This window comes from Suillus bovinus (assembly GCF_016758785.1).
Source record: "Suillus bovinus strain UH-Sbo-P2 chromosome Unknown EDB93scaffold_113, whole genome shotgun sequence".
NCBI classification, from domain to species: domain Eukaryota; kingdom Fungi; phylum Basidiomycota; class Agaricomycetes; order Boletales; family Suillaceae; genus Suillus; species Suillus bovinus.
Genome location: NW_024542169.1, coordinates 1 through 69,382, shown reverse-complemented (window position 1 = coordinate 69,382; position 69,382 = coordinate 1). Strand labels below are relative to the sequence as shown.

The window sequence follows — 69,382 nt, the reverse complement described above, 5'->3', positions numbered from 1 at the left end:
TCTCCTGCTTGTGTTTCACGCAGTTCATCGCCAGTTCCATGCTACCTGTATCAATTCAACCACTCTGAATCCATATCGAGTCGATCAGTTCGTGCCCAATCAACAGGTCTGTGCTTCATCGATGCTGCGCATCACCCATATCCGATACTAGTTAAACGCCTCTCAGGTAACAAGAAACACGAAGACAGACCAACTACTAGGATTCATCCATAAACATTCCCAGGAACTTGCATCCGAACTCACTACAATAACACTGTAACTCGCCATGGATGAAGATATGGATTTTGATGCCAACACAGCACAGCCGACTCCCCAATTTCACTGTCAAAATTACTATGATGAAAGAAGGATGCTGTACGTGCCTGCAAGACTCTATACCAGCCGTCATGTTCACCCGTGCACAACCAGTGAATTCATGAGTCCGTGATATTGTAACTATGATAGCTATAGTCAGGTATAATTCTGCTCCTGCAAAATATGGGTATTTAGATGCCAAAAAAGATTACTTGTCGATACATAGACATGAACGTCTACAAATTTAGGGTACCCTGAGGTATTCATGGCAAGGGCACAACACAGCGACATGACCGTAAGCATACCATTGTAGTGTAATGGTGCCCCAAAAGTTGACTATTTTTATTTCTCTTATTTCAGGTGTTAACTCCAAGACCATATAAGAGTTTATCATGCAAAGTGTTCTTCGTCACGTGACATTGTCCATCACAGCCTAGAAGGGTCGGTAGGGTAATCATGTCCAATTTATTGCGCACTCACGTTGTCACTTATCGTCCTTTTGAATTACAAAGCTATATAAGGGTTTCCCGTGGAAAATTACTTTGGCACTGAGCTTCAAATCTAGAATAACATAGAGTTTGTGAATTCTTTTAGCATGGCACCATTATGGGCCAGTAAGAGATGATATGTAACTCGTGTCTACCTTGCAGAGTGTTCTCATCCACCCTTCTTTATATTCCAAACTATGTTGTGATTCAATGCAATATATCTAAGATAGATTTAGAGCAAACAATCAAATAATCTGTGCCAATCCTCAACATCTCAATTTGTCTTTTTGGGTGAGTTGTGTTCACCTTAGCTATGACTTGCAATTTCTGTCTGGAAGGGTGCTCCTTTCATCTGTTTCTGCATGAACTATCTTGTTGGTGATACAACTAGATGATTGGCCTGGGAATGGGTTTAATCAACTGCTAAAAAGATCCAATATTACACACCTTGCCACTCTTCCCATGTTCAACTATGCAATGATTTACTAGTATTTGAGAACGTCGACGACTTGAATGGCAGTGAAAGTGTTGTTAATAGTTTGTTTATCGATACGTCGAGAATCAGCTTACCTAATCACGCAAGTACATACAGGCACGTTAGAGTTACACACCTCAGTCCGTTACACTACGAGTACGAGACTGAGGTGAGACATTCATTTAATATTCTAATACTCTTATTGACTCTCGTAGTATACACTCGTTTATTCTAGGTTAGTTTATAGTCCGTTACACTACGAGTACGAGACTGAGTATACACTCGTTTATTCTAGTCTAGTCCATCCGTTCGCTCCCGCACGTCCTACTACGAAACAAAAGGTTATGAGCCCTGACTGAAGCTCAGTCAACAAATAGCCTAGTAGTGACTCTATACTACTCCTCGCACAATGTCCAACAATCCATCAATCTCGCAAGCTCAAAGTTCAAACTCGCAACCAACTGCCTCGTCAGCATCTAACTCCAGGAAAGCCATACAAGGCTCGAACCGCCTCTATGATATCCCGTCGTTAGAGAACGATGGTTCAAATTTTCAGAACTGGAAATTTAGAGCTAGGAAAGTACTCATCATACGAAAGCTCTGGGGTATTGTTGAAGGCTCAGAAGTCCAGCCATCTGCTTCTGACCCTGACGCGGTCCAAGATTGGCTAGAGAAGAACGATGAAGCACATGCACAGATCACGCTCACGCTAAAGGACGAACCTCTAAACGGAGTCCTACACACGGTGTTAGCATCTGATGCATGGACAAAATTGTGCGAGCGATATGAAGGAAAAGGAAAGCAGAGTATAGCCTACCTTATAGGCGAATTATTCCGCGGAACACTCTCGGACGAATCTCCTATGGAACCGCAACTTAACGCTATGCGACAGAAAGCTCTAGTGTTGAACTCACTTGGTCAAGCTCTAGACGACTCCCTGGTGGCCATAGCTATGGTCATATCCCTCCCATCTTCATACTCGACTCTCCGAACAATACTCATGTCGACGAGCGACAAGATCACAATTGAAGGCACCATTAGCCAAATTCTAGTCGAAGAAAAGTCGCGGCGAGGTCCTGAATCACAAACGGCCCTCGTAGCCAAGACTTCGGACAAGTCAAAGGAGAACTCGAGGACGGACAAGAAGAAGAAACCTGGCAACTGCAACTATTGCAAGAAGCCAGGTCATTGGGAGAGAGATTGTCGAAAGAAGAAAGCCGATAAGGCTAAGAGCAGTGACAAGGACAAGGATGACGAAAAGGACAAATCCAAGGCCGAGTTGTCAGCAAAAGTGGCACATGTAGTTGGAGATGACACACCATCACTACAGCTGTTCGTTGCACATGGACCGAAACACGAGTCACATCCAGCGGAGTGGATCGTGGACTCCGGTGCATCAGCGAGTATGTCGTGTCAACGAGACTGGTTCAAGACATTTCGCATGCTAGTTCCCACACAACGTGTCATAGTTGGGGATGGCCGGTCAATCGAAGCTACGGGGATTGGAAGCATAGAGTTAGAAGTCGAAATCGGAGATGCGCAAACTCGACGAACCGTTTTGCAAGACACATACTATGTTCCCGACCTAGATGGCAACCTGTTGTCAATCCCACGCTTAGCAAGCAAAGGATACGAAGCAATCTTTGGACAACGTACCTGCACAATAACTCGCAATGGCTCGATAGCAGCACTAGCAAAACGGCAACAGTCCCTATACATATTAAAGGGACGCACTTGCATTAGCGAAAGTGCTTACATTGTCGAAGGCCCAAGCCCGCTGCTGAATGCGGAAGAACCAATCACGGCTCTCGCAGCATGCACATACTCGTCGAAGGCAACGTTCGAGACCTGGCATAGACGCCTTGCCCATATCGCCCCCGAATCCGTGAAGAAACTGTTCGAAAAAGACATGGTCAGAGGGATGGAAGTCTCGGGATCAATCACTCATGAAAAGCAAGTTTGCAAGCCCTGCCTCGAAGGCAAGCAGGCACGCAAGCCCATCCCAGACGAATCCATGATTGAAAATCCCCGGGTCTTACACAGGACATATTCTGATGTCTGTGGACCCATGGAGACCACTTCACGAATGGGACACCGATACTTCGTTACATTCATTGATGCCTGCTCGCATCACGTCATGGTCAAACTTCTCAAAACGAAGGACGAAGCACTTGGACTCACGAAAGTATACTTCGAGCGAGCAGAGGCAGAAACAGGCGAATGCGCAAACTATTTTCGCAGTGATGGAGGTGGGGAATATGGCTCTGGTGACTTCCTAAAGTACCTCGAGTCAAAGGGCATTCATCATGAAAAAACGAATGCTTACACTCCACAAGAAAACGGAGTCGCCGAACGAATGAATCGAACCGTCGTCGAATCAGCGCGAGCCATGTTAAACGATGCTGGACTTCCGAAGAAGTACTGGGGTGATGCCATACTCTACACGGCCCACATACTCAACAGAGTGCCAACTCGTGCCCTGAAGAAGAATATAACACCACATGAGGCCTTTACTGGCAACAAACCGTCAGTAGCGCACTTGAGAATCTTTGGCTGCAAGGCACACGTGCACGTACCTGATGAGTGCTGTCAAAAGCTCGATGCAAAATCCTTCGAGTGCATCCATTTGGGGTATGCCGAACACCGTAAAGCCTATGTCTGTTTGCAGAGGTCCAGTGGGCGAGTAATAGAGTCGAGGGACATCGTGTTTGTTGAAGGGGATGATGAAGAGTCAAGCCGAGTGAAGATAAGTGTTGAAAACACTGAAATTCATCAAGTCGATAAGCAACAAGACCAAACGAAATCACACAACTCACTGGCAAACCCAGGTCCAAGCGAAAACGGACAAGTGCACATCGAAGAGGTCACAAGCGAAGATGAGAACGAAGACTCGGATCCTGAGCAAACAGAACAGGAATTCCCTGTACTATCTGTAGGTCAACACAAAGTTAGCTCTCGAACCTCGCAACGACCCTCCACAAGGCGTCGCACACAGCCAGAAGGTCCTCCGGCACCATACCCACGTCCAATTCCTCCACGCGAAATCAGACGCTCAACCCGCATACGAAAGACACCAGTTCCTGACGACGATCCCCGTTATTTCGTCAACGCGTATGATAGATCAACACTCAAGACTCACCAGGAAGCTACTGTGGAGACAGAGGAAATTCCCAGTACAAGGGGAGAAGAGAGAGCTGAAAACGTCGAAGATGAGAGTGAGGAAGAAGCTGAGGGAGAAGAACAAGCTTACCATGCGGAAACGGCCGAAGAACCTAGGACGTTTGAAGAAGCAGCAAATCGGCCAGATGCGGACCTATGGCAAGCTGCCATGCTGGAGGAGCTGAAAGTATTTGAGAAGATTGGCCTATATGAGGCAGTGGAGCGGCCGAAGGACCGGAAAGTCATCAAGTCGAAATGGGTGTACAAGATTAAGCGCAGCCCTACTGGGGAGATTGATAAGTACAAGGCACGCCTAGTGGCAAAAGGATTTACCCAAGTCGAAGGTATCGACTACACCGAAACGTTCGCGCCCGTGACAAAATTCTCCACAATCCGAATTCTCCTTGCAATCGCAGCAAAATTCGACCTAGAAATCCATCAGATGGACGTGAAGTCAGTGTTTCTGAATGGTGAGCTAGAAGAAGAGATTTACCTCAAATTACCCCCAGGATTCGACGACTCGGACAATCTAGTGTGGAAGTTGAAGCGACCACTGTATGGCCTTAAGCAGGCACACAAAGCTTGGTATAAGCGGCTCTGTACTGTCTTCAAAGGCTTAGGTTTCTCGCACTATGAAACTGAGCACAGTGTGTTCTACAAGATCGTGAATGGGACCCACCTGATTGTTGCAGTCTATGTTGATGACAAGATGATCTTCTCGAAGTCACTGAAATTGATCAATCAGCTGAAGAAGCAATTAGAGGCCGAGTACGAATTAACGGACCTGGGAGAGGCCCGTTGGATCCTCGGGATGGAGATAATCAGGGACCGGGAGAAGAAGACAATCGAGTTGTCGCAACAGCGATACATCGAGACGATTCTCGAACATTTCGGCATGCAGGATGCGAGACCTGTCACTACACCTATGGACTCAAACACCAGGTTGGTCAAACGAGATAGTGCAGAGGTAGACACCAAACCTTATCAGAGTGCGCTCGGCGCATTGATGTACGCGATGCTCGCAACTCGCCCAGACCTCGCATTTGCAGTGGGCGCATTGAGCAAGCACTCTGCTACCCCAGGAAATGAACACTGGAACGCATTGAAGCGTGCATACCGTTATCTACGCAAAATGTCTAACAAACGACTCACCTTCAGAGGAAATGGAGAGACGAGCCTGCGCGGTTTTGTGGATGCAGACTGGGCATCGGACGTCAACGATCGACGTTCAATAACGGGCTATGTCTTCTTGATGGCGGGCGGCGCTGTAAGCTGGCAGTCAAAGAAGCAAGACTCTGTGGCACTATCCAGCACCGAGGCTAAATATATGGCGGCGGCATCAGCAACGAAGGAAGCAATATGGATAAATACCTTTCTGGACGAGCTACAATTTCCCCAGTCCCAGAAAACACTCCTTCTCATTGACAATCAGTCCGCAATCTCTCTCGCGAAGAACGCCGTATTCCACAGCCGCATGAAACATATCGCGATCCATTATCATTTCATCCGCGAGAAAGTTGATGCCGGCGAAATCGAACTCGAATATGTCCCTACGAACGCCCAGATCGCAGACATTTTGACGAAGCCGTTAGGAAGAGTGAAGCACGAGCGTTTCATCGAGGGAACGGGAGTAAGTTGATAGCTGATAACTCGCCGAGTGGGCGTGTTGTTAATAGTTTGTTTATCGATACGTCGAGAATCAGCTTACCTAATCACGCAAGTACATACAGGCACGTTAGAGTTACACACCTCAGTCCGTTACACTACGAGTACGAGACTGAGGTGAGACATTCATTTAATATTCTAATACTCTTATTGACTCTCGTAGTATACACTCGTTTATTCTAGGTTAGTTTATAGTCCGTTACACTATGAGTACGAGACTGAGTATACACTCGTTTATTCTAGTCTAGTCCATCCGTTCGCTCCCGCACGTCCTACTATGAAACAAAAGAAAGAAGGAAGGCAAAAGTTAAGTTAATGTTCCCTGATGTTTCACTGCAGTTTGAAATGAGTTCGGATCTCTCTAAGTCACTCAAAAATGAAGGAAAGTACATAGATATTATCACTAAGAGTCAAACATGTTTCTAGAAAATTTTGGGTAGTACTATAGCCTAGTAGTACACACACCATAGTTGTCCAATGCCCCCTGATGGCAGAACACGCCGGAGATAAAATCTTTGTCCAAATCGGGATGTTTCTCTTAAACACGATCACTCAAACAATGAAGGTAAGACTGATTCACTCTGGATTCGATTTTATACCTACCACTACAGTGCTACAATGAACAACTACATTGATGGTAATGGAGGAGTACAGAACGGAGATGGAAACAGAAACCAAGATCACCAGGTGCATTGAGTATTTTTCAACAATCATAGGCGGCTACTCACTGTTACGACTTGGATAGTATCTGTTGGCGACGCTCAAACAGAGCGTGTGTCATCAACGGTTGGGGACGTCCTTGGGCTAGCCCAAGGTTAGGGGTCTTACTTGGCGAAGCTTCAGCAAGTAAGATTTAACGCCATAGCTTATGTCAAGCGGGGCTCGATGATAAGTGTATCTGCCAAGGCTTACAACACCCAAAGGTTAATTGTAAGATCTGCATTAATAGAAGGACAGAAGTCCGACTAATAACAGGGGCTTTGCTCAATGACAAAGTCAATGAGTAAAGATCGAGACTAGAGACTTATCCGCGCTGAGCAGATAAGAAAGTAGAATATAGACTGCTGGCTAGGCAGAAAGGGTCACTCTTGTTAGGAGTAGGAGATCAAGAACCAAGTAGATTCAAGTTAAAGAACTAGATACATGGTAGCAAGTTTATATAGAGGAGAGGACACGTATTAGTGGATGATAACTCGTACTACCAGAAAGGGAAGTGGTCAGAGGGTAATACTAGAAAAGGAAGGCACATTCAAGGTGAGTCATAGGCAAACCAGAACGTGCAGATAGGAAACGAGTCAAAGAACAGAAACAGGAAGTAAAACGTGCAGGGGCATGATTGTGCAACTGTGGAGCTAAATATAAGTACAAATGTGCGACTGCGCACCGAGTCATAGATCAAGAAAGGAAACAGGGTAAAGGGGATGCAGTGTGCATCGTATCATAGGTTACCGTCCAGACGGTAAGGGTAAAGGGGACTGTCCACAGCATCAGTCAATGGGTGGAATGGAGCATGGGTATGCTTCATCAGAGAAAGGGTCCGGCCAAATGTACTGGCTCTGCTGGAGCGACAAGTAGAGGGCAAAGGGGAATGCAAGGATGACGAGGATAACAAGAGCAAGGTCGGGGTAAGGGTGTGATGCAAGGGTGGAGACGAGGAGGATAAGGAGGAAAATGGTAGGGGCCCAAGTGTCTAGATGTTCTTGTAACACTCACCAACATCCTACAGGTTCCTCAATACCATTCACAGCTCGTAAGTAATGACTCATTTGTCAGTTACAATCTGAAATTTTTGAAGGAATTAATATATGTTACATGGGCTGCTGCACAAATCCACATGCATCAATGACTCTACCATCCAGACCTACCATTTCAGCCCACTCCTCTGCCTCTGGTTTGGTCAGACAAAATGCATGCAATGATGATACTGTGGATTTTAAGGGAGTGCTGGGTGTTTGAGATGGAAATGCAGGAATTGGAGGATCTCCTGGGACTTAGAGGAGCACATTAGCGTAGGTAAGCCCATTTGAAACTATCAAATTTCGGATGGACTTACGAGTATCAGACCATACACATGAAAAGGGAAGGAGGTTATAAGAGGCTGAGAATGAGGTCAGGTGGTTGCAGATATTAGACACATGCACAATGTAACACCAAGTATGAATATTCTGTGCAAGAACAGCAAATGGATCACGGCTACAGACTCACCAGTGTGTTTTGACCCGCTAAAAATGCTTTAAATGAGTTTAGTTTGATTTTCGGGCTATGCGGACCAGGCAGGCGGGTCTTCAGTGGTATTGCTGAAGTTGGGTGATGGCAATAGTCATGGCAAGAGGAGCTGGGATCTGTATCATTTGACATGAAAGGTGAGAAATACACTCAATAGCGGGTCAGTGTGGATGAGGGTGTCAACCGTTGATGACTTCATGATGTCTGAGGTATGGTCCGATAAGTGAATTAAACGGAGTGTCCATGCTGACCTCGGGTATTTTCACATTATCAAATCCCCTCATCAACACAGTTGGGTGATTCAAGATAGGGTGGGCATATCAATTGAGTGGCCACCAACATCCCAGACATATGTTTGAGTTTATTGAGAACAACGATAAAGTAGGAACACTGATAAAGTAGGATCACCGATAAAGTAGGAATGCTATGGTTGATCCCCAGTCATGGGAGACTTGCGATCGCTCTTGTCTTTGTCTAGATTTTCAGTTGACACCCGTGATATCTCCTCCTGCTGCATGAATCCAGCGTTCAGGAGGATAAAGTATAGAGATGAGGGGTGTGGACATGAACATCAGGATCAATGCTTTGAAGACAAACATCGAGCTTGAGGTGAGAATGCCAGCAGCAAGCCCAATGTTGAGCATGATCAATTTGATGAGACTAAAAAAATGTCAGCGACTAGATAAGGCAGGGGAAAAAACTAGTCAACAAACCCTTTGCAGCTCATCAATGATCTGACTGTGCTTATTCTCCCCAACTCATTAGATATATTTGTATGGTGATCATACATGCAGTGTATTTGCCAGCAAAGTCTGGATATGATTGTAACAGTGAATCCTCAAATTATGCCTGCAATAAGAGTTTGTAAATGATCAATGTCAGTCATGATTAGCAGGACAAACTGTTGTTAAGGTCAGTATTTAAGCAAAAGAGCATGATACCCCCATACAAGCTCTATGAAGTTGTTTCAACGGAGTTGGCAGAAGATGGCCTTGCCGTCAAACGTGGTGTTAATAGCTTTGAGCTGGTTTTACCTAAAGGATGTCAGCCAAAACACGTCTTTTAAGAGTCAACGTGTTCTTATCATGACCAGTACAATGACTAGTGGAGCAGAGGGAGTGCATGGTGCATCCAGAGTCAACCATCGGGGCAATGTGACCGGTTGCAATGTTGAGGGCTCATCAAAGCCCTCCCAGAAGTCAAGCACTGTTACGACTTGGATGGTATCTGTTGACGACGCTCAAACAGAGCTTGTGTTGTCAACGGTCTGTGGACGTCCTTGGGCTAGCCCAAGGTTAGGGGTCGTACTTGGCGTATCTTCGGCAAGTACGATTTGACGCCTATGTCCAAATCGGGTAGCTTATGTCACGCGGGTGCGAGACGATAAGCTATATCGGCCTAGGCTTACGACACCCGAAGGTTAATCGTAAGGATCGTCGTTAATTAGAAGGACGGAAGTCCGACTAGTTAACAGGGGCTTTGCTCGTCGACAAAGTCGATGAGTAAAGATCAAGACTATAGGCTTATCCGCGATGAGCAGATAAGAAGATAGAATATAGGCTGCTGGCGAGGCAGAAAGGATCACTCTGGTGAGAGTAGGAGGTCAAGAACCAAGTAGATTCAAGTTAAGGAATATGGTACATGGTAGCGAGTTTATATAGAGGACAGGGGACGTATTAGTGGATGATAACTCGTACTACCGGGAGAGGCAATCGTTAAAGGGTAAAACCATAATAGGAAGGCACGTTCGATCTAGGTAGAACGTGCTGGATAAGAAAGTGAGTCAAAGATCAGAATGAGAAGTGGAACACGCAGGGGCACGATCGTGCAACTGCGGATCTAAGTATAAGTCGCATGTGCGACTGCGCATCGAGTCAGAGATCAGAAAAAGGAAATGGGATGCGTCATGCATCGTATCATAGGTTACCATCCAGATGGTAAGGGCAAGGGGACTATCCGCAGGATCAGTCAGGTGGTGAAACGGAGCAAGGGTATGCTTCGTCAGCGAAGGGATCCGGCCAAATGTACTGGCTTTGCTGAAGCGATAGGTAGAGAGCGAAAGGGAATGCGAGGATGACGAGGATGACGAGGGTAAGGTCGGGGTAAGGGTATGACGCGAGGGCTGATACGAGGAGGATCAGGAGAAAAATAGTAGGGGCCCAAGCATCTAGATGTTCTTGTAACATTACCCCGGTTTCTAGGACTGAAATCAACGAGTTCAGTTATCCATGTTGTCATACCAGGAAGGGTCGCAGTCGAGGTCACGGAGTATGTCCATGGCTTCCAAAGCATTCTCTTCTCTATCTTGTTCGAGTCTTGCAGCATCGTGATCATATGCTGCCTCTAACTGACGCATGTCAGTGTAGAACGTTTCCGATGATATTCCTCGACGAAGGATCTTCTTGCCGTGAAGGCGGGGGCAGAAGGGAGTGAGATGTCCGGGGGCGAACAGTCCACAAATGCGGCAGAAGTATCGCTCGCATTGTTTCTGTTTGTGGCCGTACTGATGGCAGACCCTGCACTTAAAGTTGCACTGGTAGGGTTGTGGGGTCGTCCTAGTGTGTGTGTCGTTAAGTATCTGCTGCCTGGTGGGATCTTGGCCCGGTACATGTCGAGTGGTGGGCAATCCGAGTGCAAGGATGCGCTCGGTATTCAATCGGCGACTCCGTCGGGTTTACGTGTGGGTGGAGGAACAGGGACGGGGGTATCGTCCCTGATGATGGGTGACCCGATGGATAGTATCGGTATGTCATCGGTAGAGGTGAATCCTGGAGGGGGAGTGGTAAGACGAGCTTCCAAGCTCGGTTTGTCTTCTTCGTTCGTCTTTCTCCAAGGTGGTGTGCGAGTTTCCTTACTCGTCTTTTCTTCTTCGTGCTTCTTCTTCCCTTTATAGGGAGCAGGTAACGGGTCGTTGGCTACAACCTCGTCATTGATGATGGCAGCTCGGAGTTCCTCGAGCTCGTCGCTGGTCATCATTCTGATACTGCTCTTCTTCGTGTTCTGCGAACAGTTTGTCGATTCTCTTCGGATGTGAGGTTGGTGGGGATGAGGTTGGATCGTTCAGGAGGAGGGGTTGGAGCACTGCACTCGGCAGTACGCTCGACAACAGTTGCCTGTACAGGCGGTTGGTTGTATGCGATTTCTTCTTCTATTTTGACGACTACGTCGCCGAAATTCCTGGATGCGAGAAGGTTCAAGAGGGCCCTCTTGGCCTTCGTGACGGAGTATCGAGTGATCGGACTATGGGGAGGATGCCATATGGTCCGGTTGTGAAAGCGACAGTGTCAACTGCCCGAAACGCGTTGACAAGCTCCAGGAGAACCGTGTCTTTGGTACGGTCAATATAGCTGTCGAGTCTAAGCGCGTACTGTGCGTCGAGAATAATGGCCTCCCAGAATGCCTTCTGAGAGTCCGGGGTCTGCGTAAAAGGAACGGTGAACTCGTGGATGAGTTCGACGATGGAGGGTGTGGAACCGAGAGAGAGGGAGGAGGCATTGGACGAGGTGGTAGACATGGAGATGATGGTAGCTGGTTAACAACTGAGGAGCTTTGTTGTCAGCTTGAGTCTCTTCTTATAGTCCATGAGCATCTCCGCTGCGGACTTCAAGTCCTTCTCTGGAATCCACGTTCGTTCTGAGGGTGGATAACCAACCCAGGAGACCAGGTATCGGCGTTTCGTTCCGGTACCCCTGTGTTGGAGGATCGCTTCTATTTCGTAATGTTCTTCCCCGTCGATCAGGTCCGGTGGCGGTTCAGTATAGTTTGGGCCATGCACGTCCGTCTCCTGATAGGAGGATAATTCTGATGCATGGAACGTGGGGTGAACGCGCCAGGTGGCAGGGAGTTCGAGGGTGAACGTGATAGGGGAAAGGACCTGTTTAACGGTAAAGGGTCCGTATCGTTTCGGTGCGAGTTTCTTTGAAGGGAAGTGGGTGATCAAATGCGCAGCAGACAGCCACACCTTGTCCCCAACCTTCCAAGGCTGGTACTTTCGCCCGAACGTGCGTTCTGCCATGCGCTGCTGCGCAAGGCTATGACATGCGAGGGCTTCTTCACGGATCTTCGCGAGTTTCTTGACTCGGTCTTCTGCTGCTGGCAGAGCTGAGTCGGGGAAGGCATAAGGTATGCCTTTGGGTTCATAACCCATCATGAGGTAGAATGGGGATGCGTTCCGAGCGGAGTGTCGTCTGGAATTGTGGACGAATTCGGCCATGGGAAGGTGTTTGGCCCAATCGTTAGGAGTTGTCCTACAATAGATCCGAAGGTATGTCTCCAGCTCCTGGTTCATTCGTTCTGTCTGCCCATCCGTCTGAGGGTGATAGGCAGTGGAGAGGGCTACCTGGTAGTCCAAGAGCCGTCCGAGTTCTTTTGCTAGCTTCGAGGCAAATTGTGGGCCTCGATCGGAGATGATCTTGTCATATAGTCCGAATCGCATAAACACCTTTTTGTAAAATAATTCAGCAACGCCTTCTGCAGTGATGGTTTTCTTGCAGGGCGAGAGAATTACCCCCTTCATAAGCCCATGGTCGACCACGACCATAATGGAATCATAGCCGGCGCTCTCCGGAAGATCAGTGATAAGATCGACTGAAACTTGGGAGAATGGTCGAGTACAGGTGGAGGGAATGGGCATCAGGGGAGGTGTGGTGGGATGAGTGTCGGATTTCATCTGCTGGCACATAGTGCAGCCATCAACGTATTGTCGGATAAAGGTGCCCATGCCGGGCCACCAATAGCTTTTCTTGACGTTCCATTCGGTATTGGAACGTCCGGGGTGCCCTGCAGTCGGGTGATCGTGGTGGAGCTCCAGAATACGCTTCCGGAGGTCCGGGGGAACGTAGGCTCGATCCTTGAAATAAAGGATGCCTTCGTCCATGCGCCAGTCTGACAAGGCAGACTTCATAGGGGGAGCGCAGAGACCGTTCAGGGCGTCAGCTGCTGTCTTTATAGTGAGATCAGCAGGGTTATCATTCGCTGCTTTGAACTTTGACGCTAGAGCAGTGTCAATAAGTTTAACAAAGAGCGAATCTGGGAGGAGGACAACGTCCTCGTTATCACGATCTGAATTGTCATGATCCGGTCGTCGGGAGAGAGCATCGGGTGCAGCAAGTTTGCTGCCTGGGACATGGTGGAATTGAAGATCGTACTCGCAAAGAGTGAGCTGCCAGCGGGCTTGCCGGCGTGTCAGCGTCTGCGAGGATCGGAAATACAGGAGGTTCTTGTGGTCAGTGAAGACGATCACCGGATGGGGATTGCCTTCAAGGAAGTGTCTCCATGCCTTCAGGGCACGGATAACCGCAAGAAGCTCTCGGTCGTAGATCTGATAATTCCGTTCCGCAGCATTAAGGGACTGCGAAAGATATCCACATGGGTGGTAGGACCCATTGTCGTCGGTTTGTAGGAGGACTGCTCCTGTCGCAAATAGCGATGCGTCTGTGACCAGTGCAAACTGGCGAGAGGGGTCGGGATTCCGGAGTACAGGTTCAGTGGTAAAACATTGCTTCAGCTTCAGGAATGAAGCTTCGCAATCTGTGGACCAAGAAAACACGGTGTCTTTCTTTGTGAGGTCGAGGAGGGGGCGAGCGAGGTCGGAATAATGGGAGATGAAATGACGGTAGAAATTGCAGAATCCTAGGAAGGATCTGACTTCTTTCACCGTTGATGGAGTCTGCCATTCGCTGATCCCCTTGAGTTTTGCCGGGTCCATGGCAACCTGTCCAGGTCGGATGATCATCCCAAGGTACTCTACCTCTTGGGAGTCGAAAGTGCACTTTTCGGGTTTAAGGAAGAGTTGCTCCTGACGGAGCTTCTCTAAAACCCTACGGGTGCGCATCTGGTGTTCTGCAAGGTCAGAGGAGAATATTAGGATGTCGTCCATATAGACGATGAGCCATCCTTCATCTATCTCCTTGCTGAACGTCTGGTTCATGTAGGCCTGGAACGTCGCTGGCGAGTTACAGAGGCCAAAGAACATCACTTTTGGCTCGAAGAGTCCAAAAGTTGTCGAGAAGGCTGCCTTCCATCTGTCGTCAGGGTGGATCAAGATATTGTTGTATCCTGAACGGACATCCACTTTGGTGAAGTATTTCGCGTCTTTGAGTTTGGCGATGAGAGGCGGAATGAGCGGAAGTGGATATGCATTCTTGATAGTCCATTCGTTGATGTATCGGTAGTCCTGACAGGGGCGAAGGGAGCCGTCCTTCTTTCCTACAAAGAAGAAGCCAGAGGCTTGAGGCGACTTCGATGGTTGGATAAAATCTTTCTGGATGTGTTCGTCCAGAAACGCTTTAACCGCTTCTGTCTCTTTTGGAGAGAGGGGGTAAGCTCGGGAAGATTTTGGAATAAAACCTTCCTTCGTTTCGATCCGGTGGTCTACACCTGGTCTTGATGGGGGGAGCTTGTTAAGCCCATCCTTCGCGAATATATCTGCGAAGTCATGAAGGTATTCGGGGACAAGCTCTTCGAATGGTTTCTTCTTCGTTTCTTGAGCTTTGTCCTTGGCGAATTCCTGCGCCTTGTTACTGGTTTTCGTGTACTCCTCCTTCACCGTAGCAAGGATCCAAATGTTGCGAAGGGGAGTCTTCTTTGTCTTCGTGGTCTCCGTCTTGGAGGTTCCATCCCTAGTTAGGGGAGTGTCGAAGGTAAGGTTCTCGATCAGTCTGACCGAAGAACCATCGGTCGAGTATTCTATAAGAATCTCGTCATCAGTCAAGGGGTAAGTCGCGACTTCCTTGACTTCGGGTAGGGGTTCGATCTTCCCTACCCAGACATCTTCCATGATGTCGGTTTCTTGAGGCATTTCGAAATGCTTTTCTTCGGCGGGTACCTCCTTGGCAGGTTTTGCCTTCTTCGTCTTCTTTTTCTTCTTCTTGCGTCGAATTTCTTCAAGTACGTGTTCCGTACTCAGGGGAAGTGACTTGAGAGGTTTGAAAGGTGCCTCTTCCTCGTCCTCGATCATTGGTCGGAGACCTTCGAATCGGTAGGGGGTTACCCCGTTCCTTTTTCGAATCTTGTTGAGTAGATTCTCAACGTGTCTGGATCTGGTTGTGGGGAGCATTGTGATTTCGTTGCGTCCCCAATCGATATCCGGTTTCATGGCGGATAGCCAGGGTTTCCCTAGCAAGATGTCGTCTCTTTCGGAAAGTCTAGTGACGTTAAACTTTCCCCACATAGTTCGTCCGTCGAGTCGGACGAAGAGTATGCAGTATCGAATGACCTTCCCAGCAGTGGATTGGCTTCCATCTACCGTAGTGATGCGGAAGGGTTTCTTCAGGAGGTGGGTTTTAATATTGTGCTTCTTTATGAAGGTGTCACAAATAAATGTTCCCCCAGCTCCTGAGTCGATGATGGCTGTTGTTGCAACGGTTTTCGTACTCGTGGAAGAGAAAAGTGTCACCGGGACACGGAATTCATTTTCTTTTCCTACAGTATGAGTACACAGGATATCTAAGGAGGGGACGCACGTTGCTTTTGCGGTCCTCCGTTCTAAAAATCCTCTTCTCCTTGGAGCCTGTTGGTCTCCATGTCGTCTTCGGAGGTTTCGTCATTACGCTGGTCTCTACCAGTCGTTACCGGAGTCTTTCCTTTGGTATCTTTCTTCTCTCCACGTCGTATTTTCGGGTGGAATCTGGGATCGTTGGCTCTGTGGCCATGCTCTTTGCATGAGAAGCAAAGGCCCTTCTTGTAGCATTCGTCTTTCTCTGCCTGAGAGAGGGTGCGGTCCACGTCCATAGCGTTAGGGTCTCTGGACGAAGAGACATTGGGCTTGGGGTAGTACTTGGAACCGCGAGGGGCATATCGGGTGTGTTGGTTGCGGGAGTTGGCAGAGACGGCCTTGCTCCTGCGGTAGTTAGCGTCGAGCTGTACCGCAGAAGTGTACCATTTTTCGATGGTGTCCGGAAGTGTCTCCTTCCTGTAGATTGCTTCGCGAAGGCTTGGGTTCAGGCCTTTCTCAAAGAAGTGTGAGAGTGTCACGCCTTCCTTGATATTGGCGATGGTAGCCAACGTTTTGAACTTCGAGATGTAGTCCGTAACGTTGTTTCCCATTCTGAGTTCGGCGATTTCGGTGAGGGCATTCACCTGCTTATCAACGGGTTGAAATGCAAGGTTGAATCCTTTCTCGAATTCTGCGAACGTTCCGAATTTCGGGGGGTTGGTGCTGAAAGCTTCGCGATAGAAGTTATCAGCCCATGCTTTAGCGCTGTTCTTTGTCATTAATGACAGGGCGACGGACACCATAATCTGCTCGCTGCAATAGACGGTGGGGTTGATGAGGAAGTACGTCTTTAAGCTGTAGAGCCATCGTTGTGCGTCGTCGGTGTTCCCATCGTAGTCCGTTGGTGACCCTGCTTTGAGTTCAGGGGCACGAACTACGACGGCGGTGGAGGAGGATGGGTTAGACATTCTTGTCTTCGGGTTGGCGCTAGTGTTTCGGGGAGGTACTTCGTCTGGAAAGTCCTCTTCAGAAGTCGGAGTGTTTCCTAGATCTTCTTCGTCGTTCAGTCCCTCGTCTGAGTGGTACTGCTCTGTTGGTGAGGTGGGAGAGCTAAACTGTCCGTCTACCTCTTCTTCGTCAGGATCTTCCTGATTCGGGTCGCGCTCCCAAGAGAACTTGCGTGTCCAGGGAGTGGTCGTCTTGTATCTGTTTCTGTCCTCGATAGGTGTTGAGGGCTAGAAGGTAACTTGAATCTTTTGTTACGACTTGGATGGTATCTGTTGACGACGCTCAAACAGAGCTTGTGTTGTCAACGGTCTGTGGACGTCCTTGGGCTAGCCCAAGGTTAGGGGTCGTACTTGGCGTATCTTCGGCAAGTACGATTTGACGCCTATGTCCAAATCGGGTAGCTTATGTCACGCGGGTGCGAGACGATAAGCTATATCGGCCTAGGCTTACGACACCCGAAGGTTAATCGTAAGGATCGTCGTTAATTAGAAAGACGGAAGTCCGACTAGTTAACAGGGGCTTTGCTCGTCGACAAAGTCGATGAGTAAAGATCAAGACTATAGGCTTATCCGCGATGAGCAGATAAGAAGATAGAATATAGGCTGCTGGCGAGGCAGAAAGGATCACTCTGGTGAGAGTAGGAGGTCAAGAACCAAGTAGATTCAAGTTAAGGAATATGGTACATGGTAGCGAGTTTATATAGAGGACAGGGGACGTATTAGTGGATGATAACTCGTACTACCGGGAGAGGCAATCGTTAAAGGGTAAAACCATAATAGGAAGGCACGTTCGATCTAGGTAGAACGTGCTGGATAAGAAAGTGAGTCAAAGATCAGAATGAGAAGTGGAACACGCAGGGGCACGATCGTGCAACTGCGGATCTAAGTATAAGTCGCATGTGCGACTGCGCATCGAGTCAGAGATCAGAAAAAGGAAATGGGATGCGTCATGCATCGTATCATAGGTTACCATCCAGATGGTAAGGGCAAGGGGACTATCCGCAGGATCAGTCAGGTGGTGAAACGGAGCAAGGGTATGCTTCGTCAGCGAAGGGATCCGGCCAAATGTACTGGCTTTGCTGAAGCGATAGGTAGAGAGCGAAAGGGAATGCGAGGATGACGAGGATGACGAGGGTAAGGTCGGGGTAAGGGTATGACGCGAGGGCTGATACGAGGAGGATCAGGAGAAAAATAGTAGGGGCCCAAGCATCTAGATGTTCTTGTAACAAGCACAATAAAGGTCTTCGCTGATATGTCAGCATCTTCTGACCCAAGTTGGCCGTCAACATTGACATTTTCTGGCTTGAAGACACCCCTAAAGCCAGTAGGCACAGGTGATGTAAGAATGGAGCTGTAGCCGACTCACTGATGAAGTTGAAGGGAGCCATTGTCCCAGGTGTAGTTTACCAGAGACAATTACCAGAACTCAAAAAGGGATAATGTACGGAAAGTATCAAGGGAACCAACACAATGCCCATAGTGTTGAGCAACAGTTTCTGGGGCTAAGTATGCAAGGATTCCATGAGTTGTCTGATGATGGAACCTTACCGGGATTACTATGAATTTAACATCAAAAGCACCTATAAGGATATGTCGAATCAGAATGCAGATTTGTTGTGTCTGATAGGATAATTTCAGTGAAAGGTACAAATCAGATTGAGTAGTATGGTTGAAAGACATACAGCGGATGACAAATGTCCTTATGATAGTATCTATGTCTTATCCTGCATTTTGGGAGTTGGATCAAAAGAATCCATGCAAACAGCCCTCTACAGCACCAAGCTCATAATCTATTAAGTTAATGTCAAACATATCATTTGAACACAAAATATTGAACAAGCAGAAACTCAGCTTGCGCATCAATCATGCACACTCAACTCCCTGCCATAAAATTTTGACTGTCCTCTCTTGCCTGTTCAGGTTCTGTCATTCTCATACGCATGGAACAAAAATGAGGCCATGGACTCTGGAGGCGACGAGCCTGTTGGCACGGTGTTACCAATCAACCATGGGAAGTGTAGTAGACAGATTATGTTTCTGCAGCTGTCATCCACTTATGATAGTATTCAAGTTAGCTTTCATACTATGGGCAATTGAGTCACACATACATTCCTATGGATATGTCCCTGCCAGATGTGCTCAACACAGAAAAAAATGAGCGAGTGGAGGCATGGTCCAACTTATCCGACACATGCCGGTGTTACCTTTGTTTGCTGGTGCTACTTAGAAAACACAATGATTATATGGAAAGCCAGTCTGTACAGAAATATATATCATGCTGGCCAAGTAGTATGATGGAAAGCAGTCAAATTGCATGTATAGTAGTACTAGAATCTAGTAGTACATCACATGGCCATATTAGTAACTGACGGTAGATCGAACATATGAAAATCAAATGTGGTACTGTGCGACTAGTAGTTCAGGATGTCTTCCAATCAAGTAGTAGTACAAGCCTTGGAATTTTTCCATCGCTCCACTAATTCTGCATTAGGGGTGATGTGCTTGCTAATGTAGTCCATCAATTGGTTGTACGTGTGTCTATAGTTGGAAGCTGAAAACACAAGGTCGACCATTTTTCTGTTCCGGAGTTCACATGAAGCACAGTAAACCGCAGCTGCAGCAATGCAGAAAAGGTTGTCAAGGTTTTTGACATGTTGTTGGAGCTTGAGTTCAGAAATGACGCTGATAACTATATCCCATACAACTTCGTTCTCAAGCGGCCAGACCTTCTCAGTCTCTTTGTCCTTTCTGAAGGTGAACTTCAAGGGAGATGTATGGTCGACAAGGTCCTTGACCTTGTTTTTCTTCCAGTTTGATTTGAGATCATTCGATCATGCAGGAGGGTGTAATTTGTACCTGCATTCAACCTTTGATTGCACCAAGGTTTTTGATGTGGCCAGGATAAGCTCGAATGGTGTAGATAACCTCGTGAACAACACATTTAGGTTCGCAGCAGCCCAGTCCTCACTAAACTCTACTCACACATGGCTGCAGGCAAAGTATTAGTCAATTTGAATGAACGTTAGGGTTATATCACTTACTTTCATCATTGTTACAATAAGAGCTTACCACCTTCATTAAGGTTTCACGGACCAACTGCTTGACGTCTAGATTGTTTAGCATGGAGCATATATTGACTGTGTGGTCTAAGACATTCCGCTGCACAGCCTCCATGATCTGTTGATGGACAATGTTTCTCTCATCATATAGCATCAGTGGCAGTGCTACAGCCATCAGGTAACCAACCCGAAAACGATAAATTCTTAGAAAGCTATATCTGATCTAAAATTCATATAATATATATAAGAATTGTACACCACATAAGAAAGCTTTGCATACCCAGACTTACTTTATGAAATACACCAAATACACCACAATTTCTTTTTTGACAGTCTAGTTGCAGTTGTCTGCCAGCTGGGGTCATGGTGGCACATATTGTGGCACTCACCAGCTACAGCAAATTTGTCCAGAGTGACCATTGTCACCCAGGTGAGGACTGATGACAATGCACTACAATTTAGCTCTGCCCTGGTCATGGGATTATAACCTTTACTTCATTCGCAATTTCTAAACAGATGTCAGCATTAGATAACACTTTATATACCCGGACTGCATTAGACCAACACCACCAAAAGCCCAAGGATGCAGACTTTCTACAATACAGTACCATTCTGTAACAATGTGATTGTCTTTTGCAAGCCAAGCTTGCAGTTGCATCCTCCACCAGAGCTCCCATATATGAACAGTGTATTTACAGTATGGCAACCAACATAGCAGAAGAATCACATTTGTTATTTTGAGGCTGCCTCCAGTGATATTTTAGCTGGTGATATCATCTCGCGTAGGGCTTGTCTTAGAAGGATATCCAGCGGCTAACATATTGCAAAAGCCAAAAACAGGCCGACATTAAATTGTAATTATATTGACTATACAAGACATATTTGAATAAAAGCTACAAAGACTCTATGTTCAAACCTGAAAGTTGTTTCAAAGCAAGGTGCTTTTGATGAATCTTCGATAGTGCACTATTGGCGCTGATACATTTTTTAGCAGCAGAAGAAGTAGGAAATACCTGGCTAGTGATGGAAATATATGAGTATCTGCAACATGATCTGAGGGTGATAACATACCAATTCCACCACATTAGTAATTTGTCAACTTCCTTAGATTCATCAGGGTCTTCAAGGAGGTCGAGAAGGCTATGATAAAATGTCTCTGAATCTGTGGTCGTATTGGTTCTCAAGAATACAGAGGAAGAGCTCAAGGCAAATCGGACCTGTAGTCAATGTCAAAATTGCCTGCGTTCAAACACATGACAGTCGACAAACCTGAGTCGCAATATATGCAATAGAAGTGGCGGTGACCGAGTTCATGCCATGGAGGCGAGCATTGCTAGATTGTGTGGCTTTCGGCTCCTTCTCGACAGAGCTTGGAGACGTGAAAATGAGCTTATATGCCTGATGGCATACAATTTAGTGAAGGAATCTTGAGTAAGGGGACGTCACATACACATACCAGTAAACGGCTCCTAAGGAGACCGTTCCACGGATCTTCAGAGTCGTAGGTAACTTCGTAGATTTTCTTTAGTCCTATTGACAAAGAAGGGCAAAATGAGCTGTCAGGGCTGCATATTCCATTAAGCGAAAACATACTGTGAGTCGTTCCAATCTAATCCAACAGGACAAAGTAGGAATCCAGTAAGGTCATGATTGAATCCACAGTCAATCTTCAAGTTTCTGTGCAAAGGAGGCTGGATAGCTCCTTCTTGTGGGACAATCCAATCAAGGACTGCAGACTTCAGCATTTTCATGTCATCGCCTCGCACACCGGCGGCTCCCTTGCCAATCTATAAATTATAAGTAAGGACTCTGCCATTCCAGAAGACTGGGGTGAGATTATAAGAGCTGCTTGAAGACATGGTGTTCTCGTTGCTCCCTGCAAAATACGTCAATTGGCGAGAGAATAAACACATACATGTTGTAATACTCAGCAGAAAAGTCCTCCAGTGGAGTGTCTTCCATCTGTTCTAATCTCAAGATACCGTTGGTAAGTAGAGAAGGGTAATTACACAGCGCAAATACTGTTTGACCAAAGTGTCATACGTGGGAGACCAACAGATCCGATGTGGAGCTAATTGACAGGATGAATCTGCAAAAACAGTGGCAAATGTTGGAGACAGCTCACACTTTTTTTCGTGGCGCCATTTGAAGGGTTGATGAAGCACATTTATTTGGAACACTGGAAGTGACATATTCGATAGATATGAGTGTTGTAGAGGAAAAAGATGGGACTCCGCATATTATAATCCAGCTTTTATTCACAGCAAAGGGTTGAACCTGTTGGCAACTAGTGCCGGTGTGTGAATGGCAGATTGCGCCAGGGAATTGCACCAGGGACGATCAATGCCAATGTGGTGGCGGCCAAGCACAAAAATTGGGGCATCGGCCCAGCTGCTAATTGCACCAAAAGTTTTGATATATTGGGATGCCGTGAACTTGTATTCAAGATTTGGATAAGGGGAGGATAAGAGCTTGGTGCACATGTTCTTGCTGCAGTTTGACACTAGAGAACACATTTGCCTATGCCGCAATCCTCGTGCAATACCTTCGAGCTGCAAGAACATAACATTAACTTGAATATACAGTAAACCAGATGACTTACATTGCGGCACCACTTGCTAACTTGAATACCCGCCTTTCATTAGGATCAGGATTGCGGGTAACACTGATAGAAGGGAAGGAAATTACACTAATCATTGAGTCAGCCTGAGGTTTGTTACTGCCATCAATGACTAGTCGTTCTGAAAGCTCACCACAGACTGGCGGTGTAGATGTTGATGACAATTTTCAGACTGAGACCCTCCTCCTGCCAGTGAGAAACCATGAAGCAGGCCAAGCAGAATTCATAGACAGGCTCAAAGAACAGCTACAACTTGCGGAGTTGGGTTGCTTTCACCGTCAGGTCCAACACCTTTCAGATGCACTTGCATGTGCGAATTCATGCATGAGAGCGCATATACCAAGCATCAGCACTTGTGCGCAAAAGGCAAGAAACACTTGACATCTGCTTTATGCAAAGCAAGAGATCTCCTGGGCTCTGTGAAATGATCCCGAGTCAATAACAACACTAGCAGACAGTCTTCAAGCATGTGATTCCACCATCCAGGAGTCTCATCATCGTCTTCCAATCAGATTGATGCAGTGTCATCTGCAGATTCTTCTAATGTTGGTTCAACCCCGGCCACAATCCATCCACCTCTGGAGGCATACACCTATGGAGATAGATGAGGGGTAATCGCTGGCACAGCTGCGGAGTTGACATGTTGGTATTGCGGAACTTTATTATTGACCTCTTGTTTCTGTTATCCAGGAAAAGCTTTCGAATGCTCAGGACAACAAGCTATTTCACTACTGAGCCTTACCTACTCTAATGGAGCGCCCTGCATCTTCCATGCGAAGTCAATATCCAGGGTGAGTTATACACTTCACCAGCTTTCATGAATGCACACAGCAAACTTCAGTCATCTTCTTGAGAACCGGGATGTGACTTACCTCGTGTAGTTGTCGCAGTTGTGTTCTCGTTGTTACAAGAACATCTAGATGCTTGGGCCCCTACTATTTTTCTCCTGATCCTCCTCGTATCAGCCCTCGCGTCATACCCTTACCCCGACCTTACCCTCGTCATCCTCGTCATCCTCGCATTCCCTTTCGCTCTCTACCTATCGCTTCAGCAAAGCCAGTACATTTGGCCGGATCCCTTCGCTGACGAAGCATACCCTTGCTCCGTTTCACCACCTGACTGATCCTGCGGATAGTCCCCTTGCCCTTACCATCTGGATGGTAACCTATGATACGATGCATGACGCATCCCATTTCCTTTTTCTGATCTCTGACTCGATGCGCAGTCGCACATGCGACTTATACTTAGATCCGCAGTTGCACGATCGTGCCCCTGCGTGTTCCACTTCTCATTCTGATCTTTGACTCACTTTCTTATCCAGCACGTTCTACCTAGATCGAACGTGCCTTCCTATTATGGTTTTACCCTTTAACGATTGCCTCTCCCGGTAGTACGAGTTATCATCCACTAATACGTCCCCTGTCCTCTATATAAACTCGCTACCATGTACCATATTCCTTAACTTGAATCTACTTGGTTCTTGACCTCCTACTCTCACCAGAGTGATCCTTTCTGCCTCGCCAGCAGCCTATATTCTATCTTCTTATCTGCTCATCGCGGATAAGCCTATAGTCTTGATCTTTACTCATCGACTTTGTCGACGAGCAAAGCCCCTGTTAACTAGTCGGACTTCCGTCTTTCTAATTAACGACGATCCTTACGATTAACCTTCGGGTGTCGTAAGCCTAGGCCGATATAGCTTATCGTCTCGCACCCGCGTGACATAAGCTACCCGATTTGGACATAGGCGTCAAATCGTACTTGCCGAAGATACGCCAAGTACGACCCCTAACCTTGGGCTAGCCCAAGGACGTCCACAGACCGTTGACAACACAAGCTCTGTTTGAGCGTCGTCAACAGATACCATCCAAGTCGTAACAAAAGATTCAAGTTACCTTCTAGCCCTCGACACCTATCGAGGACAGAAACAGATACAAGACGACCACTCCCTGGACACGCAAGTTCTCTTGGGAGCGCGACCCGAATCAGGAAGATCCTGACGAAGAAGAGGTAGACGGACAGTTTAGCTCTCCCACCTCACCAACAGAGCAGTACCACTCAGACGAGGGACTGAACGACGAAGAAGATCTAGGAAACACTCCGACTTCTGAAGAGGACTTTCCAGACGAAGTACCTCCCCGAAACACTAGCGCCAACCCGAAGACAAGAATGTCTAACCCATCCTCCTCCACCGCCGTCGTAGTTCGTGCCCCTGAACTCAAAGCAGGGTCACCAACGGACTACGATGGGAACACCGACGACGCACAACGATGGCTCTACAGCTTAAAGACGTACTTCCTCATCAACCCCACCGTCTATTGCAGCGAGCAGATTATGGTGTCCGTCGCCCTGTCATTAATGACAAAGAACAGCGCTAAAGCATGGGCTGATAACTTCTATCGCGAAGCTTTCAGCACCAACCCCCCGAAATTCGGAACGTTCGCAGAATTCGAGAAAGGATTCAACCTTGCATTTCAACCCGTTGATAAGCAGGTGAATGCCCTCACCGAAATCGCCGAACTCAGAATGGGAAACAACGTTACGGACTACATCTCGAAGTTCAAAACGTTGGCTACCATCGCCAATATCAAGGAAGGCGTGACACTCTCACACTTCTTTGAGAAAGGCCTGAACCCAAGCCTTCGCGAAGCAATCTACAGGAAGGAGACACTTCCGGACACCATCGAAAAATGGTACACTTCTGCGGTACAGCTCGACGCTAACTACCGCAGGAGCAAGGCCGTCTCTGCCAACTCCCGCAACCAACACACCCGATATGCCCCTCGCGGTTCCAAGTACTACCCCAAGCCCAATGTCTCTTCGTCCAGAGACCCTAACGCTATGGACGTGGACCGCACCCTCTCTCAGGCAGAGAAAGACGAATGCTACAAGAAGGGCCTTTGCTTCTCATGCAAAGAGCATGGCCACAGAGCCAACGATCCCAGATTCCACCCGAAAGATACGACGTGGAGAGAAGAAAGATACCAAAGGAAAGACTCCGGTAACGACTGGTAGAGACCAGCGTAATGACGAAACCTCCGAAGACGACATGGAGACCAACAGGCTCCAAGGAGAAGAGGATTTTTAGAACGGAGGACCGCAAAAGCAACGTGCGTCCCCTCCTTAGATATCCTGTGTACTCATACTGTAGGAAAAGAAAATGAATTCCGTGTCCCGGTGACACTTTTCTCTTCCACGAGTACGAAAACCGTTGCAACAACAGCCATCATCGACTCAGGAGCTGGGGGAACATTTATTTGTGACACCTTCGTAAAGAAGCACAATATTAAAACCCACCTCCTGAAGAAACCCTTCCGCATCACTACAGGTAGATGGAAGCCAATCCACTGCTGGGAAGGTCATCCGATACTGCATACTCTTCGTCCGACTCGACGGACGAACTATGTGGGGAAAGTTTAACGTCACTAGACTTTCCGAAAGAGACGACATCTTGCTAGGGAAACCCTGGCTATCCGCCATGAAACCGGATATCGATTGGGGACGCAACGAAATCACAATGCTCCCCACAACCAGATCCAGACACGTTGAGAATCTACTCAACAAGATTCGAAAAAGGAACGGGGTAACCCCCTACCGATTCGAAGGTCTCCGACCAATGATCGAGGACGAGGAAGAGGCACCTTTCAAACCTCTCAAGTCACTTCCCCTGAGTACGGAACACGTACTTGAAGAAATTCGACGCAAGAAGAAGAAAAAGAAGACGAAGAAGGCAAAACCTGCCAAGGAGGTACCCGCCGAAGAAAAGCATTTCGAAATGCCTCAAGAAACCGACATCATGGAAGATGTCTGGGTAGGGAAGATCGAACCCCTACCCGAAGTCAAGGAAGTCGCGACTTACCCCTTGACTGATGACGAGATTCTTATAGAATACTCGACCGATGGTTCTTCGGTCAGACTGATCGAGAACCTTACCTTCGACACTCCCCTAACTAGGGATGGAACCTCCAAGACGGAGACCACGAAGACAAAGAAGACTCCCCTTCGCAACATTTGGATCCTTGCTACGGCTGAAGGAGGAGTACACGAAAACCAGTAACAAGGCGCAGGAATTCGCCAAGGACAAAGCTCAAGAAACGAAGAAGAAACCATTCGAAGAGCTTGTCCCCGAATACCTTCATGACTTCGCAGATATATTCGCGAAGGATGGGCTTAACAAGCTCCCCCCATCAAGACCAGGTGTAGACCACCGGATCGAAACGAAGGAAGGTTTTATTCCAAAATCTTCCCGAGCTTACCCCCTCTCTCCAAAAGAGACAGAAGCGGTTAAAGCGTTTCTGGACGAACACATCCAGAAAGATTTTATCCAACCATCGAAGTCGCCTCAAGCCTCTGGCTTCTTCTTTGTAGGAAAGAAGGACGGCTCCCTTCGCCCCTGTCAGGACTACCGATACATCAACGAATGGACTATCAAGAATGCATATCCACTTCCGCTCATTCCGCCTCTCATCGCCAAACTCAAAGACGCGAAATACTTCACCAAAGTGGATGTCCGTTCAGGATACAACAATATCTTGATCCACCCTGACGACAGATGGAAGGCAGCCTTCTCGACAACTTTTGGACTCTTCGAGCCAAAAGTGATGTTCTTTGGCCTCTGTAACTCGCCAGCGACGTTCCAGGCCTACATGAACCAGACGTTCAGCAAGGAGATAGATGAAGGATGGCTCATCGTCTATATGGACGACATCCTAATATTCTCCTCTGACCTTGCAGAACACCAGATGCGCACCCGTAGGGTTTTAGAGAAGCTCCGTCAGGAGCAACTCTTCCTTAAACCCGAAAAGTGCACTTTCGACTCCCAAGAGGTAGAGTACCTTGGGATGATCATCCGACCCTGGACAGGTTGCCATGGACCCGGCAAAACTCAAGGGGATCAGCGAATGGCAGACTCCATCAACGGTGAAAGAAGTCAGATCCTTCCTAGGATTCTGCAATTTCTACCGTCATTTCATCTCCCATTATTCCGACCTCGCTCGCCCCCTCCTCGACCTCACAAAGAAAGACACCGTGTTTTCTTGGTCCACAGATTGCGAAGCTTCATTCCTGAAGCTGAAGCAATGTTTTACCACTGAACCTGTACTCCGGAATCCCGACCCCTCTCGCCAGTTTGCACTGGTCACAGACGCATCGCTATTTGCGACAGGAGCAGTCCTCCTACAAACCGACGACAATGGGTCCTACCACCCATGTGGATATCTTTCGCAGTCCCTTAATGCTGCGGAACGGAATTATCAGATCTACGACCGAGAGCTTCTTGCGGTTATCCGTGCCCTGAAGGCATGGAGACACTTCCTTGAAGGCAATCCCCATCCGGTGATCGTCTTCACTGACCACAAGAACCTCCTGTATTTCCGATCCTCGCAGACGCTGACACGCCGGCAAGCCCGCTGGCAGCTCACTCTTTGCGAGTACGATCTTCAATTCCACCATGTCCCAGGCAGCAAACTTGCTGCACCCGATGCTCTCTCCCGACGACCGGATCATGACAATTCAGATCGTGATAACGAGGACGTTGTCCTCCTCCCAGATTCGCTCTTTGTTAAACTTATTGACACTGCTCTAGCGTCAAAGTTCAAAGCAGCGAATGATAACCCTGCTGATCTCACTATAAAGACAGCAGCTGACGCCCTGAACGGTCTCTGCGCTCCCCCTATGAAGTCTGCCTTGTCAGACTGGCGCATGGACGAAGGCATCCTTTATTTCAAGGATCGAGCCTACGTTCCCCCGGACCTCCGGAAGCGTATTCTGGAGCTCCACCACGATCACCCGACTGCAGGGCACCCCGGACGTTCCAATACCGAATGGAACGTCAAGAAAAGCTATTGGTGGCCCGGCATGGGCACCTTTATCCGACAATACGTTGATGGCTGCACTATGTGCCAGCAGATGAAATCCGACACTCATCCCACCACACCTCCCCTGATGCCCATTCCCTCCACCTGTACTCGACCATTCTCCCAAGTTTCAGTCGATCTTATCACTGATCTTCCGGAGAGCGCCGGCTATGATTCCATTATGGTCGTGGTCGACCATGGGCTTATGAAGGGGGTAATTCTCTCGCCCTGCAAGAAAACCATCACTGCAGAAGGCGTTGCTGAATTATTTTACAAAAAGGTGTTTATGCGATTCGGACTATATGACAAGATCATCTCCGATCGAGGCCCACAATTTGCCTCGAAGCTAGCAAAAGAACTCGGACGGCTCTTGGACTACCAGGTAGCCCTCTCCACTGCCTATCACCCTCAGACGGATGGGCAGACAGAACGAATGAACCAGGAGCTGGAGACATACCTTCGGATCTATTGTAGGACAACTCCTAACGATTGGGCCAAACACCTTCCCATGGCCGAATTCGTCCACAATTCCAGACGACACTCCGCTCGGAACGCATCCCCATTCTACCTCATGATGGGTTATGAACCCAAAGGCATACCTTATGCCTTCCCCAACTCAGCTCTGCCAGCAGCAGAAGACCGAGTCAAGAAACTCGCGAAGATCCGTGAAGAAGCCCTCGCATGTCATAGCCTTGCGCAGCAGCGCATGGCAGAACGCACGTTCGGGCGAAAGTACCAGCCTTGGAAGGTTGGGGACAAGGTGTGGCTGTCTGCTGCGCATTTGATCACCCACTTCCCTTCAAAGAAACTCGCACCGAAACGATACGGACCCTTTACCGTTAAACAGGTCCTTTCCCCTATCACGTTCACCCTCGAACTCCCTGCCACCTGGCGCGTTCACCCCACGTTCCATGCATCAGAATTATCCTCCTATCAGGAGACGGACGTGCATGGCCCAAACTATACTGAACCGCCACCGGACCTGATCGACGGGGAAGAACATTACGAAATAGAAGCGATCCTCCAACACAGGGGTACCGGAACGAAACGCCGATACCTGGTCTCCTGGGTTGGTTATCCACCCTCAGAACGAACGTGGATTCCAGAGAAGGACTTGAAGTCCGCAGCGGAGATGCTCATGGACTATAAGAAGAGACTCAAGCTGACAACAAAGCTCCTCAGTTGTTAACCAGCTACCATCATCTCCATGTCTACCACCTCGTCCAATGCCTCCTCCCTCTCTCTCGGTTCCACACCCTCCATCGTCGAACTCATCCACGAGTTCACCGTTCCTTTTACGCAGACCCCGGACTCTCAGAAGGCATTCTGGGAGGCCATTATTCTCGACGCACAGTACGCGCTTAGACTCGACAGCTATATTGACCGTACCAAAGACACGGTTCTCCTGGAGCTTGTCAACGCGTTTCGGGCAGTTGACACTGTCGCTTTCACAACCGGACCATATGGCATCCTCCCCCATAGTCCAATCACTCGATACTCCGTCACGAAGGCCAAGAGGGCCCTCTTGAACCTTCTCGCATCCAGGAATTTCGGCGACGTAGTCGTCAAAATAGAAGAAGAAATCGCATACAACCAACCGCCTGTACAGGCAACTGTTGTCGAGCATACTGCCGAGTGCAGTGCTCCAACCCCTCCTCCTGAACGATCCAACCTCATCCCCACCAACCTCACATCCGAAGAGATCGACAAACTGTTCGCAGAACACGAAGAAGAGCAGTATCAAATGATGACCAGCGACGAGCTCGAGGAACTCCGAGCTGCCATCATCAATGACGAGGTTGTAGCCAACGACCCGTTACCTGCTCCCTATAAAGGGAAGAAGAAGCACGAAGAAGAAAAGACGAGTAAGGAAACTCGCACACCACCTTGGAGAAAGACGAACGAAGAAGACAAACCGAGCTTGGAAGCTCGTCTTACCACTCCCCCTCCAGGATTCACCTCTACCGATGACATACCGATACTATCCATCGGGTCACCCATCATCAGGGACGATACCCCCGTCCCTGTTCCTCCACCCACACGTAAAACCCGACGGAGTCGCCGATTGAATACCGAGCGCATCCTTGCACTCGGATTGCCCACCACTCGACATGTACCGGGCCAAGATCCCACCAGGCAGCAGATACTTAACGACACACACACTAGGACGACCCCACAACCCTACCAGTGCAACTTTAAGTGCAGGGTCTGCCATCAGTACGGCCACAAACAGAAACAATGCGAGCGATACTTCTGCCGCATTTGTGGACTGTTCGCCCCCGGACATCTCACTCCCTTCTGCCCCCGCCTTCACGGCAAGAAGATCCTTCGTCGAGGAATATCATCGGAAACGTTCTACACTGACATGCGTCAGTTAGAGGCAGCATATGATCACGATGCTGCAAGACTCGAACAAGATAGAGAAGAGAATGCTTTGGAAGCCATGGACATACTCCGTGACCTCGACTGCGACCCTTCCTGGTATGACAACATGGATAACTGAACTCGTTGATTTCAGTCCTAGAAACCGGGGTAATGTTACAAGAACATCTAGATGCTTGGGCCCCTACTATTTTTCTCCTGATCCTCCTCGTATCAGCCCTCGCGTCATACCCTTACCCCGACCTTACCCTCGTCATCCTCGTCATCCTCGCATTCCCTTTCGCTCTCTACCTATCGCTTCAGCAAAGCCAGTACATTTGGCCGGATCCCTTCGCTGACGAAGCATACCCTTGCTCCGTTTCACCACCTGACTGATCCTGCGGATAGTCCCCTTGCCCTTACCATCTGGATGGTAACCTATGATACGATGCATGACGCATCCCATTTCCTTTTTCTGATCTCTGACTCGATGCGCAGTCGCACATGCGACTTATACTTAGATCCGCAGTTGCACGATCGTGCCCCTGCGTGTTCCACTTCTCATTCTGATCTTTGACTCACTTTCTTATCCAGCACGTTCTACCTAGATCGAACGTGCCTTCCTATTATGGTTTTACCCTTTAACGATTGCCTCTCCCGGTAGTACGAGTTATCATCCACTAATACGTCCCCTGTCCTCTATATAAACTCGCTACCATGTACCATATTCCTTAACTTGAATCTACTTGGTTCTTGACCTCCTACTCTCACCAGAGTGATCCTTTCTGCCTCGCCAGCAGCCTATATTCTATCTTCTTATCTGCTCATCGCGGATAAGCCTATAGTCTTGATCTTTACTCATCGACTTTGTCGACGAGCAAAGCCCCTGTTAACTAGTCGGACTTCCGTCTTTCTAATTAACGACGATCCTTACGATTAACCTTCGGGTGTCGTAAGCCTAGGCCGATATAGCTTATCGTCTCGCACCCGCGTGACATAAGCTACCCGATTTGGACATAGGCGTCAAATCGTACTTGCCGAAGATACGCCAAGTACGACCCCTAACCTTGGGCTAGCCCAAGGACGTCCACAGACCGTTGACAACACAAGCTCTGTTTGAGCGTCGTCAACAGATACCATCCAAGTCGTAACACTCGTCCGATGCCACACACCTAACGAGTTTTGGTAATGTGAAACTGTGGCCAGTATACATGTACTTTGGGGACAAATTGAAGTATCGCCAGTGTAAACCATCCAGCAATCTGTGTAATCATGTAGCATATTTTCATAAGGTATGAAGGTCATTTGTTATCTCCAGTATCAAATCTGATGGATGACAGCTTCCGGATTCATTTAAAGATTTTACGGGTACTTACACCCAAGGCAAGGGAGTCAGCTGGGAATGTGCTACTCATTGCCATCATGAACTCTTCCAAGCTCAATGGAGAGTTTTACTCGATGCTGAGTTCTTACAGGCATATGAGCATGAGATTGTAATTCTCTGCTGTGATGGCATTAAACGCAGGTTCTACCTGCGAGTGTTTACCTATTCTGCAGATTATCCTGAGAAGTGAGTCGTTCATGTTACCTGCAAGATACCACAACTCATGAAAACCAGAGTTATTATTGCCACTATTTGACAATTGGGAGGTTGCCCTTGTCCACAGTGTCTCATCCCAATGGGATGACTCCATAATTTGGGAATGAGCCACGATAGGCAGCAGCACGTGACTCTTGTGCGTTCTGACGCCTCAAGGAGTCAACTGGTGAACATGGCCCGAGGCTTCATCTACGAGGAGAACTATGGCATAGACAGCACAGCAGTCAAGGACCTTCTGAAGCATGATTCATGGGTACCAACCTCTGTGAGCATGACCATTGATTTCGTTTCGTGAGTTCACTAACATCTAATTAGAACACGTTTTCGGACTGCCTTAGTTCATTTGATTTCAATATGTTCATTGTGCTCGTGGTTGATCTGCTGCATGAGTTTGAGCTTGGCATGTGGCATATGCTTTTGATTTATTTATTAAGGATTCTTTGTGCCTTCAACAAGGAGCTGATTCATGAGCTCAATAGGAGGGTGCTAAACATTTTTGATGATTACTTGGCAGCTAACAATCATCTAACTTTGACAGGTACAGACTAGTCCCCCCATTTTGATTAGCAACCATCAGACAATTCTCCACAAATACTTCCGAGATGTCAAACATGGCTGCATGAAATTTTGAGGATCTTTTACAAGTATGTATCTGGAACAATTCCTGTAGGTCTTTGTCTAATTTTGTACAAGTGTTCTATTCCTGTTTTCGATGGCCTACTCCCCAGAAATCACAACAAAATCATGATGAATCTTCTTTTCATCATGGCCCACTGGCACGGACTGGCAAAACTTCATATGCACTCTGACCTAACCCTAGATATCTTGGACCAATGAACCACTGATCTCAGCAATCATTTCTGTCAGTTTAAGGCAGCAGTGTGTGCTGCATACCACACACACAAACTTGATCACAAAGTTGATGCACAGTCTCGCCGGCAGGAAAGGGAAGCAGCCAATCGGTCAGACACAGACAAGGTGAATCAGACTGGCCAAAGGACTGCGGCTCAAAAATCTAGGATAGGTGCCAATGCAAAAGGGAAAGAAAAGGTAACTTCCGAGCAGTTTCAATTTCTACCTACACCAAGGCAGCCACAGAGGAAAAAGTCATTCAATTTGTGGACCTATAAGTTTCACGCACTTGGGGATTATGTAGCCTCTATATGTCACTTCGGAACAACTGCTTTGTATAGCACCAAACCAGTCAGTCATAGCTCACTGTTCCTAGCTCAATTATTTCCAGGGAGAATTAGAGCATCGTACCCCAAAAGGCTGGTACCGTCGTACTGATCGACAGGCCTTCATTCGCCAGTTGACACAGATCGAGCATTGCCAAATGCGTTTACACCATATCAAGCAACGGCAAAAACAGCAAGCTTCTCATGCAGAGGTGAATGAAACAACGAGCAATTCCAAACAATATCACTTCATTGGCCAAAGTGAGAAGATGTACCATGACTTTGGTCACTACCTGCACAACCATACGAAAGATCCTGCTATGAAGATGATCAATTTTTTACTTGATAGTCATCATTCTGAGATGCATGCAGGACTTTTTACCTCAGTTAGAGGACCATATTTTGGATCGCCTCGAGCCTGGGCACACAACAGCTCATCTGGACCGAGAGCACAACTCCATTCTGTTCAAGCGGAACAGGCTTTATCACCACAACATTGCAAAATTCAATTATACAACTTATGATGTTCGCAGGGCACAGGACATTGTAAATCCAAAGATGCCGCACTGCAACATTATGATACTTAAGCATCATGATGATCATGACGACAACAACAATGACAAGTATTGTTATGCCAAAGTCCTTGGTATACACCATGTCAACATTATTCATGTGGGAAACATATATGAATCCCATTGATTGGAATTCCTTTTTGTTCAATGGTACAAAACCATTCAAAGTCACTCATGGGAGACATGTACACTAGGCTGAGTTTGTTTCATGCCTCTTGCAAAGGAAAATGCCTTCAGCTTTGTAGACCCCAAAGTCATTCTCAGAGCATCTCACATTATACCTACCTTTTCTAGAGGCCAGCGTAGTCCTGACGGAAATGGTCTTTCCCCTCTTGTGAAAGATAAGGATGACTGGCACAAGTATTACATCAACAGGTCTGTGTTTACACACACTGTATATGCATTACTAACATAAACACCCAGCTTTGCTGATTGAGACACCTTGATGTGTTATCATTATGGGCTTGGAGTGGGGCATGTGTATTCTCATGAGGCGAGGACCGCAAAGGCTCAAACAGCAATTCCTGTAACAACACAAACAGAAAAAAAATGCATGGAAAGGGAAGAAAGTCTCAGGGAAATTGCTGAAGGTGAGGAGGATGAAGAGGATGAAGAGGAGTATGTTTGCATCAAGGAGTTGACTTGTTTTCAGCAAGAACAAAATGGAAGCACAGAATCGCTCGTAGGCGCGCTTGACAAGATGTTTACTAATCACGAGTATGATTATGAAAACTAATGATACACGCAGCATCTTACATTGAGCGCAAAATAACCCCTGATCAGTTACCACTGGCCCAATAGGCTTGCTCTTGCTAAGTCCTGGCATATTGCGCCAGCATCACTCCAAGTACCTTAAGCTAGCACATTTTTCTTTGGCTGACGATCTTCTCTAGATCCTGGAGCAAAATTCATTTATTTTGGCAGCACAACTCATGTATTTAAATGTGTAATTCAGTCATTGATCATTCTGGCATGGCCTTCATAATTTTCGGGGTAATTTGGTACTTGCTCGTTTCTGTCTAAGCCCCATTTTTTCTCTGGTAGCAGAATTCAGGCAACAGGGTGCAATCTCTGCAATGTAGCTTCACATAAAAGGTTTGTTCATCCAAGTCTTGTTCTTCCAAACCCTTATTACCTCATTCGATGGACACCCAAAGTGAGCTGACTTTATGTGACACAATAACATCTCACTGATAATTTGGTTGGAAATAGTGGATGTTGCCACTCTGATTTATCTGTACCTTCCTCAAGTCTGTCGAGCTCTTCGAGTCATCCAACTTCCTGTATGTCAATTCTGTATTGTGTATAAGGTGTCACACGCTAATTCATTTGCCCTAGAATGACCCAGTTTGCTACTCTCCATCAACTGCATTGTTTCCCTCTAATTTGTTGTTTTAGCACCCCTTCATTGGCTTTGACGAATCAGAAAGCTATGTTCTGATGAGGTATATGGTGCACCACTACCATACAATCTCTCCGATTTATGTGAGTGATCATCAAAATTAGTTGTGTCTCTCATCGCATTGGTCTGTAGTGCCCAGTGTATGCCTTGGGGATGCGGGTTGACATTCTAGGCATTGTTGGTGTACTTGCTATCCCCCTCATGAAAAACACAGCATTTTGGACTGTGTACAAAAAGTGGGTGAGAAATACATAATGTTGAAATTCAGAACCTGAGAATATAACCATAGTTTGGCGACAGTGATTTTCTTCAGACAATCAAGACTCAGTTTTGTCGACCAAATGTGATAGGGACCACCAGCCTCGTGTGGTTTGTGAGTGTTGCCTTCAACTTGCAGCAGTTCGTGGATTGATTTCCCCTTACTTATAGGTCAGCAACTTGGACAATTCCATCTGATTCAACCCAGCACCGTTCCCATATGGTTACCCACCTCCCGCTGTCATTGGGCCCGCACCTCTTCTCCGTTGGTATTCCACAAATCTCAAATGACCAAACAGTTTACTTCTGTACTCTTGCCTCCATCAGTCTGGTCTATTAACAATGATGATGATATTGATTACAATGAGCCTATTACTATGGCATCTGTTGGTTACTACACGGAAGACCCACTCATCTTACCACCAGGAGCCCATGACATTCCGTTTGAAAACTTCACACCCACCAGCCAGACTGTAGCATACCAAGCTCTAGTGTGGAAAGGTCTAGATATCACGCTTGACAATGATGACAGGAAGGCGATCAAATTAGTGGTCTGCCAATCTGCCTGGAAACATCCAATGTTTGTAACAAAGTGTCTTTACCTTGGTAGCTACTGGCTCGGGTGAGGAAATCCATTTGATCCTTCTGAGCAAGAAGATCGAAAATTGCTCACCAACTGCTTGTTGGAGGCAATTTCCCTTAACCACACAACACTACAAGATATGGTTGACACACCATGTGAGTATCTTTCCGCACTTATATGAGTATTTGACTAATGTTGCTATCAGTAATTGTGCAGACCAAGTCCAGACAGTTGTCCCTGGAATGGGACACCATTCATGTAACTGTATATTTTTTCCATCCCTCACCATCGCTTGCTCCTAAGGGATGTGAGCAGTTCTCCAGTTACGTCAAGAACAGACTTTCTGAGTTTCGCAAGATCGTCCAAGGTTGCATTTTGTTGGACACAGGATTCTCAGGTAGCACGGACAAAGAGTGGGATATGAGAGTCAAGGAGTTATTTGAACTCCTTGTTTTGAACAACCAAAGGATGTAAGAGACTGACCCTACATGACTTAACTTAATGATTTATTGACATTTAGGTTGAGCAAGCTATTCTTCAAATCATTAAGGAGCAGATGTTCAAGGAGCTGTTATGGGTGTCGATGCTACAAACCTTGAACAGTTTGGCTAATGGCAACCACGAAGGCAGAATCACAGACTTATTTCCCAAAGAGTTTCGGAAGGAGAACATCCTCACTAAATGTCTCATTGGAACTCTTTTAACAGTCATAAGTGTCCACTTGTTTGTTGCCTGTATCACTAACAAAAGTTGTGTTACTGTTCTAGATCTATCATACATTACATCTTTGGCGGGCGCCAAAGACTCCTGAATGAAAAATGTTCCTTATGTATTGCATCATTGTGGCTGCCCTGACAAACATGTATGACAACCCAAACCAGTTTCGCGAGTTCCAGGACATGATGAGGAACATGCTTTTTTTAAAATCAGTGTCCCTCGCATTAATTTAACATTGGGTATGATATTTTGAATGTTCAGGTTTTCGAATGTGTTACCTATGGACCCGAAGGCCTTGTCCCCTAGAACATCCACGAACAACAAGCGAATCAGAACTTTGAAGGATGTTAAGCCCATCATACAGGTGGATAAAGGTCTCCCTGGTCTTCCCTATGCGAGCTTCACATCCTTTCATTCGGAAAGAGTCGGAAAGTCAGTGGATGATTCATGCTTTGATAAAGATAAGCTTTGATGGAAATTATTGGTCTGGGACTCAGTTTTTACTAGTATGTATTATATGAGACATGGTGTGTGTATCAGCGAATACTGTAACCATCATTGACATGCTTTTGGAGATACAATAGCGACAAGCATGATCCATACTACTGAGAGCCAATAGTGGATACAGAAGTAGAGTCAAATGATGCACTCGACTGTTGAATCTAACTCAATCATCTCAAGGCTATTCAGCATCACATGCTATCGAAATTCATAGGTGTGTGTTTATGATTGTTTGTAGTTTTGGCCAGACTGTCATTGCCGATCATATATGACTAATCTGATCATTACATTAATTTGCCCCTTTCCATCAATTGTGCGCCACTGCCATCCAATATCCTGCCGCACTCTCAATCCTCCAAACAATTCAATGTCTCGTGTACCGCACACAGCCTCTATGGGACAGCTGCCAGTCAAAGGCAGAAAGGTGTTGGTGAGTATCATACACTCGACGAAATGTAGCTAACAAATTCATTAGATGCAGGTGGACTTCTGGTTGGATTTGGTAAGCCCACTGAGTTAATGTTGCCAGCAGCTTAAGTATTTCTCCAGCGACCCAACCATTTGGCCGTCACTATGCCAGCAACACAACAATGTCTGACGATGATCAAGGCCAAACTCGTCGACGTCAGAAACAAGGCCACAAACGCAGTGAAATCTGCACTTCGGGTAAGTGTTTCATTTTCGAATCAGGATTGATCTCTCAAGAGCATGCTAGATCTAGTTTGAATTGGACTGTAACCATCATGTACATTATAATTTACATCTCTCTCATCACGTAGTGTAGCGTGTTATGAGTCGTTATGTTTGACCCGCTGGGGCAACGACCGACACATTGCTAGAACTACCATCACTGTGTTATACCATCGGATACATGTACTTTTCGGCTCATATCTTAGGGATAGCCTCCAAAATAATTACCATCATGCATTGTCAAGCAGTATCCATATCACATCGACTACATACAAGCAAGTCTACTACAGTAATAGACCATAGGACTTGTTGCGCCATGCCATTTTCACTATGCTAAATATATCTACAATCTCAGGGTTGTTCCTAGCAGGCCCATTTAATCAATTATCAAGATAATCAACCAATCATCGTGTGAACTACCCACTCACCAGTGCTACCACATTGACATGTTGAGCCTTGACCACGAAGGTACGTTTGGTTATGAATCTCATTGAAGCTTTAGCCATTCACTCAGCTTGGAATCCCCAGATAAAAACTGCAGCAATAGACTCACAGGAGCTGCTCACGTGCAGTGTACCTATCTGGCCAATGCAGCTCCAGCGGTACACCGAAATAGCACTACTGTGAGTGCATATTTCTACTAAGACGAATGATGAGTACTGACTTGATTTAGTAGGGAAGCTCTACATCATGACTATACCATTGGAATGATGCAGGTTGACATGCATAGATCTGTGACCTTTGTGTGTGGCGACATCGATTGACCACGTCATCGATAGGTGCGAAATGTGTCAAGATTGGACCGAGATAGTCCATCCATCAGGAGCTGTATATAGTCATAATCCAAGACGGGTGAGTAGTTCCTAAAATTTCAAGTTACATATACTAACTCCATAGGAATGAAGAAAACATACACCGAAATGAACATAAGGACCTGTTCAGATGAACAGCTCATGAGGCTCGAAGCTTGGATCAACGCATCAAGAAAAAAGCTAGACAATGAAGAGTGGCTCCTAGTTGTCGAGCCGATGTTAGTGAGAGGTAATGAAATCTTTCCGTACTACTAAGTGGTCCTGGAGAAGTGCATCATTACCTGGTTGGAACTGGTAGATGGATACCTTCTTTTTCAAGAATGTAAGATGGCATGGCATTGGAATCACAAAAGTAAGTTCCTTTCTTCAAGGTTTTGATTTCAACTTAGTCGCACAGGACTTGAATTAGAGGCCCGATATTGGTGAGCGATTGACAAGCCTGATGGAGAACATACCTCATTTTTTTATAGGCAACATGTTGAGTATTTTCCACGAGGAGTTGAAATGCGCATCGTGGATGTAAAAGCTTTGCGGATTGAATTGAACTGGTACTGCATAGGCAAGTTCTTTAGAATCACAGCGCCCGACCAGACTAAGCTGATAGGCTGAATGAAAAACAGAAGTGTTGACTATGGAACAGTCAATGGCGGCTTCGCTGTTCTGGACTCTGAACCAGATGAAAGAAGTGGCCGCTGAGCTGGCCATTACTGGTGCGCGTCCTCATCTTAACCTGCATTTTCAATCCAATAACCAAACCAGAGGAACTTGCAAGGCCTTGTGAGATAATCAAGGAATCAGCTATCGCAATCTGCGGTGCATGAACTGTGAAAAACTGCTAAACATGAACTTATCTTCAACAATAAACAGGCAGATTATTGCATATACTCCATGCATCGTTGATATCTTTATATTGGATGCTATTGATTGAATAGTTCAAAAGGCCATCACAAATACCTCAACCGCCACAGTCAACCTGAAGCTCGTCTGATGCGAATGCACTCACTTGCAGAAAGGAATAAAGACCAGCAACATAGTCAATTTTTGACTGGTGCTGGAATAATTATGTTTTGGATCCCAATGGTGGTCCTCAAATGCCTCAAGGACATTTACATTGATGGTATCATGAATGGTGTTGACGTCAGGGAGTTTATAGATGAATTCGCTGCCCAGGCTAAATCTCAAGCTACAGTAGTAAGCACTATATTGTAAATCCAAAAAGGAACACTTATGACTTTATCTGTCATGACAGGCAAGTGTCATCATGGCAGTGGACACCAGCATCCTTGCCATCCCAGAATTAGGTGCACAACTCGCAACAAAGATGTTGTGTTCCATCTCCTTCATTCTTAGCATTTACTGCATCATTGTGTGCGCGGTGGCACAACACTTTGGCCACAGATTAAGATCACTTGACTTTGCAGTTTGCTTATCTTTTTTTCAACCTGGACCTGACATTCTCAAGTTGATAGATGTACTACCTACAAGGGAAGATGGCCAGTTTTGCAATACTGGCGAGTGTACCAAGCTTTTTGCTTATGACAAGGTAAGCAAAGTTTTATTGCAATCAAGTACCACTCACATGACCCTTGCAGTTTGGCATTTTCAATCCTCGGGTTTGTCGCAGGTGTCTTCATGGCTGACTTCACGCTATTCTTAGCCACAAGGATTGGATGCGGACTGGCCCTCATTGTTGGGGCAGGACTTGTAACTCCATTGATGATCACCAGCTTTGGTCCTGGACTGATTCGATGATGTCAAGGAGAAATGAACCAATAAATGGAGCAGATGAATAACTCGATAACTTGTCACTAATCATATTGCTTCAATCCCTGCCCATACTTATGTCAGCCACTTGCTTTCAAGTTCCTTTGCACTGTGTATTTCACGATGCCAACACCTCTTTGACTAGATTAATTTATTACATTCACCACCCCGGGCCAAGACCCAAGAAACAAAAGGCTAAGCGTATTGAACATGTCACATTTGTTGTTCTAAATCAAACTAACCAGAGTGTGTTTGCAGAGAAAAATCAGACTTGATTTCATTCCATATGATGACCATAGCTCAGCAGCTATCCAACGGATAGTGCTACATTGCCATACCTCCGCACTATGCTGCATGGTCTAAGACATTCCGCTGTGCAGCCTCCATGATCTGTTGATGGACAATGTTTCTCTCATCATATAGCATCGGCAGCAGTGCTACGGCTGCGGCCATTACCAAGGATGATCTGGTTGTGATGGAATGGGTGGATGGTGCCTTATTGGAAAATAGAGGCTATTTCACATCTTTTCGTAAGTTTGTATACCAACCTGTGAGCAATAATCACTTACCTTCAAGTTGGACACTTTCTTCTTTCCTTTCTGCAATGGCAGCACTGACGAATAATGAATAAATGGGTCATCGTATTTCTCACCGGCTTATTTTAGTAGGCATTTTCTATTACATGCACCTTTAGGAGTATGTGCGGAGCTTCAAAGTCTGTATTGCACCTCTTTTGGTATGTGCAGAGTCTTGACTCGCACATGTTCTTTAGACATTTGCTAGTATATCGCTGAACGTGCGCATGAATGGTTGAACCAACCCCATACGGTATGACTTGGATAGTACCGTCACTTTTGCTATGGCAGTGTGTTACCGGCAGCACAGACATAAAACCTTGGTCTCACTGGTCACCTACTAAGCTGTCTGACTGCCTCCAAACAGTAACCCGTGACTGTCCAGTATACTGCCACTACCCAGAAGATCAACACAACAACTCTTAATGTCACTGACATGTGACACTTCACAGAAGTAAGTACTTTGTGCTATTTTTGATTTCTAAAGCGATACAATGTTCTAGATATACTATCTGAGTCAGATTCTCATGGTTGAAGGAGGGGCTATGTCTCAGTGAGGTTTATAATTCCTACTTGTCCTTTCCGAGAATTTCATGCAATCATACTAGGGTTTCGTGAGGACATTGAAGGGACTCTGACGCCAACAGACCCTGCTGCCACTGCCATATGTGTGATATCATTTATTGGTCGATAAGTACCCTTCCATGTAGACTAAAAGGTGTTTTATCAGCTCAGGAGGTTTCTTCCCAAAATTGTTCATCTTTACCACTACTTGGATTGCTATTACTTGTAGATGCACTGGTTATAGATAAATTCTTTTTTGAAACTCATGCATTCTGATCAACCTCTGAGGCTAGTTCACTACTACTGTCTTTGAGGACAAAGCACAAATTGAATCACAACTGAGATGAACTACTCGATACTTGGTTTGAGTTGGTCAATCTGATTTTCACTTACTAAGGTGAGGTAACTTCAATGTAATACTACTAGTACTGGTCGTCTAAGTAACATTACTCTCAAACAACAGTTTTTCATGTTCATCGAAAGCTTGAGGGTGTCCAACAATCACTAAAGTGCAATGCACTTCTTGGTCCGACTTGAAACCCTTTGGATTAGCCTCTTCCTGTTTCTTCTACTAATGGTGTCCTGTGGCACTCCAGGTTGCTCTTGGAAGAGGGCAACAGATAATCAAGGACTCACTAGACATTGTGGAAGTTGACATTTCTATAAAAGGGTGAGCAGTCTTGCGAGTCAGAGGAGAAAGGAGCACGCAAAAGAGGTAGCTGGTCTAAATTTACTTCCAAAGCTCTCTGTCACGGTAAGTACCCTCACTGTGTCTGCTGCCTATCAAACCTCCACTTGCTACGGTAAACTTCAGACTTGAATCCCAGCTATCCACCATGTGAGGGACCATCCAAATATAAAACCACTTCTGCCTCCTGGACTCCTTAGATCAAGTTCTACAGTGTAAGGGTTACACTGTGCTGACATTCCAGCAGAACGGCAGCACCCTGTTGACTCAGAAAAACAGCAACATAATGATACTGATGTCAAGATGATGAGTAATTCTGGAAATGAGTTGGATTTTCATTCAGGTCAGTCACAGCTTCCCCTCAGTAGCAGCTGTCTTTTGATTTATCAGTTACTCAAATATCATAGAAGAAATCGTGCCCCCAATAAGACAATTTCCAATATCTTTCAATGAAATCGATCATTCATCTGAGGATTTCAACCATTTAGATAATACAGATATCCCGCCAGCTCAAAGTTCAACATTGTTACCAGCCCGATCCCAAATTAAACATGTTCTACTAACTCTAAGGGACACGCTCCAGACTACCTTCAACTTGTTTGGGCTTTGCCGATTATATCCCAGGCATCCTTCATTTGAGCCGGATAAAGTTTTTTTGTCCATGTTATTTACAAGGACCTCTCCCACAGTCCATGGAGCAGAGCCTTCACTGAGCATTTCTGTGCCACCTTACCCCTTTCCCAACATGACTACCTACTGGCTTATGTCCTGGATGAATTCCGGTGGCAGCCTGGTATCTGAAAGCAAAGTTTCGCACCTGGTCAAGGATGTGATGCTAGCAGAGGATTTTGACCCCAAACACCTCAAAAACTTCTCAGTGAGGCGACGTGCTCACAGGCCATTACAAATCTGGACAATCTCCAAAGCGCCGTTTGAGTTCCAATGCACGAATCCTTCAGTGTGATGTGGATAGGCTGAATATACACAGTAGAGCACAGATATTGTGGTTGCTGTGTTTTTGGAGATTCAGGCTCAAAGGACGCTAAGAATTTGAACATTCACCTTAGCAATATCTAAGCAGTGACACACAGATCCTTCAGTTGGATGTGGATAGGCTGAATATACACGATAGAGCACAAATATCGCAGTAGCTGCATTCTTTCAGAATCTGTTACGACTTGGATGGTATCTGTTGGCGACGCTCAAACAGAGCGTGTGTCGTCAACAGTCGAGGATGTCCTTGGGCTAGCCCAAGGTTAGGGGTCTTACTTGGCGAGGCTTCAGCAAGTAAGATTTAACGCCTATGTCCAAATCGGGTAGCTTATGTCAAGCGGTTGCGAGACGATAAGCTATATTGGCCAAAGCTTACGACACCCGAAGGTTAATCGTAAGATCGTCGTTAATTAGAAGGACAGAAGTCCGACTAGTTAACAGGGGCTTTGCTCGTCGACGAAGTCGATGAGTAAAGCTCGAGACTATAGGTTTATCCGTGAAGAGCAGATAAGAAGATAGAATATAGACTGCTGGCGAGGCAGAAAGGATCACTCTGGTGAGAGTAGGAGGTCAAGAACCAAGTAGATTCAAGTTAGGGAATACAGTACATGGTAGCGAGTTTATATAGAGGACAGGAGACGTATTAGTGGGTGATAACTCGTACTACCAAGAGAGGCAATCGGTAAAGGATATAACCATAAATGGAAGGCACGTTCGCGTTGAGACACGGGCGAGGCAGAACGTGCTGGATAAGAAAGTGAGTCAAAGATCGAAATAAGAAGTGAAACACGCAGGGGCACGATCGTGCAGCTGCGGAGCTAAGTATAAGTTGCATGTGCGACTGCACACTGAGTCAGAGATCAAGAAAGGGAAAAGGGCAAAGGGGATGCGTCGTGCATCATATCATAGGTTACCGTCCAGACGGTGAGGGCAAGGGGACTGTCCACAGGATCAGTCAGGTGGTGGGACGGAGCATGGGTATGCTTCGTCAGCGAAAGGATCCGGCCAGATGTACTGGCTCTGCTGAAGCGACAGGTAGAGGGCGAAAGGGAATGCGAGGATGACGAGGATAACAAGGGTGAGGTCGGGGTAAGGGTATGATGTGAGGGCTGATACCAGAAGGATGAGGAGAAAAATGGTAGGGGCCCAAGCATCTAGATGTTCTTGTAACAGAATCGTGCTCACAGGCCATTACAAATCTGGACAATCTCCAGAGCACCATTTGAGTTCCAATGCATGGATCCTTCAGTGTAATGTGGATAGGCTGAATATACACAATAGAGCGCAGATATTGCAGTTGCTGTGTTTTTTGAGATTCAGGCTCAAAGGACGCTAAGAATTTGAACATTCACCTTAGCACTATCTAAGCAGTGGTGTGCAAATCCTTTGGTGTGATTTTGGAAAGTCGAGGCAAGACATAGGCTGTTTGTCGCTCGCTTGGTGAACACACTGACCATCTGCCAAAATTGGACGTAGTCGAAGTCGCCATTGATGGACCACCATGAGGTCACAGAGAAAAGTGCAAACCTTACCTGTAGTTCCAGTTAATATCTACTATCAACCTCATTGAACACTTGGCAGACAATGTATGTGATCGAGTGGGGAGTCACCTTTTCCATGTGAATGATTTGTGCTACATGCTTTTTGACCTTAAGCCTGCAAGAAGACTTTTGGGCGCGTCTGTTGTTCTGGATGATATCAGTACCATCACCATCACCATCAATATCTTTGGCCGAGGAGGGTGATGTGAAAACCACTTTGTAGCTCTAGAAAAAGGTGTGGAATTACTGGCAGGCTAATCATGTGTCACAAACCTGTACAAGAATTTTGCCTTTGAAAAGGCCTTCCTCCAGGTCATCTGGATTGGCAGTGTACTTCTTGTACAAGAAGGCCAGAAATGAGAGATCTGTTATGATGTAGCCATCTGAACAATTGCAAATCCCTGCCCTTACCCCGGTGAAAGACAATACACGTACTAAATACCATTTCTGGGGGATTCAGAGAGGTACACCTATGCTAAATTGCTCCAATCAAGGTCGGCCGGGCAGAGCAGCCTGCTGCACGCATTGTTGGTGAACCCACAGGAATTTTTATTGTCTGGATCGACAGGCGGATCTGGCTTGAACCAACAGTTTACCCATTCAGAAATGAGAGTCTTGAGTTTCAAGGTATCATCCCCTTGAGCGCCATTGGCCCCCTGCTGAAACTATAAAAAAAGCTCAATTGAAAAAAAGCCAACATACAACATGGGAAAGGCAAACTGATTTTAACATGTGAAGATAGTTGTCATACTCCAATTCCAAAGCCTTTTTGAAAAACCAATGCAAGGAATTTGTGAAGGTGATGTATCTGATCTGCAACCAATTTTGGCTACGTGAAAACAGCCCATGAATAGCATTGATGAAGGTGGGGCGAAAGACTTACTCAGAGGTATTTTCATCGTCATCACCAGTGTCACACCTTCTATCATTCTTGCAGACAAGGTCTTCAATATTGTCGAACAGAGTAACGACCTGTCTGATTGCTCGTTCTTGAGCAATGTAGTAGTTCATATGCCTCTTAGACTAAGCAAAACTAACTCGATGCATAAAATATTGCTTTTACCTTTCTTTGACTGCACACCCAGACTCAAGGACCTGCAGCTTCTCCTCCAATTGCGCAATTCTTCATCTCTGCCAGGCCTGTAGAGACACTTCCACTGCGTTTGCATTTGAATTTTCCTGCTGAAGGCCGACCTCATGTTGCTGGTCCTCCAATTTGGTGCCCAATGCACTGCAGCCTTCATCCCACAGCTCATTGATTGTTACAAGAGCATCTAGACGCTTGGGCCCCTACCATTTTCCTCCTTATCCTCCTCGTCTCCACCCTTGCATCACACCCTTACCCCGACCTTGCTCTTGTTATCCTCGTCATCCTCGCATTCCCCTTTGCCCTCTACTTGTCACTCCAGCAGAGCCAGTACATTTGGCCGGACCCTTTCTCTGATGAAGCATACCCATGCTCCATTCCACCCATTGACTGATGCTGTGGACAGTCCCCTTTACCCTTACCGTCCGGACGGTAACCTATGATATGATGCACGCTGCATCCCCTTTACCCTGTTTCCTTTCTTGATCTATGACTCGGTGCGCAGTCGCACATTTGTACTTATATTTAGCTCCGCAGTTGCACAATCATGCCCCTGCACGTTTCACTTCCTGTTTCTTGACGACACACGCTCTGTTTGAGCGTCGCCAACAGATACTATCCAAGTTGTAACATTGATGTTTAACGTGTTGGCATGCAACATGGAAACAGCCTGAGGAATGCCATGTCAATATGATAGTGAAGCAGTGAGGAGATAAGGGAAAGGTGCGAGATGAGGGATAGAGTTGACCAGCCTGCATCTTATATGCTGGACAGGACCTATGTCAGTTGCCTATAAAGAGTATCCCTACATCAGATAGATATATAGACCATGAGGGGAAGTGTTGCTTGGGCAGATACCATATACAGGAAGGTGTCAATACTTTACTACAAGATCATTGGACTCGGAGGCAGCTATTCAGGTCACCCCATCAAGTGTTAACTTTGAATATCTCCAGGTGGCGCCACATCGGGGACTGGCTGGGACACATAGCCTTAAATCCATGTAGAAATTTTGAAGTTGGTGTCAGGCTCAGGCTAAGGAAGTAGAAAGGCAAGGAAGTTTCCACAATGGCATCCAGGCCTTAGCAGATAGATTTCTATAATGGGGAGTGCTTGCCAAAACCTAATTGAACGAAGTTATGGCATATGGAACAAGGTATATTACATGCGAGGCGTGCTTACTAGTATGACCAGCCAAACAACCGGAGGTCACATCGACATAGTGGTAGTGGGAAAGAGCCTGAGCACTATAATCACTTTATGTCCAGCAAGTTGCCTCTACCTCCGCAGAATTAATCTCCTTCACAGTTTTGAACAGAACTTCATATCAGAAACTTGCAGATGAATATGCTCTGCAGCGCCGGTCGAAAATACCTTTGAGCATCATAGGCACTCTTGGCAACAAACTCCACAGAACCTTCTCTATGTGAAGACTGAATATGAGTGACATGAGGATAAAAAACAGACATACATTAATCCGATATTGTACTTCTATTCTCCCACCACTGGCCCTCGCCAGGGATGACCACCACCACCGTCTGCTCTCCTCATGACTCCTTCCATACTTTTGAAACTGTGGGAAGGCCTGCATGGAGCAGGATCAATACTGTGAATATCAACTTCTGTATCTTCCTCATAAGCATGTATGCATCTCCATTTTAGGGTTCTTCCAAGAAATGGAGCAAGGGCAGGGGAGTCCGCATGTAAGTGTGTAAAAGCAGGGTGCTGGGTACGGCTGCTGCGTCAGCAGCTCCCTACCCTTCTTTTGAAACAAGAGACAACCAGAACAGTACAAGCTGTGATGCACACATTGTGGCTGGCCCACTCAATACCATGAGCGAGCTGCACGTGATTCCAGAGCCCTTGAACTGCGTGCAGATACAAGTAGAGCATGTAATGATAGCAATCTGCTTATCAGTGGCTGTCTGTGAAGGGGGCAGGCAAATACTCACTTGTTCCGTGCTCGTGACAGAGGCCACCTGGCAGCTCTTCCAGCAAGACGCGGGGGAGGGGCTCTACAAAGTTGAGGTGAAAGGACTCATAGAGGGCAATAAAATAAACCGGCTGGAACTTGAACATCTAGCAGTGGAGGGCATAAAGAATGTGATTGTCTATGCAGAGCTTGGATGCGAGGTACTACTTACCACATCTTTCATTTGTTGGCCTAGCACCAAAACCTTCCACAAGCCAGGAGGCCCAGCCTGAGAAACTGCCAGAACCTTGAGTCTAATTGAATATTTTTCTGCCAGTGACGGTGTTCAAATTGAAGTTCCCAGTCATCAAGTTGAATGGGACGCATCTGATTGAGTGTTCAGGTTGACTTGAAGCAGCACGAGAAACCAGCGGGAGTCATGGGAGTCGACAGGTTAGCGATGATGCCTGAGTCATTCAGAGAAGGATCTGGAAGCAGTGGTAGTACTAGCAGTACTAGTCACGGTAAGTTTCAAAACCAAGCCACTTTGAAGCAATACCGGTGACTTGAAACCCTGTGATTGGATAGTACTGTCTTACTTGATCATAATAGTAGTAGTATATGATAGTTTGTGACTCAGACGTACTTCAAGTTAAGTCATACAATGACTCGTTGAGTAGTTACCATAGGTCACAATCTAGTCTTGCTAGGGGTGACAATCTAAGAGATTTAGAATAATAGATCATACACCTCATCATCATTGTGTCCGTCCTCATCTCTGTTTTCATCCCCACCTCCCTCGCTCAGTTCATCATTGCTGGAGTCATTGTTGAACTCCTTGCAGTCTTTGCAATCCTCCCTTTCATCATCATTGCCTTCAAGATCCAAAGCCTCACCATTGCTATTGCCGACCTCTCCCATACCATCCTGGTCACCAGGGTTTACAATATCCATGGTGTCAGTGCGCGCCGGTAACACAGAGCCCAGGCAGTCTTTACTAATTCTCCGCAAGATTGCTGCACGTCCAATGCCTAGGTGAGTGTACCGCATGAACATGTCCTGATCTGCAAATCTGGCTCAAAGGTAAGGGCTGCTGAACTGCGGAAAGAAAATGTTTGCACTTACATTCCGACATAGTGCTCCTCCCAGTCATTCACCTGCCCATCAGGGCATGCCAATGATTTCCCATGGCGAAGTGAGCTCACACCGTGTCCTGAGGCAAATGCATGAATTAAGTGTACTCCTCAAATGACCTATGCTGGGTTGAGGAACACGAATGCATCTGGGTCTATCTCTTCTACAAAAGCAACTTTTGGAAGGCAAGCATTTTTTATGCAAGATTTACTGTCCTGAAACACTGCAAGCCATCTGACCCAGAGAACCTCAAGGTGCTGCTTGACAGGTTGAGCCCCACCCTGGAGCCATACTTCCATATGGTAGATACCTATGACCCAATCATACCAATAGGGGTGGCTAGGAGCAGTCTCTCCTAAAAGCACCATGGCATCACCATGACTTCTAGGATTGACGGTGTCATATTTGTGCCAAAGATTGTAGGTAGTATAGTGCACCTGCATAGTCTGGACTGAATAGATCCTATTGTTGGAAATAATAACTAAATTGTGTTCCTCATCGGTCAAGGTGTGATCGCAGTAAGTAACATCTAACCTTCAAAGCCTAAAAAGTATGTGGTCCCTCAGCTTTAGGATGAAGTTCTGACAAGTGCAGTGAGTAAGGTACAAGGCAAGAGTAAAATGCATTATACCTTGACAGCTGAATCACCATTATTTTTGTGGAGAAATGAAAATAGATCGACAGGACTGTTTTGAGCGGTTGAGATCCAGTGGTGCTGTCCAGAGGGCATCAAAGGGGGTACTTCAACTTGTGGTTGACTGTAGGAGGAGGAGGGTATGCCCCCTGCTTCTGCCACCTGCCATAGTGCAGTGTCTGCGCTCGTGCTTAGCAAGCTGTGCTGGAGTATCTAATTTGTTAGTTAGCAGATAGAACACCTTCAAGGCTCTGTGGGCAAGCTCTCCCTGGCCAAATTTAGCTTTGAGTACACAGTAGAGTCACAAACTGTACCCACCATTTGAGTGGTGAATGAATCAGTAGTCCCGAAGAACTTTATGGTCCTCGGATAACTGCCTATGGCATGGAATTTATAGGTGCCCAGGTTGAACTTCTTAACCCTCGGTCCACCAAATTCCTGAGAGGTATTACCACTTTCAGACTGTTTAGTAGCCCTTCGTTGGCGAGCCGCTTTCTCCTGGGGCAACTCCACAGTGTTGAAAGCTGCACACGTGCAGTCTCGAAACCTCTGTAACATTTGAGATAGTTTGTTGATGTGCAGTATCTTGCTGTGGCTTGTGATGACAATGCTAAGGCCCTTCATATGGCTGACACGGAGCTTGATATCTTGAAGGGCAAAATGGAGAATAATGATAGAAAATCTGATGCTTCCCAGGCCCGAGTTGTTGATACATAGTACGTATCTTCTATTAAGTAACACTTATCTCCATACTGAAATGCTTCTTAGAAGAGAACAGAATATCAGGCTCGTGCTTGCAAAAATTTGAATAGCCCCATGCCTCGTTGCTCTTGTTGTAAATTACTGTTATTGTCTTGTAAATTGATTGTTTCTTATCGCAGAAATCTCAACTTGTGTTCAATGACTTAATCAGACTAACTGTGACCATCTGTCTAGTCACCCACAATGCAGCCTGCGCTAACGATGGTGAAGTGCCTTTTGACAATGATGTTTTGGAGGACCTCTGCTCTAACAACTTCCCCAATCCGTTCTATGATGAAGACACTCATGGCGGTCATTATCTCGACCCTTATGTCAACCCCTACTACCTCCTAGACCACGATCCTGACCCACCCCAGCTTGACACCCACCATGACAATCTCCCTCATGAAGCTTGTGGACCAAGTCCCTACCCCCCTATGTCATCATTGTATCATGACATAAATCATCCTGAGACTCGGATACAACGAGACTTTCATGATCCAGTACTACCAGATACAATACTTTTGGACTTCACGATAATAGGTCAGAAACTTTATAACAAGTGTCGGATTGCGAGCGGTATATGTGAGTATAACGAGTGACAGAGTATGATGGTGAACGAATGGTAATATTTCACAATGCAACTAAGAACTACGAGAATATTCTGGGTGATCTGCAGAGTCGGGAAACGGCTCCTAACTACTGGATGATAATTGCTATGGGTCACTACAGAGTATTTAAGTAAGTACGTAGAAATCTGGAATACTACAGGCAAAGATAGTAGCAATATATTTCGGGTCCGATGTCCTATGTAATAAGACACGAGGTGCTGCGGACATGTAATAATGCAGTCCGAATGTCAGAAAATGTGCACAGAAATATCTATGCACCTAGTGAGGCTAGTTCAGATGGACAGGACACGGGATGGACAAGTGCACACGAAGTGTGATCAGCCGATGTGATGTCCAAAAGTCCAATGCGGAGAGGCTCAGACATGTGCAAAAGTGCATTGGACATGTGCACATATGTTTCAGGTGTTGATGTGAGTATGAAAAACCGGGGTTCTGAGCCCAGTGCCACTACCATTGTTACAGTGTGATGGCCACTACTATTACGCCAAGGTCCTCAGTATACACCACGTCAATGTTGTTCGTACCAGGGATGTGTACAAATCTCGTTGAACAGAGTTCCTTTTCGTGCGGTGGTATGAGTCCGTACAAGACCATGCATGGGAAATGCATACTTTGTGCCATATTTGTTTCCTGCCTCTAGTGAATTCAGACGTGTTTGGCTCCGTAGACCCGGGTGCTGTACTGAAGGCATGTCACATCATTCCAGCTTTCTCTCAGGGCCAGTGTAACTCGAATGATGGAATTTCTCTCATAGCAGGAGATAAACACGATTGGCAAGAGTACTACATTAATAGGTGAGTCATTCTTGCCCACCGCCTTGCCCACCACACATTCTTAGCTATTCGCTTGCGACCATATTTGTTTTCCGGCCATTGGTAATCAATGGTCAGTCTTTATAATCCATGATTGGCCTTCGTTTGTTGCCACTTCACTTTCATACTACCCTAATTATGGACAGTGTTCCTTCAATGTCCAATGTGTGGCTATACATGCCACAATGTGCATCTGTCCTTCGCCTCATACAACTCGCTGTAAGTAGGCTATATACTATAAAGCATACACTGAATCTTTCCCTCTAGAGCGAACCGGTTTGTCATTGTCCATCAGCTGTTCTTTCCTTTTAACCTGCACAATTTTAGCATCTGTTTGTCACATTTACAGGGGCAGAATTTATTCTCATTGGATACTTGGCCGACTACAACCACATCTACCCCATCTATGTGAGTTTTTCTCTTCGAATCAAATGACTATCTCATTGTGTTGGTTCATTCGTAGTGTGACAAAGTATTCGAGAATGGTCAGCCTTAAATTCATATACTACACCAGGTTGGAATGCTAGTTGTCCCTGGCAAGGGGGATATCAGCTATATCCACAATTTATTTGCAACACCGGTGAGAGCTTTGCAACTCCAGACAACCCACTTATGCAAGTGCAAAATTAGTTGGAGAGTGGTGCCTATGTTCGCTCGATCAGTTCTATCTGTTGCAGACCGAGTGCCAAGGGTATAGCTCTTCCTTTGTGGTTAATGAGTTTTGTTACTTAGTAGTAGTCATACATGTTTTCATCATGTCGCATTGATAGCTTTCAGATTTCAACGGATCAGTACAATTCCATCATGCTCCATTTCCATTGAGATACCCACCTCCTGAGTATCTCATCATTGCTAATTCGTGTGTTATGGAGACACCCACCTTTACCACATCTACACAATTTTTATCAGGACATCCACCCCTCGAGCACTTTGGTCTTGCTAATCCAGTCTTCCAACATGCCACTGAGATGCCTGCCATTGGCACGTCTGCGCCACTGTTGGATTACGTTGATCTTGCATACAGTGACTTCAACTTCTACGAGCAATCCACCGGATGTTCTGTAAGCGCCTTTGACAATTGCCTCATTCCAGAGGAAACAATTGAAACATAACATGGTGAGAAGCAAAAACTCATGCATCCTAGCCTGGAGTGGAGAGACTCCACCCATACCAGTATGGACAAGAACAAATGTGTACAAGTATATCGTTACATGAAGAGGATGCCCTGGAATCAAATCATCACGCTAACAAGGTGCCTGTTCATTGGCAGTTTGTGGACAGGAACTTCCGGAAACCCATTTGGGATTTCTGTGACAAACACACAACGTCTGATAACGAGTTGTTTTCTCACCAGTTTAGACATGACTCATAATACCTACAAGGACATGGAATCCCACCCAGGTCGGTGTCTTACATTTTGGGTGTTTCATTACAAGTCCTTATCTTATGATTTTGATCAGTGATTGCTAAGATTTCAGAGACTGAAGCTGGTCTTCCAGATGGGATGTGCTTCGCTTAAGTGTATGTTTTCTCTTCTCCTTGCTTTCGCTTCCTCCTAGAAACTAATTTTGAGCAGCTGGTTAAGTCGTTCTCCAGTGTCAAATCAGACCTAGGAAAAGTCCTCAAAGGTGCAATGTCAGCACACCCCGACTTTGCCACCAAGACAAAGCAGAAGGCTATCTCCTTCATTCTGATTTTTAACTTGGGCAATCCCTCTCAGGTAAGAGACTGGAAACTAACTAGCATAATTTGACCTCAAATGTTTTTGTTTTCAAGATCAAGCAAGCAATTACCGACCTCTGTGGGGGTCCATTATGTACCTTGTCAATGGGTTATTGGATGGAAAATCCATTGGTAGGATTGGCGACCTTTATCCAGAAGAGGTTTTGTCAAGGTTCAATTGGTTAGCCCAATGCCTGGTTGGAAATTTAATGACATTCACAAGTCTTTCTTTCCTTTACCCTTTTGTATTGAAATAACGAAAATTGTGTGGATTTGTCAGATTTACCATACTTTAATTATCATTACGAAGGATGAGATGAAGAAGAGGAAGAAGAACATGACCACGAGTGAGGCCAAGGCCGAGATGAACACTGATGTCGACATCAGCACTAATATCCTGGAACCAGCACCAATGAATGCCATTATCATGGTGGCTCTGGACCATATGTATGACCAACCACACATGTTTCCAGAGTTCTCAGAGGCTATGAGGAGCCTCCCCTTCATAACATAAATTTTATTTGTGCACTGTTTTACCTAGCTCATCATGGTCTATGTTTAGGAGAAATAATGTTCTGCAGATTGCTGCAAAGTCACAACATGCGAAAAGCACTATCTCTGACACCACTGGTGATAGGCGAATGGTCCTGGAAGACATTCAGCCTATCATTATTCGTCCAATTCCCTCTGGTCAATTTGACATGCTTCCCAATAGTGACAGCTTCAGTTCCCCAAAGTCTCTGAGAGCTGTATGGGACTTGCTCATCTCATCATTCACATGCAAGTAGATAGGATGTGTGGTGCCACTTTCAATTTGTATGCCGTCTTGTACTGAACTTATGTATAACATGTCTTAATAAAGCTGATATATTTGAACTTTGAAGTTGTCCTGTATGGCCAGAAAAGCTGCAATTCCATGTGTTTTGGCTCATCTTCTGCAAATAAATCTAAATGTTTATTGGCTGACTAATGAAGAGCACACATCACACAGAGCTCAAAAAGGCATCGCTGACAAACACTGCTGATGCGAAAGATGACATTGCAATTTGGTAAGTTATTTATTATTGCCTACCGATCATAAGAGGCTCAAATCCGCATGGGTGAATGATGAACGATGTTGAATTGGCTGACTATGCTACTGGTGAGTGCGAACCTTACTAAATTATGTAATCTTATGGAATTGAAGTTCCGGTTATAGATAATCGATAATCTGCTTTACCCACGCCAATACACAACACAACCCTTTGTATCACTTATGGTGATTAGCCCCTGTTAAGCTGTCAATACTCCACATTGTAACATATCATAACACTTAGATGTCTCGCACAAATCACGCTGCTTGTATGGGATCATTGCCAATGAAAGGCCAAAGAGTTCTGGTAAGTGAAGCTTGTAATCAGCGACCAGTAACCTTCAGTACCTAACTATTTTATCAGACACAGGTTGACATGTGGTTCAATTTGGTAAGTCTGTCAGGACTTCTCTGATGGTGTACCTGAAATATCTAGTGTCCTGCTCAATCGGTCGCTGACCCACGCATGTGCTGTCTGGCCGAGACGATAAAGGCCACATTCATATGTGCCGTAAACAAGGCAAGAGCAGTGCTTCAGGTGAGTCACGCAAATTTCATTAGCACAATCATTATCACACATGCCCTTCTATCTAGCTATAATAACTCAATCTTGGGGATGATTGTCACGCCTTCGGCATTCAATGTGTAGCAGAACTTACCACATACCATATATCCCCATCACCACCAGATATCCAAGTGTAGATATAATCTTCATTTCCCACACCTTAGCACTACAACAATTGTATCATAATTTAGCATTGTATCATATCTCGGTCTCCGCACAAGATCACAATTGATCTGATTTCCATGTACTACATACATACTAGCCCACTGCCCCATATCACCTACTATATCCATCATGATCACTCCAACTACCTAACGTCTGCGTGGTCGCTAAATATATCCCCGGTTTTAGGGTTGTTCCTGGCGGAACTATTATGATCAGAATAGTGGCGCAAAATTTAATACTGACTATCATTGTGTGAATGTCAGGTAAATGTTGAACCATGGCCATGACCGTGACGGTATGTACTTCATTCAATCACGAGCTCTAAAGCTGTTTGTGTAGGCTGCGATACAAGACTCCTGCTGAACGAGTTGATTGATAGATGTCGGAGCTGCTTGATTGCAGTATTCTTATCTGGCCAACACAACTTGGATGGTACACCAAAATGGCATGGTCAATGTGAGTGGTTAATATTACAGGACGAACATGAAGTACTCACTCAATAATGTCATAGGGATTCTCTGCATCGTGACTATCACATTCATATGATGTAAATTGAATTACCTCAGTTGGTATCCTTTGTTAGTGACAATGTCTATCTAACTGCGGCATCAACAGGTCCGAAGTGCGTGAGGGTTGGATTGAGCTGGTTCATCCATCAGGAGCCATATATAACTACAATGCCCGAATGGTGAGTGCGGGCTGGTATTTGAAATCACACGCTAACTTTGTACTAACAAAGGCAACATACACCAAAATAAACTTTAGGACTTGTTCAGACGAATGGCTCCAGAGGCTTGAGTCTTGGATCAAAGCATCAAGAGCTAAGCTAAATGGGAGGGGCGATATTTGCTAGTCATGAAGCCAATCATAGTGAGAGAGAAGGAAGTATATCCATATTATTATGTTGTCCCAGAGAATCATATCATTACCTGGGTAGAGCCAGTGGATGGCTACCTTCTTTTCCAGGAATCTATGGCGTCGCACTGGAATCATAAAAGTATGTCGCTTTGTTGTGCATTGATTGATTCTTAGGCTTGATTGGACAGGACTCAAACTAGAGGTTCAATATTGGTGAGCGACTGACAAAGGATGTTATACTGACACAGAACATCCCTTACTGATTGAGTAGGAAACATATTGAATATTTTTCTCACGAAATCACAATACCCCTCTTGGAAGTAAGGGTGTTGCATACCCAACTGAATTGGTATTGTGTGGGTGAGTTATCTAGCATTGTAGAGCCCGATCAATATGATCTGAACAATCTACAGTGGCTTCAATATTCTGGACTCTGGGCCAGATGAAGGATATAACCGATGAGCTGACCATTGCTGGTACGTACCTTCATTTTCATCTTTCAACCTGCATTAATACTATCAAATTGATGACTGACACAGAGGAACTTGCGGAAACTGATGGGTCCTTGAAAGGACCAGGTGTTGCAATATGTGGTGCATGAGCTTTAGGGGAATTGGCAATCATAAAACTTATCTTTCACAAGGCAAAATATTGCATATGCTCCGTATGATGTCATTGTCTCATACTAGATGTCATTGAATTAAGCACTTAAATAGGTCATCATGAATACCTAAACCATCATGGCCAACCTGAAGCTCGTTTGATACGAAGTCACTCACTGGCCAAAATATGTAGAGACCTCGAAGATTCTCCCTTCATGGCTGGCGCTGCACTTGCCATGCTTTGGATCCCATTGATGATGCTCAGATGCCTTAAAATGTTTTACATTGATGGTCTCATAAATGTGGTGGACATTAGGAGCTTTACTGATGATTTCAGCACCCAGGCTAAAGCTCAAACTACTGTGGTAAGTGTTCTGTTGCGGACACAAATGAGAACATGCTTACCACAACTTTGTTTGCTCTAACAGGCAAGTGTCATCATGGCAGTCAATGCCAGCATCCTTGCTGTCCCAGGTTTGGGTGCACAATCCACTACAAAAACAATGTGCTCTATCTCCTTCGTTCTCAGTTTTTACTGTATTATCGGGTGCGCAATGGCACAACACTTTGGTCATGGATTGAAGTCCCTTGACTTTGTGGTTCGAACAATTTTATTCATTGTAATATGGGCCTGACGTCACCAACTTGACAACTGTATTATCTACAGGGAAAGATGGCCAGACTTGCAATCATTGCAAGTATACCAAGTTTTCTGTATCTGACGATGTAACGATGGTTGCAGTGCTGGGCTCGGAACCAGGCAATCCAACACCTACATCCCATACCATTCCCCGACCTCCCTTGACCTTCTGAAGGCCACACACACTTGTCTGAACCTTCCGCAGGCAGTTCTTGCATTCCGAGGCCCGTCCGAACCTCGTGAGTTACCATACCATGTCTTATCCTCGTCCTTTTGACTTCGCTGGTGCGTTTTCCCTTATTCTAACTATATGTTGACTACGTCTTAGTGCTACATGGATAAATTCTATCGGCATCCTGTCAGGAGCCTCGGAATACGTACAAACAGTACACATCATGGCTTATTACATGTATACTTGCATTGCTGCTTGCCTTGCAGCTTATGACATAGCTTTGGACTTGCTTATCTCGCTACTAGTTTTGCCTATGGATTCCGGTCTCTCACGGAAGTAGGATATAATCTCGCTCGCTGGCTACCGATACTGCACTTTACTTCCCGTACTTCGAGTCGTAATTAGTAGAGTCACCGTGGTATAATTGTAACTGCACAATCAATCTTTGTTCATTCGGAATGATTGTTTGGCTAGACCGCTGCCAATTCTGCACTTTGTTTATTCTTGAGTTCCAATAGATTAGCGTCATTCCGGACTTCAGACATTTCGCAAAGTCTTATATTGTTATTCAACACATCAACATACTGACACATCGACACACCAACATATATTGACCTTTGGACAGCTCTCACAAGCCTTGGAAGGCATTGCGCTACTTTGGACAACACTTTTGCGGCTTCGGACAACTTTCAGTCGCATCAGACAAGTACCTCGGTACTTCAGATAAACATTAGAGAGGTTTACTTCCAATATCTTGTCTACTCTCTGACTGTATAAGACTTCCCTTGCATTATCAAGATAGTTCTTTAGGTTGTCTCTTGGGACAAAGCATACTCGCATCTCTCAGGACTAGGGACTCACATTCTGTAGAGCCCAGCCCAGATCTACTCTTTACAACGAGGTAATCAAAACTTGGATGAAAATGTCTTACTACTCACTGGACCACTACAGTTTGGCGTTTTCTATCCTCAGATTTCTCGCAGGTGTATTCACGGTTGAATTTGTTATCTGCAAGGATTGGATGCATGCTGGCACTCATTGTTGGAGTGGGCCTTATAATTCCATTGATGATGGCTAGTTTCGGTCCTGGACTGATTCAATCATGAGGATGAGGAACGACTCCTGTATCGGAGCAACACATTAATGGCTAATGGAAGATGAATAATGCAGATTAGTCTTCTGCTTGTCTGTGGAGAGATTCTATTTGGTCCTTCACATCATTGTGTTTCATATTCATTATAAAAACTTTGTTGCTTCTCCCATGTGACAAGCGGATTACAGTTTTGTTCAAGGCAGGTAGTTGGGATATCCAGAAAAATTTATGATTAGCTGATGTTAATTCTGTATAGAGGGGATTCATCAACAGGAATCCGACATAGTCACGTGAGATGCTTTGAGTTAATATCTAGTACTATATCTAAGCACGCATAAACACCGGCATGTTGTCCACCACATCATGCTGTGTCATTCAATTCACTCTCTTTTTCACAGCTCTATCCGTTTTCTGCGATCTTTTCCGCATACACATTATCCATTGCCATGATTTCACAGTTGTCCTTTTCTTTTGGTCAACACAGCATTACAGTTTTTTCCACTCGGCTCAGTACCCTTGATATCTAGAAGAGTCCAATTTTTTTTCTCTCATTGTGCTCTTGTATACTAATATGTTAGAGGTTGTAACTTATTATATCCAAGTAATCTGTTCACCTGCAAGCCAATTGAAGGTACAGAATGTTATTGAATCAGCACAAGCTGTCTTTCCAGCATTTCCTCCTTCACCAATGTGAGCATGAGTAGTTTTCATCTGATCCTGTGACTCGCCAGTTGGTTGTGAACAAACTTCACCACTCCTACACCTGGAAGCAAATCAGTGATTCCTGGACAGGTCACTCTGACTGTATCAATGCCATCACTGTTAATCCTGCTGTCACTTTCTCCATGGACGGCAACTACATCCTCAGTGGAGGTGCTAATAAAATGATCTCAAAGTGGGCAGTAGTACCTGAGGGTATTTGTTCAAAGGTATGTTTCCGTCCTTGAACTCATATACCACAATTTGAACATATTTTGTGCAGATCCTAACCAGCACCACAGCTCGCAATGCATGCATAGATGGAAACTTGTCTACCGCCAAAAATATTAACACCGATGCGAACAGCCATACTTCATGTGTTTCTTAGTACTCATATATACCACAACTCGTGCATGTTTTGTCACTTGTGCAGATCCTAGCTATCACGTCAGTCTGTGAAGCATGCATTTATGGAGAATTTTCTACTGCTGAAGAACTACTCATGCAAGATATCAACACCTATCAAAACAACCATACTTACTACGCCCATCACTCGTTTGTTATGGTGCAGAAACATGACTGGAACCACACTCTTCAGGATGCAATTAAGGTGAGATTCACTGACACATCATGGCCCCTTATGAATGGCTAACTGTGACAAAGTCCATCAGCATTCAATCCTCGTTAACAGGCTATATCTCCAAGGGCATTGCCCTCTGCGGAAGTGATAGGCCATATTCGGAACACGAGGGTAGCATTTGATGTTGCATCAATGTACACAGAACAAGATTCGCAAACCATCTATTTCCTGCTTTTGATCAAAGTATGTTACATTTGCCTTACATACGCTCTGCTTCATCCCATATTTCAGGTCATCGTGCTCTTCAATGCAGATCAATACGACAAGGCAAACCTGCTCCTCAAAGAACTTACTACCGGATGTCTGAATGCTGATAACTCGTGCATATCATATCGTGGAGGTAACAATAATGTACCCTGCATCAACATTAATCTTTGCAACTTGCATATTAGGCATATCTATGCATTCAGCTCGGACTCAAAGCCTTGGACAGCACATGTCACGACGAAGCTGCTGAGCATTTCATTGCTGCTCTCAACTCCAGCGCTTTGCCATCGAAATCTGGTGTTCATGACATTTACAAGGATTTGATGGTGGTACGTTAGGATGATGTGTGTATAATGTTCTCAATAACTAAGTCCCTTGTCCAGCTCTTCGACTGGAATCTCAAATCATTGTGGCTCACCTCATGCCAGAAACGGTGTGATGCACTCCTTCAGGCAGATAAACTTCTAGATGCCATCAAATCATACCGATTCTTAATGGATGATATCGACAAAAAAGCAAAGGCCAGCTGCCTTGAATGGTCTAATGGCAAGTCTAGAGTTTTTAATGTTGAGCAGGCTGTGATCCTTACCACCATTTCACTCAGCTTTCACAAAAAATGCAGCGCGCTAGTTCTTACTAGGGGACACCAGGAAGGTATGTTTGCACATCTACCTTGCAATATCAAATTGATCTCTTTGACATATTTTATTTGTGCTATTGATCTACATGCAAAACTGATCACTTTTCATTTGCGCTCACGATCAGCCTCAGGCATGTCTTCGAGTTCTGGAGCGCATTACGCAAAGAAATTTGGATTCAAAAATCACAAACTGCCGATATACAATACTGGTCATCATACATTTGTCGTACATATATGAAAATATGGAAACATTGCCAAGAGATAAAAGAAACAAGAGAAGTCGTGCCTACATGTTACAAAAAAAATGAGCAGTCTTATCAAGTACATACCGATAAAAGGAAGATGTGTCCATAAGTCACAGGCAGTCCATGATCTGCCAAGTAGATACCAGTAAGAGAAATACAAAGATAAAAGAGATACATCAAGCCATTTACATGATGGCGAAGATAAGAGAAAGAGCTTGAGATAGATGGATGGGAGCTGCGGGTGTGGCCTTCAACTCCAAATTGTGAGACAGGAAGGAGGCTGTCATCTAGTAAATTATTATCTGTCAGTAATCTGTGTGTCATGCTTTGTCCAAGGCGGTGATAATGCATCATTGTTATAAGGATATCTCATGTGCTGACTGCATCTGATTGCAAATGGCCATCGCGAAGTCAAGCTCGTACAACAGGTGACAACCATTTTAAAGAGATGTGCGACTTCCTTAAGTGTTTATCTGCCAACTGTCACAGTTGCGAGACCTCATCAGAATTAAAGTTCTCTTGCAATGCATTGTTGTTTAACATCATGATGCTGATGTAGACTACAATACTTTGTCTTTGGATATAATCTGCGCATATTTGATTTGATTTTGACAAAAAATATCTATTAAAAACATCTCCAGCCCGTGATATTGTAACTCTTGACAATGTATCTCCCATAGACACATCAAAACTGTGAGCATCGACAATACTGCACAAATATTACAATAATACTGTAGTTGGCTGCATTTAATTGCAAACAGTCAACAGGAAGCCAAACACAGACAACGATGGACCACACTGTTGGAGAGATGCGAGACTTTCTTCAAGTATTTATCTATTTCTTGTATTATTTTGTCTTTGTATATAATCTGAGTATATTTGACTTGATTTTACCAAAATTATCTATTAAAACCATTGCCAGCCCGATTCCCTGATGACAATCATTTCCGTGCTGTGGCAACTTCCAGTGAGATTCTCAAGGCAAACCAGAAGAACTTCGCCTTACAATGCGCGCAATGTCAGACAAAATTGGAGAGACCTTTGAAATGCGCAAAGTGGTGGTCAAATATCTGAATACTGTCGCAGCCGTTCATCGAGTGTTGCAAACTGCTTTTAGTGTAAGAGCATCTGGTATTGCTCAAAAGAGGTAGGATCTCCGACTGCCATGAAATCGAAATCTGAAGGGCTGACGTACGTCGTGCGCCTTCTTGTGTACAGTGTCAAAAGAAAAATTGGTGAGTACTGCCCGTGCTTGATAAAATATCGAGTCCTCACTCGATGATAGGTCTACCCACAAACCGACATGTCACGAGGTTGAACGCTCCTCGGGAGTACTCAAATTCATACAAATGTTCAGTGCAAACCCGTTGCTCACGACGTCCCTCAAAGTTGGTATCGTTTTCGACTGTGGCCTGTTCGACAACCTCCGGATCGGATTCGATGTGCCATTCATGGCACGTGTCAACATCGCAGTGGAACCCAGCAACATTCTTGACTTTGCTGGATTGTATTTCGACGACAAGGCTATTGGAGAGAAGCTTCAAGGGATGTTGCAAGTCAATGCCATCACTCTGTGGCAGCCCAAGCAAGGTCCCCTTACGCTGAAGCGGCTACGGATATGGCGCGAGGCTCGTGCAAAGTTTAACACAGAAGGTTTTGCCAAAGGAGTCTGAGTTGCACATCCCCGCTGCTGTCCTCGTACCTATCTGATCGGAATCTCTTGTACAATACCTGAGCTGTCATTGACTGGATCATTTGTAACCAAACTGATTTTCCCTTGCAAACCTTAGATGTGGGATAAGAGAAGTATGGTTCACAAATCAATGTCTCGTGATTGTAAGAGATCAGATACCCAAAGCGGCCATTTCGTTGTACAAGCATGTTCTCTGAACATCTGGCATGTGACAATAAAGATGCTCAAGTAAATGTGTGTTCGAATGCTAATGAATACTCCAGACCCAAGGCACATCAATGATGATGTGTAAGTGCTAGGCCATTTTGCTAGCGGCGGGCTACCTTGAATTATGACTGCAAGCCAGGGTCTTTCTCCTGATCTGAAGGTGGTTCACATTTGATGTACAGATGGTACCGCGATACGTATATATGCATCGTGCATCTGTCGAAATCGAATTCATTAGAGACACTAGGAATCGACGAGTGGTTCCTTCGCGACTGCACGCTGCAGGAGCTCCTTGCACCCCTCAGGATGAAGTTCTACGGTCCTAAATGGACATCCCTGACAGATAATGAAAACGACAAGGACGACGCAGTGGTCATCTTTTCTCTTTCCCGGGTTACAAAAATCCCTGTGAATGACCTGTGCAACTTTCGCCCTGGGCCAAACCGTGCCTGGGAAAAGATGACCTGGGCTGCGAGCAGAAAGACAACCCGCATCGAGGATGTTGCCTACTCCCTCATTGGTATCTTTGACATCAGCATGACAATTGCATACGGAGAAGGAGATCGAGCATTCCAAAGATTCATGGCAGAACTGATTCAGAACTGCAAGGAATGGCAAATTCTTGTGTGGGCTGGCAGGCTTCCCGGTTGTCCAACGGAGCCTAGCTGTTACCGCACGACGAACGACACAGCGCTATATATGCTCAAGAATCGCCAAATCTCGTGGTGTACAGGTCAGACTTACTCATACTTCCTACCTCTGTTCGTACTTTGTTATTCGATCAACGTTGACTTGACTGTGACTGTGTGGTCCCCAATCTATGTGCGGAGGGCTACCATAATGCAGCGACCAAGCTCAGCATATGCAGCTCGTATTGTCTGTAAGCACAATAAACCTTTTGGTGAAAAAATATTGGGCAGTCTAAGACCAAATTATCAGTCAGCGACTACAAGGTCCATTTCGGGAGATCAAATTCCGATAATCAAAGGAATCAGGCGCCGGCAACACGGCGCACAAATTTGCGGGGTATATTCATACATTCGCGTCGTGCCGAGTGGAGGACAGGGACCGAGCAGCAAACATTTGTAATATCAGAAGATGTGGATGGAAGTCCGCAGGTATGGAGAATTACGAGCCATCACCGGAGGTTAAACAAATTTCAGTTGTGGCAGCAACAATGATGCCGTGTGAAGGACGCGTAACAGCCCCAGAAAGGAGAAGCAGTGGTCCATAGGGAGGTCCGAAAGTGAGGGCATGAGTTTCCGTCGAGGCAGGTGAGACACCAAGGCATGTTCGGAGCAAAGGTAGGCCGGAGATGTGACGACATACATCGTGTCGTTGATTGTAAGGATCAATTCATGATAGATAGGAGACCAAGAATTTGGTAAGCAATCAATCATAACACCATAATACACGGAATGGAAGTGTAACAAGATCGACAACGTACCTTCAGACGTTTGCAATGTGTACATGCTCCAGTTCTGCAGTGACATTCGTGAGAGCGCAAAGTCAGAAATCAATGAATGAGGTAGAAAATACGTAGCAGTAGTTAGTGGGTGAAGTATCGCGGAGCCGAAAAGATGGAACATGCAGAGCGCCGGACGGGAAGCAAGTCGATTAGGCAAGCAAAATCATCATCATTGTGGGTGCGTGTATTTTCATGAGGCACCAAGTGCGAGAAAGCAAGGCGACGAAGGCGTGTAGAACGTGGGTATAGTGTGTAGAACGTTCGCATGGAGTATAGAACGTGGATATAGCCGAGTCGCAGGACGGGGTTTGCCAAGCCGGTAGAATCAGAAATCAAGAAGCATGACAAAGAATTAGAGCAAGTGAAGACAGCCAGATGTCGAGTCGGCAGTGTAAGAGTGTCGGTAACAGATGTGCCCGAACCGGAAAGACAGCCGGAATCGGGAGTAGAACATCGGCAGAGATAACCGGTTCGGGTTGCATGTCAATTGAAGCAGGTTGTGTAAAAGTTTTAGCAGTAGGGTATCAGCAATCATCACAAATAAGCCAAACCAAACGTTGCGCCAAGTGAAATAAAAATGTGATAAAACGCAGTCGGAAGTTGGAATGGAGAAAAAAGATGAATATTTATCAATACAAAACATAGCCATCCGCACCAAAGGTGAGAACACCAATGAAAAAGGTATCAGAATGAGGAAGAACAAACAAATATGGAGGTGCACAAGTAAAAGCATGTCCGGCCAGCGCGCATTGCAGACGGGAATGAGAAGAAAAAGATATCGTCACAATCACAGACCAATAATGTTTGTGCAGTTTTGACGCAATTGACAGGTGTCAATATGCAGGTAACGCGACATCAGCTGAAATTGTGTGACAAAGAAAGACGATACCGCAATCAGAACCAGAACATAAGGATGGAGCGCAGCGAGCAAATTTCCATCCAGCATACAAGATCATGCGTGCCATCAAGGTCATACACAAGTCCAGGTTAGTGCGTTTGTTATGGCTGCAGCAACACCGTGCAATATTAATCGAGTTTGTTGATATGGGAGCCAGTGATTGACATAACCAGAGCGGTCGCCATCGAAGCCAGCAGTATCGAGCAGGTATGGTGTCAAACAGGGTTGTTGCGCCAACACAGATGAGTTTAGTTACCACGAGGTTCAAACACGATCCCGAAAAGCAGGCGAAGAAGCAGAAATGAAGAAAACGTACAAAACTTAATCAGCACACTATTCCCGGTCCAACAAGTGTACGATGTCACTCACTTGCGTTGACCCATCCCTGTAGCCGCGCCTTGTGGAGGCACAGATGGTCCAGCCCATTCCACCACATCGTCATCATCACTGTCATCGTCACTGTCCCCACCCCCACCCTCGCCACCTTGGGATGTCGATGGCCTTGGTCGTTTTGGAGCCCGAGCCCTTCGGTTTGTTGCGGGGCGAGGAGCGGGTGGTTTTGGTACGATTGGAGGCCGTGCAGGACCTGCCTGAGCCGTTGCAGTTGCTGGAGTTATCGGCACAATCGGGCGCTGGCGTATCTGCACACGCTGCTGCTGCTGTTGTTGTTGCTGTGGCGCTGCGACGATTGGGGGCGATCCAGGAGTGACAGTAGAGATCGACGAAGTTGCAGCATGTCCCATGCCATGTGAAGCCATGTGCACGTTACTCGAGCTCACAGACGATACTGGATGTCCCGAAGATGAATCGTCGAATGAGGAGGACGTAGGGTGGCTTGCGTACGAGGCCGGAGAGACGGAGTCGTGTGAGCGCGGGAGTCCAAGCAAGGGACCTGTCGAAGGTGGAGCAAGAAAAGATAAGCGTCAGTATGGAGCAATAGAAGAAACAGAATGTAGCAACAATATCGAGGTACAAAGATGATTTTCGGGAGCCAACTGTGCCGGAGAGCTAATTTGCCACGAGGTGGCTAACGTCGTCAGCGCAACCACATACAAGATGCATAGATCAATATAACTCGCACTTCATCCCATGTCGTACACAAACAAGAGGATAAGGCGAGTGTTAGGCAAGCGCCCATTATATCCTGAAGGGGCTGACAAAGTCCGACAACGTAACATAGCATAACCCCAAGTATTGAACCCACGTTGAAAGAACGTTCTCCGTTCCTTCGATTAGATATAACATGAGCTCTCAATGACAATTTGTCAAGAGCGTCGTGTATGAGCAGTACGCAGCCAATAAACATTGTATCACGTGTTCGGGCGCAAGAAGGCCGCGCCAAACTATGAGATGACTGGTTATCGAGAGAACTTTATCCGTTCCTCGATGTGAGATAACTGATAGACAGAGGCTTCTTAACAGCAAGGCGTGAAGAGCTCCGTCCACGTGCCTGAGTAGCGCGCAGCAAAATCTAGAAGGCGTTTGCGAATTTCCAGGTAGCGTATGAGGCCCAAACGTTGCAAAAAGCGAGTGTGGAGACGTTGAGTGTGCGTGCTGTGAATCAAATAGTGATCGCAAGTTGGGTGTGATCCAGGAAATTTATAAGGATGTTCCGTGTTAGGGGTCCCGCGGAAGAGAGCAGGGAGGGTAGCGTGAAATGATTGATCGTCAGCGTGATTCAAGATCGAAGATGAAAATAAGGAGCAGAGTATAACAGAAGCAGATAGCATCTCATACTGGCACACATAACAAACAGACCAGTGCCGCAGAATAAAAAAAGAAAATAGGGCACGAAATATTAAAAAAAGGGAATTTATCCCTATGTGGGCGCATATATGCACGTATGCGCCTGACACAGGACAAAGCGTAGGGATAGAAATGTCATGCCTGCCAGGGCGCTTAAATACAAAGCGTTAAAGATACCCACAAGAGTGGTCATGCTCTGCGTGTGCGAGTGCTGTCAATCAGTCAGTTTTTCAAAAGTTGATAACAAGTCGTGCATGATCGAGGAAGTGAGAACGTTGCGTGTCGGATGGTGTGAAGGAGTAGAAAAATGGGAGGATGGCATGAAATGATCATGATCAGTGCCATTCAAGACAAGATAAAAATGAGAGAAGCGTGAAGCGAACATGGGCGCATATATACACGCCCTCGTATGCCGTTGAACTGCAGAAAAAAAGGTAACGAGACACAAAGGCTGGTGCATCTATCTAGCCATGCTGTCCAACTGTGTCTGAAGAAAAAATGGAAGCGAACAAGACACGGAGCCCCGAAAAAGAACAATGCATAGGGGCAATAATATGTTTACGTACGCCACCATCCAAAAAATCCAAGACCAAAAGAAGCAGAAAGAGACTCACAAGACTGGGTGCACTCTGATTCCCTTGCGTATTGATCGTATAATACATATCGCTCTGAAGGTAATACGGATCTGACGGCCCCGAATAGTGTTGAGACTGTCGGGGTGGATTTGGAGGGGCATGAAGCTGAGGTTGAGATTGGGTATGGGACTGAACATGAGGGCGGGCATACGATTGGGATTGGGATGGGACGTGAGTGTGCGATTGCGTTGGAACGTGAGGGCGTGTGTGCGATTGCGATGAGACATGAGGATGATGGGGTTGCGAAAACTGACTCTGGGAAAACTGTGGGGTATGCGGGAACTGGGTTTGTTGGATCTGGAATTGGGACTGGGTAGGAGGGGGGTAGAAATGGGGCTGGGGCTGCTGAGCTGGGTGCTGCTGTTCGGCTTGTACTGGTGGGAATTGACCTGCGATTAATTCAGTTGTACGCTGTGCAGCAAGGGATTGGCCTGTTGGCTGTTGAGAGGGCTGAGGAGGTGTAGGTTGGGTTGACGGAGGATTTGGAGGTACGGAAGGAGGGACTTGTGAGTATTGGCCTGCATGTTGCTGGAAAGGGTAGTATAGTGGATGGGGCTTACATCCGGAGGAAGGGTTTGCGGAAAAGGATTGATCGACGTGAGCTGGTGTCCGGCGGTTTCGTTATGGATGGTTCAGCAAACGAGTTGCAGCACACGCATTGTATGGCTTTACTGCTTCAAATGAGGACGAGACGATGTCGACAAGGAAGTGAAAAAATAAACACATGGCTGCGCCTTATTTAACGCATACAACTCCCGTAGTAAGTGCTCGATAGTGTACCGCCACCCAATCACAACTCCCTCATCCTAATTTGTTTCCACGGAACCGGTCATCGATTACTAACCGGTCAGCCTCCTCCAATTCCACATGTGTCCCGGTCCTCAATCCACTCGAGAATCTGTGCAACAAAACATATTCCTTCAACTCGAATTCGCTCTTTGCCGTAGTATTATCACGTCCTTCCGCTCAAAGTTTGATCCGTCATGTCCAACCTCTCCCGAGATACATCCTCCTTTCGTCACTTTGCCTGCCAGCATCCTTAAATTTTCGTGAGTACCACATGGTTACTCCTTGTGCCTTACCAACCACTTCTTCTTTAGCACCGCTCCCTACTGTTTCGGGGGATCGTTCTCGTGTTCGCCGTCCATCCCCGCTCCTGGTGCGCTCATCTTAAATACTTGCATGGTTTCCCGTGCGTGCATCATAATCAGATCATACACTCTCCACATCCTCGTTCTCGCTTCATGTATATTCTGGTCTCGTGCGATCCTCGATTGACTGTGCCACTTCGCCACCAATGTCATACGCCGTCTTCGCGTCAATTCGGCATCATGACACTTGTTGCGCCGTGCTATCGTTAACATACGCGATCGTCTACGCC

The 69,382-nt window shown here is 45.9% G+C and overlaps 17 protein-coding genes across 17 annotated transcripts; 10 read left to right on the top strand and 7 right to left on the bottom strand.

Moving 5' to 3' along the window:
• Positions 1-19,184: 19,184 nt before the first annotated feature.
• On the bottom strand, positions 19,185-20,285 carry EDB93DRAFT_1108616 (uncharacterized protein; the record flags this gene model as incomplete). Its single annotated transcript, XM_041447863.1, has 5 exons — positions 19,185-19,553; positions 19,732-19,737; positions 19,819-19,926; positions 20,099-20,163; positions 20,198-20,285. 5 exons carry the CDS (start codon positions 20,283-20,285, stop codon positions 19,185-19,187), a joined length of 636 nt encoding a protein of 211 aa, XP_041301831.1.
• Positions 20,286-20,701: 416 nt separating this feature from the next.
• On the bottom strand, positions 20,702-21,845 carry EDB93DRAFT_1095331 (uncharacterized protein; the record flags this gene model as incomplete). Its single annotated transcript, XM_041446682.1, has 6 exons — positions 20,702-20,825; positions 20,880-21,025; positions 21,078-21,206; positions 21,259-21,373; positions 21,402-21,595; positions 21,666-21,845. Coding segments are annotated over 6 exons (888 nt in total), but the record flags the coding sequence as incomplete, so codon positions are not given.
• A 10,559-nt stretch (positions 21,846-32,404) lies between these two features.
• On the top strand, positions 32,405-32,721 carry EDB93DRAFT_1052601 (uncharacterized protein; the record flags this gene model as incomplete). The annotated part of the gene is made up of 2 exons (XM_041444708.1): positions 32,405-32,509; positions 32,560-32,721. Coding segments are annotated over 2 exons (267 nt in total), but the record flags the coding sequence as incomplete, so codon positions are not given.
• A 1,481-nt stretch (positions 32,722-34,202) lies between these two features.
• On the top strand, positions 34,203-34,730 carry EDB93DRAFT_1108614 (uncharacterized protein; the record flags this gene model as incomplete). Its single annotated transcript, XM_041447862.1, has 2 exons — positions 34,203-34,369; positions 34,556-34,730. 2 exons carry the CDS (start codon positions 34,203-34,205, stop codon positions 34,728-34,730), a joined length of 342 nt encoding a protein of 113 aa, XP_041301828.1.
• Positions 34,731-35,137: 407 nt separating this feature from the next.
• On the top strand, positions 35,138-40,665 carry EDB93DRAFT_1108613 (uncharacterized protein; the record flags this gene model as incomplete). The annotated part of the gene is made up of 28 exons (XM_041447861.1): positions 35,138-35,150; positions 35,207-35,277; positions 35,393-35,479; positions 35,529-35,636; positions 35,686-35,769; positions 35,954-36,155; positions 36,265-36,392; positions 36,454-36,663; positions 36,758-36,960; positions 37,216-37,386; positions 37,462-37,481; positions 37,636-37,671; positions 37,845-37,885; positions 37,931-37,957; positions 38,005-38,121; positions 38,577-38,613; positions 38,660-38,768; positions 38,925-38,997; positions 39,096-39,186; positions 39,214-39,309; positions 39,355-39,379; positions 39,428-39,476; positions 39,598-39,667; positions 39,967-40,148; positions 40,207-40,258; positions 40,427-40,500; positions 40,550-40,570; positions 40,615-40,665. The coding sequence occupies 28 exons, from the start codon at positions 35,138-35,140 to the stop codon at positions 40,663-40,665; spliced, it is 2,448 nt and encodes an 815-aa protein (XP_041301827.1).
• A 3,827-nt stretch (positions 40,666-44,492) lies between these two features.
• Positions 44,493-46,093, bottom strand: EDB93DRAFT_1256157 (uncharacterized protein; the record flags this gene model as incomplete). Its single annotated transcript, XM_041453896.1, has 8 exons — positions 44,493-44,650; positions 44,992-45,073; positions 45,125-45,307; positions 45,356-45,465; positions 45,518-45,552; positions 45,605-45,747; positions 45,803-45,911; positions 45,966-46,093. 8 exons carry the CDS (start codon positions 46,091-46,093, stop codon positions 44,493-44,495), a joined length of 948 nt encoding a protein of 315 aa, XP_041301826.1.
• Positions 46,094-47,266: 1,173 nt separating this feature from the next.
• EDB93DRAFT_1108611 (uncharacterized protein) lies at positions 47,267-49,216 on the bottom strand (the record flags this gene model as incomplete). The annotated part of the gene is made up of 11 exons (XM_041447860.1): positions 47,267-47,292; positions 47,352-47,425; positions 47,544-47,602; positions 47,641-47,754; positions 47,979-48,037; positions 48,122-48,248; positions 48,314-48,395; positions 48,491-48,569; positions 48,628-48,655; positions 48,832-49,145; positions 49,207-49,216. 11 exons carry the CDS (start codon positions 49,214-49,216, stop codon positions 47,267-47,269), a joined length of 972 nt encoding a protein of 323 aa, XP_041301825.1.
• Positions 49,217-49,334: 118 nt separating this feature from the next.
• Positions 49,335-49,583, bottom strand: EDB93DRAFT_1095344 (uncharacterized protein; the record flags this gene model as incomplete). Its single annotated transcript, XM_041446684.1, has 1 exon — positions 49,335-49,583. One exon carries the CDS (start codon positions 49,581-49,583, stop codon positions 49,335-49,337), a length of 249 nt encoding a protein of 82 aa, XP_041301824.1.
• Positions 49,584-50,164: 581 nt separating this feature from the next.
• On the bottom strand, positions 50,165-50,416 carry EDB93DRAFT_1051303 (uncharacterized protein; the record flags this gene model as incomplete). The annotated part of the gene is made up of 1 exon (XM_041444688.1): positions 50,165-50,416. A coding segment is annotated over one exon (252 nt), but the record flags the coding sequence as incomplete, so codon positions are not given.
• A 1,358-nt stretch (positions 50,417-51,774) lies between these two features.
• On the top strand, positions 51,775-52,020 carry EDB93DRAFT_1095336 (uncharacterized protein; the record flags this gene model as incomplete). The annotated part of the gene is made up of 1 exon (XM_041446683.1): positions 51,775-52,020. A coding segment is annotated over one exon (246 nt), but the record flags the coding sequence as incomplete, so codon positions are not given.
• A 170-nt stretch (positions 52,021-52,190) lies between these two features.
• EDB93DRAFT_1256154 (uncharacterized protein) lies at positions 52,191-54,270 on the top strand (the record flags this gene model as incomplete). The annotated part of the gene is made up of 7 exons (XM_041453895.1): positions 52,191-52,253; positions 52,302-52,310; positions 52,362-52,442; positions 52,498-52,519; positions 52,944-53,095; positions 53,611-53,754; positions 54,067-54,270. The coding sequence occupies 7 exons, from the start codon at positions 52,191-52,193 to the stop codon at positions 54,268-54,270; spliced, it is 675 nt and encodes a 224-aa protein (XP_041301821.1).
• A 600-nt stretch (positions 54,271-54,870) lies between these two features.
• EDB93DRAFT_1108609 (uncharacterized protein) lies at positions 54,871-57,017 on the top strand (the record flags this gene model as incomplete). The annotated part of the gene is made up of 12 exons (XM_041447859.1): positions 54,871-54,897; positions 54,955-55,014; positions 55,073-55,135; positions 55,193-55,219; positions 55,265-55,366; positions 55,938-56,014; positions 56,174-56,246; positions 56,420-56,555; positions 56,605-56,629; positions 56,688-56,776; positions 56,830-56,892; positions 56,956-57,017. 12 exons carry the CDS (start codon positions 54,871-54,873, stop codon positions 57,015-57,017), a joined length of 804 nt encoding a protein of 267 aa, XP_041301820.1.
• A 216-nt stretch (positions 57,018-57,233) lies between these two features.
• Positions 57,234-57,831, top strand: EDB93DRAFT_1108608 (uncharacterized protein; the record flags this gene model as incomplete). The annotated part of the gene is made up of 4 exons (XM_041447858.1): positions 57,234-57,383; positions 57,447-57,492; positions 57,548-57,565; positions 57,686-57,831. 4 exons carry the CDS (start codon positions 57,234-57,236, stop codon positions 57,829-57,831), a joined length of 360 nt encoding a protein of 119 aa, XP_041301819.1.
• A 2,293-nt stretch (positions 57,832-60,124) lies between these two features.
• Positions 60,125-61,347, top strand: EDB93DRAFT_1108607 (uncharacterized protein; the record flags this gene model as incomplete). The annotated part of the gene is made up of 6 exons (XM_041447857.1): positions 60,125-60,232; positions 60,314-60,445; positions 60,494-60,613; positions 60,655-60,798; positions 60,853-61,123; positions 61,235-61,347. 6 exons carry the CDS (start codon positions 60,125-60,127, stop codon positions 61,345-61,347), a joined length of 888 nt encoding a protein of 295 aa, XP_041301818.1.
• Positions 61,348-62,471: 1,124 nt separating this feature from the next.
• Positions 62,472-63,009, top strand: EDB93DRAFT_1265461 (uncharacterized protein; the record flags this gene model as incomplete). The annotated part of the gene is made up of 2 exons (XM_041454232.1): positions 62,472-62,501; positions 62,623-63,009. Coding segments are annotated over 2 exons (417 nt in total), but the record flags the coding sequence as incomplete, so codon positions are not given.
• A 419-nt stretch (positions 63,010-63,428) lies between these two features.
• EDB93DRAFT_1047152 (uncharacterized protein) lies at positions 63,429-63,890 on the top strand (the record flags this gene model as incomplete). Its single annotated transcript, XM_041444639.1, has 1 exon — positions 63,429-63,890. A coding segment is annotated over one exon (462 nt), but the record flags the coding sequence as incomplete, so codon positions are not given.
• Positions 63,891-65,985: 2,095 nt separating this feature from the next.
• On the bottom strand, positions 65,986-66,378 carry EDB93DRAFT_1108605 (uncharacterized protein; the record flags this gene model as incomplete). Its single annotated transcript, XM_041447856.1, has 1 exon — positions 65,986-66,378. One exon carries the CDS (start codon positions 66,376-66,378, stop codon positions 65,986-65,988), a length of 393 nt encoding a protein of 130 aa, XP_041301815.1.
• Positions 66,379-69,382: the final 3,004 nt, after the last annotated feature.